At 35.2% G+C, this 72089-nt stretch overlaps 1 long non-coding RNA gene across 2 annotated transcripts; it reads right to left on the reverse strand.

Annotated features, from left to right (window-relative positions):
* Positions 1-8946: 8946 nt before the first annotated feature.
* On the reverse strand, positions 8947-35620 carry LOC140610613 (uncharacterized). 2 transcript variants are annotated; one of them, XR_012012201.1, is made up of 4 exons: positions 35526-35620; positions 14189-14307; positions 11354-11416; positions 8947-9134 (listed from the first exon to the last, which is right to left on the reverse strand). It is a non-coding gene; the product is annotated as an uncharacterized lncRNA (long non-coding RNA). The 2 variants fall into 2 exon arrangements; XR_012012200.1 differs by having other exon boundaries at positions 14024-14307.
* Positions 35621-72089: the final 36469 nt, after the last annotated feature.

The following is a 72089-nucleotide window of genomic DNA, read 5'->3' on the forward strand; positions in this document are numbered from 1 at the left end:
TAAACATATGAGTAAAATACTTAAAAGTATTTCACAAAATAGACACTCAAATGGTCAATAATCATATGGAAAGGTGATGAAGAGCACTTGCAATTATAAAAATGCACATTAATATGTCTACCATGACACACACAAAACAGGATGGCTAAAATTTGAAAGCTAAACAATCTCAAGGGTTGCTAATGATGCAAAACATCTGGACTGCCAATGGAAATATAAATTGGTTAAGTCACTTTGGAAGAGAGTTTGCCAGTGCCTATTAAAACAATGGCATGACCAAAGAATTCCACAGCCAACTTTTATTTTCAAGAAGAAAGGGGTCATTTGTCCACCAAATGATACAAGAGTTCATAGTAGCTTAACTTATAATAACGTACAATTTTAAGACCCAGAGTCCAATAACAGAAAGGGTACATACACTGCACTATATTCATACAATGTAATAATAAATTACAATAAAAAAGAACTACCACCACGTTTAATATTGTGGGTGAATCTCACTGATATAATACTGAGCAAAATAGTCCCATTCAAAAGAGCATATATTGCTGGGTTCTGATTTCACAAATTTAAGAATAGGCAAAACATCTATATTTTTAGTGTAAAAGTTACTTCTGGGAAGGTGTACTGCCTAAGAATGATCAAATAGGATATGCTTGGAAATACTGGATATCTCGATCTGGGTACTGGTTGTGCATTTATTGAGATCTAAAACTGTATATTTAGTGGGATATATTTTCCCTTGGCACAAATATTTTTATAGGGAAAATGTCTGTGTAATTAAAAAATATATATTGCTGTTGATCTGATTAAACTTGTCTGTATTCTTGCAGATATAAATCTTCCAATTAAAAAAACACAAATTTGGGTATCATGTCTAACATCAATTTCCCCCTTAAAGAATTAAAATAATACTGTAAAGAATTGAAAATATTAAAATAATTTTCCATAAATAAATAAATAAATAAAATCACTTTCCTAATTCAAGTTCTTTCTGGGACCAAAAAATTAAATTTTAACATATACAACAAATCAATGATAAGTACAGTGATAGATACAATGTAAAAAGTAACCATTCTATGGTGTTTAAATTGTTTAAAAATCTCTTGCCATCGGGACACCTGGGTTGTTCAGTCAGTTAAGCATACAACTCTTGATCTCAGATCAGGTCTTGATCTCAAGGTTGTGAGTTCAAGCCCTGCATTGTGCTCAGCATGGAGTCTACTTTAAAATCAGTCAATCAATCTCATGCCATTTCTCTGAACTCCTGTGTTCCCACAATCTTTATACAATGTTAGAAAAATTGCAAGCTGGGTGACTCAGTTGGTTAAGCATCATTTTTTTTTTTTTTTATTTTACATTCACAACTCTTGATTTTAGCTCAGGCCATGATCTCAGGGTTGTGAGATCCACCCCCTCCTGAGTCAGGCTCCTTGCTTAACAGGGAGTCTACTTTTCCTCTCCCCCTCCCTCTGCCCCCACCCCTGCTCACTCACTCTCTCTCTCCAAAATAAATACATAAATATTTTTAAAAAATCACAAACTGCATTATCCTGTAACAATATAAAAATTGTAGATAATCTATGACAATATAATCTCAAGAAATAAAATCTCAAAGTAGCTGAAAATCAGTTGTTCTCAACCTTTTTTGGTTTCAGTACCCATTTACCTTCTAAAAACTTCCTAAGGGCCCCAGAGAGCTTTAGCTTGAGTTATGTATTTTTCTGTAATCCTTATAAAATCAAAAATGAGAAAAGTTAGTATATCTATTAATTCATTTAAAATGAGCAAACAAAATATCTATTACTTAACATACTGATTCTATTTTCCTAAAAATAAGTATATTTTCCAAAACAAAACAAAACAAAAAAGAGTAGTATTGCTTTCTCTTTCTAAAAAGGTCTTTAATGTCTGACTTAACAGAAGACATTCGGTTCTCAGATCTGCATCTGTATTCAATCTGTATTCTTCTATTACATGCCATTTGGCCTCTGAAAAATTCTACTTTACACTTGAGAAAGAATAGGAATGAAAAATGCAAATAACACCATAATATTATTGTGAAAATGGGTTTGATTTTACAGACTGCTTGAGAGTGTCTCAGAGATGTCCAGGACTCGGTGACCCCAGCTGGAGGTCGGCTGATATAAATTACTTTCACTCAACACTCAAAGATTGGATTTACTCCCTTCCATCTACATAATGACCACATTCCAGAAGCAGCCCCTGGATTATAAGAATGAGGAGGTACAAACTTGTCCTCACTATCTCTTGGCTGCAATTCATGTTTGTCTTCAGGGGGCCTTATGTTTCCAAGAACTGCATTTGAGGTTCTTATGAGCCTCTGAAGGGTAGCCACAAAATAACTCTTCAAAATGTCCATCTTGAACAAGTTTCTGGAACATGCTGGCACCAGTAATTTGGAGTTAAAAATAAAGTTAGCATTAATAGAAAAAAAAAAAAAAAAGGCCTATTTGCAAAAGAATTCCAGTTCTGGTTATCTAACAACAACCCAGTTACAGAAGGAGATTAAAAGGACAGAAAATGAAGGGCTGCAAAATCATGCCCTAAGCACTCTTTATAGGGCAGAGAAAATGGTCAGGAGGATAAAAGCAGACTGAACTTGACCAGTTTAGGGTCACTGAGGCCCACCTCTGTGCAAGTATTTTTTTTTTTAACAAAAACATTAAGAAGGTGAACAAAAGATACAGATATTTTTAAGAACCAAAATATTTTTGTAGATATTTTTGGCTGAATTAGGTATGAAAATATGAATCCTAATTACTAGGTTGTAGTTACTACGTGTTTAATATTGAACATATAATCAAAAGAGGGTGAGATGAGTGATTTTGTTGAAATAAAATCTTGATAACCAAAAACGCCTTTATTTGTGATGAAATAATAGGAGTATGGTGGGGTCATTCACAAAGAGGAAGCCAAAAATAGTCTTTCTAATGGCTGTTCAATGATAATTCCTTTTGAGTGCTGTGGAAAATTGCTTTGGAAAACATAAAACTACTTTAAAACAAACTAGAGGGAAAACTGCGAGTGAGAAAACAAGCAAACAAACAAAAATCAGGGGATGAGGATGCTCCAAATACGTATTTATTGACAAAGAAAACGAAAATAAAGCTACAGTGGCCAAACAACAGCTTCAATTTACATTATTTTTTTGAATAACCAAAGGAGATTTCTACTGAGATACATTCCTGAGAAATTACTTTTGGGAGATTTAATAACAGCTATAATGTTCCTGCTGAACCTTATACCATTTTGTGACCTGATTTTTTGCAATATGTTTCTTAAAATAATATTTTGAAGTTTTCTATCATAAAACAAATATATACTATAACATATCAATAAGGTTTAAGAAAAACACAAATATCCACAAAAAGCTTAAGAAAAAAATTCTATCAGTATTTGAAACATCTTGTGGATCTCAGTAGTCTTAGAATTTTCCCTTCCTCCAGAGTTAAGTATCTTAACTTCAATATTTATTTTTTTAAAGATTTTATTTACCTATTAGAGATAAAGAACACAAGCAGGGAGAGGGAGAAGCAGGCTCCCCTTGGAGCCATATGTGGGGCTGAATCCAGGATCCTGGAATGAAGACCCCAGCAGAAGGCAAGACATTTAACCGACTGAACCATCCAAATGCCCCTTAACTTTATTATTTATAATTTACTTCCTTGTTTTTGATTTTTACCAAAAATACGTATTCATAACAATAAAGTCTTTAGTAAGATATGTTTTCAAACTGTACATAAATCACAAATAGACTCCAAGTTCATGCATTCTGTGATTTCTGTTTTTCTCTAAATGTTTTAGAGACTAAGGAATGCTGATTGGTGTTGATAAACATATTTCATTCATTTTCAATGATGGATAGTACTCAACTGTGTAAATGTATAATAATTTATTTTTCTGTTTCCCTATCTACTGATATTTGATTCTTTTTTTTCAACTTTATTAAAATAGTTACTATGTACCATTCTTTTACATTTGCACAGTTTTTTGTAGTGTGTACCCAGGAATCTAACGGATGGTTAAGAGAATACACATCTTCAACTTCACTAGAAAATGTTTATCTTTTTCCCAAAGTGCTTGAATTAATTTCTTTCCCATCAGTGAAAGTAGAGTCCATATATTCCACACTTGCTAACACATAATACTATTTTCAAATACAGTATTTTATTTTTGCCAATCTGACGGATGGTCCAAGCGGTACTGTGTTGTCATTTTAATGTGCATTTCCCCAATTAGCAAGGAGTTTGACATTTTTTTTGACATCTTTGCATACATATATTGATCACTGGCATATCCATTTATATGAGGTAACTAGTTTGTCCAATACTTTCTTTGGATTTTCTGGATATTCCTTACTAATTTGTGATAACTTTTTGTCTTCTATGCTTCATACATAGGCTTTCCAAGATGATTCCTTTTTAAAAAATAAACATATGGAGTCTTTTAATAAATATTCTCCATTTTAATGTAATTTATTTATTTATTTATTTAATTTATTTATTTATTTACTTTTAATGCAGTTTATTAATATTTTCCGTAACTGACATTCTGTTTTACCTTAAGAAAACTTACACTAAGTTGACATGGCAAATATACTATCACTTATTATTTTCTAACACTTTTGTTTTGCCTTTTTAGGTAGCCTACCTGAAATGAATTTGAATGGGAATGAAATTTCTTGAGTTTCCCCTTCTGGATGCTCAATTATTGTAGCATCGATTATTGAAAAGACCCTGTTTTCTCAGCTGCTCTTCAGGGACTCTCATTAGATACCAAGCATTAATATATATCTGACCTATTTCTAGGCTCTGTTGTCTATCCCTGCATCGATACTGCTCTGTCAGAATTTATATAACTTTATAATATACAATGATAATTTGTAGAACAAGTTCTCCATCCGTACTCTTCCTTCTTTTTTTTTTTTTTTTAATTTTTATTTATTTATGATAGTCACACAGAGAGAGAGAGGCAGAGACATAGGCAGAGGGAGAAGCAGGCTCCATGCACCGGGAGCCCGATGTGGGATTCGATCCTGGGTCTCCAGGATCGCGCCCTGGGCCAAAGGCAGGCGCCAAACCGCTGCACCACCCAGGGATCCCCGTACTCTTCCTTCTTAAGATTATCTCGGCAATTATTGACTCTTTGTCATTGATTTCACATAAATTTGAGAATCAGCTTTCTCCTAAAATATGTGTTGCAATGGGGTTGAGATCACATTAAAACTATAAATCAATTTGAAAAGACATGACATATTTACAATATTGAGTCTCCTTATTCATATGTGGTATACAATAGATTTATCTAATTCTCTAATGCATCTTGTTTAGTTTAATAACTTTGTAAGAGTTCTTGTCCCTCATACATTTATTCTTATATGTTTTATTTTTTGTGATATATAAACTAATTTTTTTTTTATTTTACTAGGGGTTTTTTTTGGTTGGTATTAGTATATAGAAATTCACTTGAATAATTCCATATTATTTTGTGTTTAGCAAAATTGCAAAATTCTCACATTAGTGATATCCGTGTTGATTGTTTTGAATTTTCTATATACAATATCATCTGAAAACGAAAGCAATTTTAATTTTTCTTGATCAATCTTTACAATTTTGTTTTGGTTGTTTGTTGTTTGTTCTACTTTTGTTGTCTTAATGAGAGGTCAGGTTTCTAGTATATGTTGGAAAAACCGTTTTGCAAAGAAAGAGAATTTCTTATTATACTTTGAGCCCTAAAAGTACATTTAAAATCTTAAAACAAAACAAAACAAAACAAAACAAAACAAAAAACGAAGAAGGTAGGCCAAGAAAATAACCAATGAGTGTGAGAGGTAGAGCTTGTAATATGTGTTCTTGTATGTGCATAACTATTTTCTTTACCTGGCCTGTAACACTCAGGGAAATTTGTCAGTTGGAACAATCAAGTGAATAGTAGTCTATAGTCTCAATCATTTTCCTAGAAATTTGGCATGAAACAAAAATAATTTGAGAGCATTTTCAGTTCTTCATTAAGACAGTTTCATAATGTATGACTGAATAATTTAATGTATTCAATATAATGGAAAAAATTGAGAGTTAATTTAGTTAGGATTTTTTAAAAAGATTTTATGTATTCATTCATGAGAGACACGGAGTGAAAGGCAGAGAAACAGGCAGAGGGAGAAACAGGCTCCATGCAGGGAGCCCGATGAGGGACTCAGTCCCAGGACCCCAGGATCATGCCCTGAGTTGAAGGCAGTTGTTCAACCACTAAGCCACTCAGGTGCCTCCTACTTAGAATTTTTAGGATAGATATTGATGTCACTCCTTGTGGATGACCCTTCAGTTGTGATCAGATCTCAGAATTGTTGCTTCATAAAAATGGACTTGTTTGATCTTCATCTTCTTTCGGTACATGAGTTCCAAAGAGACTGCATCAGCTTCTTTATTACAGAGAAGATCACATTTAACTCCCTCTCCACATGCCCACACAGTGCTGAAAATAATGAGCTTATTGTCATGCCTGTAATCCTTGTAAAAAAGGAAAGAATGAATTAATGAATGTAGTGCAGCACTGTTTGTGAGGCAGGGAGGGTTTGTCTGAGATGTGCCTACTGATTAAGTCAGGTGCATTCGTTCAGCAGCATGAAGGAGGCACATGTTTGCCTGAAGCCCTTGGAGGCACAGAACTGGAATTTTTATGACCCAACTGGGACTCTATCAGAGCCCAAATCCCCAGAGACTGAGTCTCTGAGTCTCGACTCTCTTTTGTTTCAAGCGCTGCTATGAAATATTGCATGATAATTAGTTTCAGTACAGTTAGGAGCTTTTATTTTTAAGTGGCCTACATGTTTAATTTACTCAGTAAACTGAAATATGCTTGATCTCTTACCAGACTGTGTCACAATAACAGCTGTTTTTTAAAGTCTCAACTGGGACAGTAGTTAAAAGTCCTTGAAAAGTAAATGGCATACATTCAATTAAGCTAAAGAAATAGCTAAAACAAGTATTATTTAGTGGGTTTTTAATTAGATGACTTCTATTAAATTGGTGCTCTAAAAGGGATTTCACAACCTCCCAAGATTGTGCTAGTTAGAAATGAGACCATAAAAATTCCATTTAACTCCATCTTGTGAGAGCTCGCTCACAGGTTGGGTGTTTCTCTATCATCAGCATCCATATGCCCGACATTGCACCATTAATTCGCCAAATGATGTTCAAGAGATAAAACCAGGTAGATTATCCTCAGTTAGTAAATCAAAAAGACAGACTTTCTGATCATGAGGCACAATGATCTCTCCGCTTCTACTCTTGGAATTTCCCAACATCAGCAGCAGAGTGGATTAAGACCATGATTAGGATTTCTTCCTTGCTTGAAAATTTCTGGGGCAGAGCGAAGAGAAGTTGCTCTTCTTCTCCACTGGGAATATCCACAATCTCTCAGCGGATCTTATATTTCAGTAAAAGGCCTTTATGCTTTGGTCCCTGTTTGCCTGACTAGTCTGACTTTTTACCACCATCAACAAATTTTGAAGTTTCACTTCTAGTGATACTAAGCTTCTTATTATTTTCAAAACCATAATGTTCCTCTATTTCTTCACAATTTTTCACACCATCTAGAATCAGCCTTAATGTAAGAAACTCTGTTTATATCTAAAAACATTTCTTCAGCATCATCTTCTCTATGACTCTCAAGATATCGTATGCTGCATCCTACCAACAACATCTCATCCCTAACAGAATGACACCTTGTTTCTATTTGCCAATTTTGTCTAATGAACACATTTTTGTTTATCATTCTATGCTATAAAAATCAATTCTTCCACAATAGACCATGAGGGTTTTTTTTGTTTGTTTGTTTGTTTGTTTTTGCTCAAGGATTTTATGTAATTCAGGCATTTATCATTATTTATACTAGATACTCAATAAAACTGAACTAAATAAACTGGACTGAATCAAATCATTAATATACTCCCCTCCTTTCCTTTCCCCACTAACAAGCTTGACAATAACAGATTCACTGCTTTAGGTGCACAAAGAAAACAAAATACACTCATACACATATGAGTTGGTGTTGAAATAGAAAAATCCTGGGATTTTGATTATTATATCTGCATCAATTCTTGTTTCTGCCACTTCCTGTAAGAAATGGCAAGAATATGACAAACTTTCTAAATTTCAGTTTTCTTTTCTGTAAATAGGGATATATTTATACTTATTAAAAAGGATTATCTTAAAAAATAAAAAAGATTATCTTAAGTACATGATCAAAGTGAAAAAATGTCGTAGGTCACATGACCAAAAATTATTTACATGCTGACTACCAGCCACTTTAGATGCATTATCTAATTTGATTATACTACAAACCAACACAATAACGTTTTTATAATTCCTATTTGTTAATGAGTGAAGTAATGTTTAGATGGGTCAAGAACTTTGCAAAATGACAAATAAGAAAGGATACTAACATTAGAAATTATATTTTTAAGTACCTCATTACAAAAAATTAAAAATACTGACACAAACCGTTCCTTCTGCAATATGCTGCATAGCAGCAGCTATGTAATTCAGCATTGTTCTAATGTATTAGCTGTTGAAGATTAAAAAAAAAAGCTGTGAAGCTAGAAAACAGAATATCTGTTTAAGTTGCTTCACTCATAGCATAAATTAGTGCTATGGGAACAAATACAAGTGGCTGTGTCTTTTTTTTCTTAATAACCTTAATATATGTAATAAACAAGTTCCATTTTCTTGGCACACGTCCACAAAGGAAAAATATTAGTAAAATAATCTGAGAAATATAATTAGGATTTGTGCATTAAGTTAAATAAAATGTGAAGTTAAAGGTCATTATTCAATTTCACAATCTTTGCATGAGTAACTTGGCATTAGTAGCTGAGAAGAGGCATATCTGGATTATCAAAGAAAAAGTGCATCTGTTTAGCTTTTTATTTTCAGAATCCATGGGGTCCATACTATGTCCCACTTACTAGGTCAAATCCAAACCCCCTGTTCTTGTTAACCTCTGAGCTCTCTTCACTTTTCCTTCCTGATGTGCTGCCTTTCCTCCCTGGCATTCCTGGAACATGTTGTTTTCGGCTACATTCTTCTGTCTTCCTCATTTTTCAAATCCTACAATCAGATCCCTGAATTATAACCCATTCCTAACAATTGATAATAGCAGAGTGAATACTAACAGTTAGTACTTCCATTTATATTATTACATGCCATTTGAGCATCTTCTAAAAATCTATTTTTCTAATTCTCCTTCAATCTTGGGAATTCGGATGTTATTATTGTCATTGTAAATGATGAAATTGGAGTGCAATATTCCATGGGTCAAGCAGCTGAAAACACGGAGCTGGAATTTTTTAGTGTGTTTCAGTGCTGACCCGGTCCCACTCTGAAGTGAAATTGTTGCACTTTATTGCCCCTGTGAATGACCCAAATTTATTTTATTCAGTAAACATTCATTGAGCATCTCTGCAAAGCTAATTACAGCATTTGTGGTTGGGTATTAAAAAAATATATATGACACAGTTATATGGAAAAATCTCTGGATGTCCAAATAGTAAGGGTAAAGGGGAACACTGAATGTGAGGCAGAGAACCATGAATAACAATGCAAGACCTCACACATGTGGAAAATTCTGAAATATTTTTCCACTTACAAGAGATAAATGGACATGGTACTGATGGCTAATTTTCTCTTCACTTTGGTAACTCTAAAGATTCAGCTCAATAAGACTGAATTAATTCAATGGAAGAAGAGATTCAAAAACCAATGTTTGTGAAGTCTCCCCATTTCTAACAAGGTGTTTTTAACCAAAGAGCTATCATTATTGCATAGTTGTCTAGATTATCTCTGACCATTCTCCTACCTCATGAATATGTAGAAAGTTTCTCCATTAAAACCTTCTCCATGGTGGTCCATGCCAGTCTAAGCACTCCTCTCAGGGACAATCACAGCTCAGAGGGCCATGTGCATTCTGCTATGTCTATCACTGTAAATTTTCCCCCAATGAGGTATATTCTTAAAGTTGTACCATAGAGGACTAGTCATATATATGTGTGTGTGTTCCCTTTGTAGGACTCCACCCACTTAAATAGAACAAAAATAACTTATTGTTTTAAAATGCACTCCACCTTATACTCACTATTAATAATAGTCACATTTTTGACACCCACTATAGAGAAAGTGTTGTACATACAAGACATCCAATATTAAAAACAATCTTTCAGGGTAAGTGTTATTAACATCTATTTGTTCCAGTGAGGGCTATGAAGTTCAAGGGATTATGTTAGTTCTCTCTATGTTATATATTGAGAGTCTATTGCATGCTAGAACTTGCAGATACAGCTGTGATCTAAATGGTCATAACCTTTGTATTCAAGGAATGAGCATGAGAGCCAAAGATCCATTCAAACAGTATGTAGTTAACTATATATTGTGACATGTTATAAAGCCAAATAAATGGTAGAGGATTTATTTGGAGGATCAAAGGAGATACAAATGAGAAAGTGACAGTTGCAAAAATATCCATTCCTAAATGAAAATCAGAAAGATCGGGTCACCTAAGTGGCTTAGTTGGTGAGTGTCTGCGTTCCGCTAAGGTCATGATCCCAGGGTCCTGGGATAGAGGCCTGCACTGGGCTCTCTGCTCAGCGGGAAGCCTGCTTCTCCTTCTCACTCTGCTGCTCCCCCTGCTTTGTGCTCTCTCACTCTCTCAGTCAGAGAAATAAATAAAATCTTAAAAAAAAAAAAAAAAGGTCAGAAAGGTGAATTGCATGGGAGTGGAGGAATAATCCAGATAGCAAACTAGCTCACTGAAAATATTTAAGGTAGGGAAATTCCTGAAGAAAAGGAAGAAATCACAAAAGGCAGAGGATCTGGGGGCTAGCAGGAGTTGGAGAATGCCATGAGATGAAATTAAAAATTTAGGAAAGAGTCATTTGCTGCAGGGCTTTCCCTACCATCCAAGGATTATATTCTAAGGATAACAGAAAGAGAATTAAAAGTTTTAGTGGACAAAATGGTAAGATCAGATTTGCATTTTGACAAACTCATTCAAGATGCTCCATAGGGGAATAATCTAGGAACAGAGATTGGGAGCAGGTCTGTCTCATTCTAAAGCTGGGCTCTCTCCACTACACCTCACTGCCTCTAACATCCTTTATTGTATTTGCTTTCCAGATCAAACCTGTGGAGGTAGAAAAAGCAGGAATTATTATTCACTTTTATACATCTTGACAGTAGTTTAAAAAAAAAAAAGTGTATAAGGCCAAGATCTTTTTACTGCCAGTGACAAAATGATATGGTTATTGAGTTAATGAGTAATGGCTAAGAATTACCATGGACCTCTCCAGTGCCATGTTCTGTACCAAGCATCTTGTGTTTATTAACTCCTTGAAATCCTAGAAAAAAATAATGATGAGAATTTACTTCCAAGTATCTGAAGAAGAAGCTATGGCCCAGAAAAATGAAATAACTTCCTCAAGTTCAGATAGCTAATACAGTTCAGAGCCATTTGATTCCAGAATTTAAATTCATGGTCACACCTCTCTTCTGGGTTAGACATACTATACTGGATCCTTCCTCAGCAGCACCACACTTATATCAGCTCCTTTTGTCTACATACAAATTGGCAAGATTCACTCTTCCTTATGCAATTGTTTGATATGAGGGTCATCCTCAATATTAACTTTAATGACTGTTAGATAGACTCGATAACTCTGTTAGTAGACATCGGAGGCTTAGTAGTATGTATGGCATTTTTCATTCCGATTTTACTGTTTTGGCTTTTTTGTTGCAAGCAATAAATGAATATTCATAGTGATGATAAAGTGATACGATATTACAGCTGAGCATAATGCAAAATATCCATAAAGGTCCTTGGACACAAATTGTAGACAAATATAAATGTTCTCACTAAACCCCTGAGAAGTAAAAGCAAAGCAATCTTTCTTAATAAACAGTACTTCATTCTCAGAGTAAGTATGTACTATGAAGTTATATGTCCTGCTGTTCGTTAGCTTGAATTAACACATACCGTTTGGTTGCTCCCAATGAAAAATAAGGTTTTCTTGCCTATAAACGTGAATATTCTCTACGTGTTCAATAAATGCTCCCCAATTAAAAAAATATATATACTGTAAATTACCATTTCATTGCATACTATATTACATAATTGGATGTTGGAGTCAGCTTCGAATTTATCAGAGCAATAAATACTATAAACAATTGTTAAGTGTACATTAAACCTGAATTTAATTAAAATTAGTTTAAAGCGCTATTTTTTTTTTTTTATTCATATAATGGATTTTTAGATGTCGAGACAAGTGCGGGTGTCTCCTGCCCTTACAAGTCATCTTCACTCCTGGCCTGAATGATTATCCTATGATCAGGGATGAACATATTAAGGAAGGGGAGTAAATATAAATGAACATGTTGGTGCAATAAAGGGGAAAAAACCCAGACTGATGATCTCTTTGAGCTCTTGAACTATGTCTGAAATCACCTTCCTCAGGACTTTTAATGAGTAAAATTAAAAGTACCTTTTTTTTCCCACTGTTAATTAGGCTTTCTCTAACTTACTGATCTTTGTATTTTAATTGGTAGAGACAGTGTACCTCCTCCCCCAAAAAAGTACTGAAATGTTAGCATCTCCAAGTCAGAAACAGCAATAATATAGCTCTGGAAAGAGACAATTCTCTGTCTTAAATGAACCAAATAAGCCAGAGATTGTCACCTAAACATTGCTACTCCCAGCCTCCTACCTTCTTCCCCACTTAGCATTGTGTCTGACATATGGTATTTGGTAAATGTTATTTTAATTAAGTTATTTAATGGGGAGGCAGTGGTGAAGTGAGGAGATCTAAAAACTGGCAGACATTCATCCTGGAGCAGCTCTATCCCAGGGCTCAGGATTCCCCACTGTTATGATGGCACATGCCTCCAGCACGTGCCTTCTCTTTACTGACTAAATTATAGATCTTGGCACCAGCTATAGGAATTGGAACCATTCCTGGCTTCGCGAATAATGTACCAACTGGAGCATGATGTATATACCTTCATTAACAAAATTGGGGCATGGTATTCAATAAACTTTCCCAACTACTGCTTCATTGTCTGTCAATTTCAGTTTAACCAGAGCTATTTTTAGCTACGGAGTAAATTGTTTAATACTGGCAGGGAGCTTGGTGTGGTGGTTATGCCAAAAGTCTTAATTAAGCATCAAAGAACCATGTTATTTATATAAGCTTTAAAGAATGTTGTTTGGGCTTCAAGCAAGTAATACTATGAATTTCCTTGAGATGGGACAGCTTATGACAAAATTAAGATAGTCTCCTGACTTAGAAAATAAATTTCACTGGTTTCTCTTTATCTATTCTACATTTCAAGATCATGATATATGAACTGATTCATTAATCCATGGAGTCAATGGTTGATTTATTCGTTAAGGGAAATATCCAACCGAGATGAGCTCATCGCAGAAAACGTTTTCAGTCAATATTGAAGTCAGTTTTTTAATGGTTTACTGAGTAGTTTCCCTAAGGGTTTTATTACTATTTTTCTTCCTATATTTTTTGTAACTCAGGAGGTTCTTAACCTAGAGCCAGTGAGTATTCTTAGAGGAACACGAATCCCCTGATATTGAATACAGAATTTTGAAGTCAGAGTCAGAGATTGGCTCTAATCCTCAAAGCTCTTAACTGTAACAATCAAAAATTAATAAACAATGCTCTAAACCCTCATCTGGGACATTTTAAGCATCTGTAGTTTTAATGAATATACTGATACATTTCAAATATATATCAAAGACACTAGTCTAACTTTACTCATTCTGTAGACCCTCTCAAGAAAATACTGAAAACATCTATAATTCTCTTAAACTCCTTAGAATTGCCCCATCTTTTACCTAATCACTAAAGCCACATATCAAGAAAAATAGGTCTGCAACATTTTTCTCTTCATTCACCTCACGCATATACACAGCAAGTTCTGTGTACAATAACTCTTACATGTGTGACAAATGTCCCCATTTTTCTTCATTGTCATGTCCACTTTTTTGCTCCAGTCTTCATATGCTCCTGCCAGGACCAGTGCAATAGCTTCCAAATCAGTTTTCCTAACTCCAGTGTTCTCTGCTAAATTTAGTCTCCATAGAGCTATCTGAATGGTCTTACCAACATGCAAACCTGACATGACCATGTCATTCCTTCCTAATTATGCTTTCATGGCTGCCTCATTTATAGGGTAGGCTCTCTTCAACAGACATCTTGGATTCCTTCCCAGATAAGTCACTCTGAAATTGGAAAAGACATGAATTATGAAACCCCAAATCCATATATTCCTTGTAAGCATGTAAACATACCCACGTATTTTCTATTAAGTTTTACCAAGATAAAGCAAAGACATAATTAGAACAACCAGCATTTTGCAACCTACCTTCCATTCCAGCCCATTTTATTTTTAAAGATATTGATATAACACAAACACAGACATACAGACACACTCAGAGAAAGTTGAAAGAAAGACCATTATTTTTATTTCTTTTTGCTTTCTTCATTTTGAGGATTTGCTAATTTTATTCAGAAGTAGGGATGTCCATCAGTTACATTTTGCAAAGCCAACAATTATGGGAAACAAATTTTGAGTAATGCATTTTGGTTATTTTTTTTATATACCCAGGCAATTTACTGCCCTATGAAATATATTTAAAATGTAGGCTTATCAGGAGAAACTATTTTTCTGACCTCTTTATTTCTTATCAGACACTTCCTGAACTTTTAAATAGCATTTTCATTTTCTATGTACTCAGCAGTAATTCTAAGAGTAAAGTACTCTACATTTAAATCTTGCCTTTCATTCTCAGTTCTCGTGTTTGGAGGGAACACGTGGTTTTAAATTATAACGTGCGACAGCAGTTAGAAAACCTATTGATACTGACAAAAATAGTAATAAGAGAAAGTTGGTTTTTCCACCTATCATGTTTGAATACAATCCAGTTGGAAAGATTTTCTTTTCCTAAGGGCAACTAACCAGCAGGTTTTACACTGATACGCTTTGGTAATATAAATTGAAGTTAGGCATTTACAGCATACTGTACAAAATATCTAATTCCTCTAGGACCCGGGAAAAGCCTCATTTGAAATTTGCATAATCCATCAATGGTAAAGGATCACTCAGAGGCAGAAGCAGAAGGAACACAAGGTGAAGGCATTTTTCATGCACTGTGAATTTTGAACTTTGCATTTGTTTAGATTTAATAAGAAAATGGAATTAAATTTTACCATGTCTAGAAATGTCTTAAAATGACCATTTTCATGAAACTCCTGTCACATGCATACTAATTTGGGTGAGTTAATATTCATCAATTCCGTTTATTTAGTAACCATCTCCTGGCTCCTGCTACTAGTACTCCAAGTACTGAGTTATATCCTAGTATTTCATAGGTTAATAACATAGAGACAGACTCTATGTTCCAGGATCTCGTATGTTAATAAGGGAGAATGTTATATACATAACTACAACAAAGTGTGCCAGTGCAGCAATTAATGTAAACAATAAGCACTGCATGGATTCTTATGAAATAAACAGGGACAGTTTTCACAATATTTTCATCAGTTTGATGAAAGGATTGAAATCTTAGAGTAGATAAGGGGTTCACTGAGTCACAGTATTTGAGAGGATGTTAGAAAGTAGAAAAGAAAGTGTAAAGTATCCTCTGAATTGAGAAGGCACTTAGAGACTTAGAAATGAAGGAGGCGACTCTATATGGCCCACACAGTGTTTTATTCTCAGTAATTTACTGACAGGGAGGATGGGATGGATGACAACCTAGTAGCTGTGCAGCTATTCGCCACAAAGCCTAGACCTTAGTCTACAGATTTTATAGAGCAAAGAGATGCATAGGAAGGCATTGTAGAGAGATCAGAGGGTCTGCAAGCACTTCAAAGGGTTTGCATGCACTTCATTGACAGCTAACACTTAACAGAGACCTCTTGTGGCACAATCTGGGCATCAGGGAGAGGAAACACTATGTTATCCCTCACAGATTCATGGGAGGCCAAAGTAAGCCTCCTGGCATTCTGGCCTTGGTGGTTGTTTCTAAATCATGCATGTTAATTTCCAAGGGGCCCAGAACAAGTAGCTCCAAGAGACACCCTTGAACAGCTATGAACAAGATGGAGAACCAGAGATGGAGTTAATATAAAAAGCACTCCCAGGGGGAAAACTGGGTAACAATGTATCTACCAGACACTACTGGGAAGAGCATTCTAAATACAGAGAAGATTCTGTGAATAGATACAGAGTTATGGACAATGTGATTTTTAAAAGAGAATTGTAAAAATGTTATTTCTTATTATTTCTGGGAAAATGATACATAAAGAAGAGTAGTAGAAGGTGAAGCCCAGTGTGAGACTGTGGGCAGGTGAGGGTGCAATTTCATTTTACAAAAACATATTTGGGATTAATTCTAATTGCATGTGATGGGACAAGTAATGTGATTCTATATGGCTGTAAAAATGAACTATTTAGCAGCAAAAATAAACTAGCATGTTAAGCATGGAAATGTTTATATTTGCATTTGAGAGAAATTATTTAACTATCACATGGAGAATTGTCTGAAGAAAGGAGAGAGCACAAGCAGAAAACAAAAGCAAACAAAACAACCAATAAAAAAACCCATCTAGAAAAAAAAAAAAAATCTAGAAGCTTATTTCCAAAGTCAAGCCTAGCTTTACCAACTTACGTAGTAGGATAGGAAAGAAGGTAAAGACAAAATCTATTAGATTTGATAACTCTGATTATAGCACCACAAAATATTTGTTACCTAATTGGGTTTATTAGTATGAATACCTATGCTCCTTTTATTATTTTCTATAGTGTTAAGCTCAAAGGTTTTGTGATTTTAAAAAAATTATTTATGCATGTATTTATTTATATACTTATTTAGAGCAGGCACATGTGCATGCATGAGTCATGGGAAAGATAGAGAGAGAGGGAGAATCTTGAGCAGACTCCATGCTGAGTGGAGCCCAATGTAGGGCTTGATCCTAGGACCCAGAAATCATGACCTGAGCCAAAATCAAAAGTTGGATACTAACCAACGGAGCCACAGGGGGACCCTGGACTTTGTGATTTTTAGAACAGATCCTCTCTCATTCCACAAATAAAGGAACATAAAAAGAGAAAGATATCAGGACATTGTGGTTCTGTGAGGATGACTGAAATAATGGAGCATGGCATCTAAGCTTCACCACAAAGAACAAGCACAGAGAGGAGCCCAAAAGAGTGAGATCAGCAAGTTGGGAAAGGACAAGAAGCTCAGGTGAAGTGAAAGAAATAATGGAAGAAAAATGTAATGAAATGAGGGACTGGCAAACAAAGATCTGCAGTCATATATCTTCACTGAGCTTTTCAGCAGTGGAGACATTCCAGGTGATGGCAAAACACGGAGTGATATCTCAAAATAAAAATCTCAGGACTAGAAAATCAATAACACGCGAGACTAGATTCTTTGATGTATTGTGTATTGTCAGTTTTGAAAACCTTAGGAAAATGACTAGAGTTGCGTGGGGAAGAACATGATGAGCCTGATGGCAAAATGCTCTATGAAAATGGAATGATACAGAGTCAGAAGTTGGCAGTGGCAGAGAAGCACTTAGATAACATGATCCTCCAAACAGGAAAATGCTTGACACAGAGTGCAAATGAAATCGTTTGAAAAAGAAAGTAAAAATTCAGGGAATAATGACAATAATATTTATTAAGAGCATAATATTAATTAAGATCTGAGTCAGGTGATATGATAAAATTTATATAGTTCAGTTTTGCCCCCAAGGATTTCCTATGCTTTTTAGAAGAGCAGAGCTTTATGGCCATGAGGGTCCTCCATAGGGCAGGTGAGCTATGGGATTATGTTCTAGATGGTACCTAGAGAACCAGGAAGGAGAAATATCAACAGATTAGGCATCATGAGGGTTTGATTACTGTTCTTATTCTAGTAGCCCATAATACATCAATATTTTTTTTTTAAGAGAGAGGAAGAGACAAAAAACTCCCTCTGAAGCTTACTTCCTCCTAGTGGAGACATTTCATATCATGGTTTTAGCCTCATGTCTCACCCACCATCAGGAATGTGGCAATGTTTATGGTCAGTGAGTCAATGACAAGAATGATCTTTGCTATTGGTCTCAATGACAACACACAGGAAAAGCTGTTTGACTCTGAATCATCTGTCCCTCGTGTAGGAATTAAAAGCAAAGGATCTACATTATCATTTCGGTGAATGTAAATAATGCCTTTGCCATTCTATGCTTTTGTTGTTGTTGTTGTTTTTTAATTTTTCAAACATGCTACAGAATTATTCTGTAATCTGCTTTCATCTGTATTAAAACATGTTGATGAGACAGCGGAACCATTATTTACCCTTCCAAAGTGTCCTAAGTATTCTCCTAGTTCCTACTTAGAATGACTCATGATTGCTTGAGATAATCTTCAGGAGTCAAGGGACATCAGAACATTTCAACAGAGTTCTTCATCAAAACCGAAATGGTTCTAGCTCATCTAAATCACAACATATAGTGCTCATATTAGGATGTCCACGACAATCATATTAATACCTCTATCTTAGCATCCATCACCGTAAGAACAATGTGTCATTTATTTACCCAAGATTTATGCTAAGTAATAGTATTGGGATACGATGGTAGAAAAAGAGAACAACAATAATGCCAGTGAAACTTACCTAAAACAGGAGGAAGTCTGAAATGTTTCCCTTGCCATTGTGTTTCAGAATAGCCTTTAAATAGAATCCCTTCCTGTCTCTGAATTATTGTAGAGTAATAACAAAACCCACTCAAGTCAGAAAGCCTTGATTCCAGTATCTCATCTTATCAAACAATGTGACTGCAGGCAAATCTGATTCTTACTCTAGACTTCTCTTTTGAGGGAACATGAGGCGTGGAGGCAATGACTTCTCAAGTAAAAATTCTGTGATTGTTAATTGAACACAAGCAGGAAGGCAGAATTAGATGGATTTGAGAAACAAATTGTAGCAAAAGAGGAAGAATTATATATTTTCCAGAACTGTGATCCACAAGAACACCTAAAATTCAGATATCTAGATATAGGTAGATATAGATACACACAAAAACATATATATATATACACACATATATTTAAATTAAAGCAGATAAGAACTGTTTCTCTAAGAATTAGAGCTAAAGAAATAATACAGTTGAGAGGAAAGATATAGTTTAGAGACTCGGGAGGGCTTTCACTTAAACTCTGTGACCAAGATACTTTTTGTCCCTCTTACTGGTCTTTTGAATCATTTTGCATTTTTGTTCCAAGCGTTCTCTCTCACCGCTAAATGGTAATACCAATTCTTGCCATTTACTGTTCAGAAAAGTGGGTAGGATCAATGAGATGATATTTATCAAGTCTTTGGGCTCTTTGGAAGGTAGGACTATATAAATATCATATACTGCACTCAAGTATATAGAAGAGAATTGCTCTAGACTTCAAATTCTCCAGGGAGTTACCCATATAATGGAATCTGTCTCAGTGAAATGGAGATTAATGAAAAACAAGTGCTATTGGAAAGTTTGTAGTGTGTCATGCCAAGGTTCTACCTCCAGTGATGAAACATGCTTTCATATCCGCACTCATTTTTACAATGAGAAGTGAATAGAAGTGCCTTTGGTAAGTTTGTCTTATGGAATTAGGCAGCTAGATATCTATTTTTAATAGTACAAACGAAATTAAAATTTGTTGTTTGTGTTTTGTTTGGAGCAAAATAGGTGATTGGTAATCAATTTGAGTGGTTTCTCTCCTTTTAAAATAAAAAATTAATCATCTTTATCTATTCTGAAGTCTCAGAGGATACTGTGTATTAAAGACATCAATTAATTAATTAAACTAAAATTAATTAAGTACAGTTACCTTCTATTTACCAAGGACACTGCTAAACAAGAAATAGATGACCTGTGTCCCCCTTGAGTTTTCCAAGCACTTAATACAGGTAGTCAAAGGACAAGTGAGAATATTTCCTTTTTTTCTTTTCTTATACTCTGAGCACTTTAAAGGGTATGCGTATGGTAGGCATGAGTATGCCAAAATCTTCAAAGGAATGAACCAGTTCTCCTAACCTTGAAAGCTCAGACAACAACAGAGATGTACGACTAGAGACATGAAAAGATTTAAAATGTAATCAGAACAGATCCTAAAAGGGTTTAGGGCAGGCTTGCAAAGGTGCTCTATTAGAACTAATGCAATAGCTTTTGCCTTAGATTTATCTGGTGCAGATTCTGACTGGCTACATTTCCAAATTTGTAGCTGACACAAGGGAGAATTTGCATGAAATGCAAGTAAGAATGGGGGAAGTGCATTATGCAACTTATGGGGAGAGGCGTAGAGTGACCTTCACATCCCATTTAGATCACAGAACCTCTTGGTAAATTCTCTTGTTTTCTAAATTAATGTAATTCTCCAGTCCATCCCTCTGAGAGCAGCTACTTTTTGTTTCCCAGAGCATCAGATGAAAAAGGGATTAAGGAACTGCAGAATAAAGACAACTTTGTTGTGAGCTAAAAATGCCCTCAGAGGAACATGCGTGTTACCCCAGAGGGAGCAAGGAATTGAATGTTTCTTCCTTTTGAAATAATGGCTAGCTCTATGGAGATGGAAAAAGGACTGACAGATCCTTTTTCCGGCTGGAAGAAAAGAAATGCAAGTGCATGATTGGCTTGGTGACATTGATTTAAAATTTATTCATAAAACTATTCAATCATTTATTCAACAAATATATACTGAGAACTTACAAGCAAGATGACTGTTGTCAACTATCAAGGTAAAGTTGTTAAAACAACCAAAAAGAGTTTATTTGCTTATGCCTCTATTTTTTCAAGAGGGTAATAAAAAGACATGAAACAAGAAAACAAGTGATAAGGCAATTTCAGCTGGTAGTGAGTTCTATGAAAGGAATAAATTAAAAGAGTGTACCACATGGAACTATTTTATATAGAATGTCCAGGAAAGCCTCTCTGAGGAGAAATGGTCTCAATGACAAGAAAGAGGCCAAGGGCACAAGTGGAGCAGAGCCTGCCACACTAAGGGACAGTAAGTACAAAGATCCTGAGGCTGGTGGCATCTGCTTAGATCAGAGGTCCACTAAAAGCCAGTGACAAAAAAAAAAAAAAAAAAAATGCTGTCTGAAATGGATGTGAGGAGGTGGGGAGGAGCCAAACAATGGAGGAAATTTAGAAATTGAAAAGTTTCCATCTTTTCAAAAATTATTTAATGGGGCTTCTAGGCATCTCAGTTGGTTAAGTGTCTGCCTTTATCTCAGATCAGGATTCCAGGGTCCTGGGATCCAGCCATGCACGAAGCGCCCTGCTCAGTGGGAAGCTTGCTTCTCCTGCTCTCTCTCCCGCTCCCCCTGCTTGTGCTCTCTCTTTCTCTCTCTCATATAAATAATTTAAAAAAAAATATTTCATAAGCTTATAGCAGTCAAAATAGTAGCCCCAGAATGTCTGTCTTAATCCCTGGCTCTATGAATATGTTACCTTACATGACAAAGGGGAATTAAGGTCGTTAACCAGATGACCTTAAAATGGAAGTTTATTCTGCATTATTCAGGTGGGCCCAATGTCATCACAGGGGTGCTTAAAAGTGGAAGCAAAAGGTAGAAGAGTCAGTGTCGGAGTGATAGAGCTTGGCAAAGACTGGATATTCCATTGCTGACTTGGCAGATGGAAAGCCTAGGAATGCAGGCAGCCTCTAGAAGTGAAGCATCTAGAAGCTGGAAAAAAAAAAGAAAAGAAAAGAAAGAAAGAAGAAAGAAAGAAAGAAAGAAAGAAAGAAAGAAAGAAAGAAAGAAAGAAAGAAAGAAAGAAAGAAAGAAGAAAGAAAGAGAAAGAAAGAAGAAAGAGAAAAGAAAGAAAGAAAGAAAGAAAGAAAGAAAGAAAGAAAGAAAGAAAGAAAGAAAGAAAGATTCTTCCCTAGAGTTTCCAGAGAGAATGCAGTTTGGATTGTAGCTCAGAGAGACTCATTTGGATTTCTGAGCTCCAGGACTGAGAGAATATATTTGTGATCCTTTAAGTCACCGATTGTATGACATTTTGTTATTGAGACAATCGGAAGCTAATACAGAGCCAAAGTAAGATTTTGAGTCAAGGACTGGCTTAGTCTTATTTAAATGTGACCCTATCATTCTGACTGTTCTTTGAGAATTACAAGGATGCAAAAGTAGAAAGAATAATTAAGAGGCTACTGCAGTAGACCAGATGTAAGATAATGTAGTTATAATGGGGTAGAGTCACTGGAGAAAACAAAAATTTCAGATAGGTTTTTCCAAATACAGCTATCTTTTTTGAGGAATTGGAGTTTGCAGAAGAGAAATAGAGAAGTCTGTCCTCGACTTTTGAATGAAACATTTGAAGGGATGAAGATACTATTTGCTGAGTCAAAAGCAACAAAGGGGAGGATTTAGGTGAAAAGAGCTCTTTTAAGCGTATTAACTTTAAGATGTATATTGCAGATATACACATTTGGAATTTAGGGGAGAGATTAGAGCAATAAAAATAACTGTGCTAGTAACTAATATGCTAATAACTCTGCATAAAGATACCTTTGTGTCATGGTACTGAGTTAATCATTCCTGGGAGAGACTACTGGGACTCTGTTAGATTTCTGAGTAATAACTTTTCTTCAGTTAGTGGAAACACAAGATGGGATTGATGTACAGGATGGTCTAGAATCCAAAGCCTGTAAATACAATGAATGGCTTTTTCCACATTATCTTTTGAATTCAAGTCTTCTAAATACTCACTGAAGATCTCTAACTCTTCTTCTATTGGCTTAGGGAAAAAGAAGCTGGGAGGCTTAATAGGTATACATCTAAGTCTCTCTTTTGCTTTCTTGATTGGAGTTCAACAGCTTTAAAGGTAGAATCACATGATGGCAGTCTTGAAGAAAGCATGGTCTAAGCCCTTGTTCTAGACTATTGGATTTGGTACTCACTCTAGCTGCAGATTTGAGAGTCTAAACCAAATATGAATTTGCATTGTATATAACAAGGAAGTCGTAAATGGAAGATTGAACAGTTTATAAAATGCATTAATTCAAAGAGGCAAGCAAATTGAAACATGGAAATTAGGCAATAAAATAGAAAGTTGAGCATAAAAGTCTGATTTAAATATAATCAATAGGTCATAGAGATATTCCCTGAAGCACTGGGCCAGAAATCCCCAACTCTTTGGTATTAAGATCATCTTCGTGTATGGTCATATAGAATGGACTAAAGAATAAAAGGATAAGACACCAAAGAAAAGATGATTGATCTTAATATTTTCCATGGATTAACCTAGTCTATAGTTTTATTATTGTGGTCTTGGGTTCTGTGACAGCCTCTGAGTTTCTGAACATAGCACTGTGTGTGCGTGCGTGCGTGTGTGTGTATGAGAGATTAAGAAAGATTTGTTATAAAGAATTGGCTAATGCGATTATGGAAGCTTGCAACCCTCAAGATCTACAAGAGGAGTCAACAAGTCGGTGGCCCAGGACAGTTGATAATGTAGTTTCTAGGCTGAGTTTGGAGACCTGAGAAATGTGAGAGCTGATGGTGCAGTTCCAGTCCAAAAGCCAGCAGGCTTGAGACTCAGGAAGAGCCACTGCTTGAATTAGAACCCAACGGCAGAAAAGAAATGCAACATCCCACTTCAAAGACAGTCAGGCAAGAAGTCTCTTACTCCGGGGAAGGTCGCCCTTTCTGTTTTATTCAGGCTTTCTACTGATCAGGTGAGGCATGCCCACTGTAGGGAGGGCACTCCGCTTTACTCAGTCTACTGATGTAAATGTTAATCTTATTCAGAACACCTCACAGACATACCCATTTATTTGATGTTTGATCAAATATCTGGGCACCCTGTAGCTCTGTTACACTGACAAATAAAATAAACCATCATCCATGGGGATGTCGGAAAACCAACAGAGACAATAGAAAAAAGTAATGGAAAAGAAGTAGGGTAGGCAGGGTCCAAATACATCCAGAGTCAGTGAGTGTCATTGCCCTGAGTGCAACTTTTGTCTGTGTGCCTTTTGTAGTGCAGAAACACTATGGAAGAGGTAGTTTCCGGGCCCCGGCAGCAGTGATTCTAAATGTTGGCAGGTGTACTAAATAGTACTGTGACATTGGGCACTTAGTAAACCACCCTGAACCATATGTTCTTTATGTGTAAATGAGGAACATAATGATATCTGCCTTCAAAATTCATAGAATAAAATGATAATATATGTAGCACACGGAGCATATTGGTATATGAATCTGAAAAATATTTTCTGAAGTTAACATTTGTATCAATGTCCTTGTTTGTATTAGCAGGTTGGATCTTTTAGAAAAGCCCAGGATGAAGGTGAAATTCACTTCATCAAATGCCTTCTCATCACTGGACTTATTTTCATTTTAAGGGATTTGTTCACATATTTCTTCTCTTTTTAGAAATTGTACTTTTTTTGTAGAAATCAATAGTCTACAACAAGCAGATATCACCAAAACACTAGAGCTCACATATTCCTGCAAAGCTTTGCTGATCCCCCCAGCATTTATTATGTATCTGATTGTGTGGGGTGGGTAATCCTCCTATTACATTTAAAATTAAAGTAACCACTTTGGTCTGATAATGTCACAGAAGGTTTTATAGCACAAGAAAGGCATGAGCTGCTTTTGATGGAGACTGATATCACAGGATGGGAGAGAATTAGAAGTGGTATTTCCCATATCTTTTCTCATCTTCCACCAAGTAGCGATTCTCTCATATTGTACAGTATCCATTTCCCTTTATCCTAAATGAAAAGTTTAGAAATACAAAATGAAAGTTTTTTTTTAAATCAATTGTGAACAATGTTATACATGTTCAATGATTTTATGCTTCTTGTTTTTCAAAAAGTAGCATCTGCTATGTTCTCACCTGGGTAGAGGCAGTGAACTAGGTGTGTTACAATGCTCACCCCACCGCCAACCCGTCCTGGGCCAGAGTCAGCATATAAATGTTGCAGCCCAAAGATCTGCTAGTAGGAGAGGTCTAGGGAGCAGTATGAATCATTATTCAGTGGCTTCCAGAGAGAGTTGCCCTGACAAATCAATAGTGAATTTTCTAAGCGGGAGTAGAAAAAAAAATGCAAAAGAATGCTCTGAGCAATGTTCTAAGGTTAGGGATGAGGAGCTAGGCTCTGGAGCTAAATAGCTTGGAGTTCTAATCCTGGGTACAGCATGAAACAGTTACATAACAATTGGCTTATTAGTTAATATCATGGGCAGTAAATTTCTTCATAGGGGTACTTCATATGCAAGATTGCTTAAGACAGTGAGACAATATATGGAAAGAACCTGACAATTATTGTTAACTTTTTTTTTTATTACTTAGAACATCCTTACACATGTATTTTTCCTAGGGAGCAGAAACACATCTTAGATTGTTGGACAGGCTTGCTCAGGATGTCATCATCCTGTTGCTTTGATAAGGACTCTAAGTAGTATGGCTGAAATTGGAATTACTCAACCAGATTCACTAGCCACATATTCCAATGTTAAACATTGTCACAGACCACATGGGCATGGAATAAGCCTCACAGATGGACACTGTGGCTATGACCCCTAGAAAATGTTAATCTATATACAGAAAAACCATTTCCTGGGCTGGTCACACAAAGTTTTTTGGCTAATAATGGAAAAGCTCCATTCAGCCTGTTCTTTGCAAATGTTTTCAGTGGGATTGGGGGGCAGGATGTCTACCTCCGTGTTTGGCTGAAGACTCAGACGTGGGATATCAGGTAAGTCCAGACTATTTTTAGAGCATAGTAAGAGGAATTTGGATGATCAATGTTTCAAAATGTTAGCAAAAATGAAAACAAAAAAGAATACATTCAAATGTAAGAAGTGAAGAGGAGAAGTTCAATACCTAAGTAGTTGCAAAGAATTAGGTGAATAAAATACAAATGGTAATTTTAGCAAGATTCAAACAAAAGAACAAAAAGAAGTACTTTCCAGCATTTAATATTCATAATTGTTAACTGACAAATTTATAAACAGATTTATAATTTTCCACATCCAGATAGCAAAATCATAGTCAAGAGCAATCTTCAGATATCCAGGTTCTTTGTTTCCAAGGCCTATTTTCTGCAAATAGTACCATTTCCTCAACAAACAATACCAAGACAGGCCAGTGGGAAGGGATCAGACTTGTGCCATTTCTCAGCTTCTTGGTTTCCTACTGTTGGAAGCAGCCCTGAGTCTGAGCGCACTTCATGTCCTGAGTTAGCCTCCTCTGTAGGGCGAGAATATCAGGAGCTGCAATTCTATCGGGTGGGGTGCCTTGAAGTTGAGCCTCTACTAAGCAATACTTCTCATTTCACATGAAGGAGGCAAAGGGCTGTGACAAACTAAACAATAAATGCATGAAGAAGATCAGGGGGGTATTTTTAGTTTGATTTTCCCAATGACCACCTTCATAAGGAGAACCAGACCAAAGATGCTGTTAAATCTTGTCTTTCAACTCAAATATGCCATAACAGGTATAATATGAAAGGAAGAATAGCACAGATATTATGAATCTCTATAAAGAGGAGATGAAATTCAGAGAATGGAACAGAAATATTTCTGTTCCCTGCACGCACACCTCGTGTCCAATAATCTTGCGAGTACTAAGGTCAGCAGAGATATTCTTTGGGAAGAAAAAAGGTGAGAACCATCACCTATATCTGACTCATCTGGAAATCTAGGAGTTGGCGGTCTTAACATGATTTCTGCTTACAAATGCAGAGGTGAGGAAGCAAAGAATAGTGTAGAAGAATCCACATTTGTTTTGAGCTCAAGTGAAGTCAACAACATTTAGCAAAGAGAGTGGGCAAATGTTTCCACCTGTCCCAAGCAGGGCTGGGCTGTAGCATTGTCACTAACAATGCTATAGGATATAGATTTATAATAGGAGTTAGAACAATTTGGGGAAGAGATAAAAATGAAGATCTAAAAGTGTCGGGGAGGGGGGGTATAGGCTGAAAGAAAGAGTAATTAATTAATCCTTCAATCTGAGAAGCCAACTTCTTCCAGAGCCAGAGGTGGGACCATAATGGGACAGTTTGTGTGGAGGTCTACTAGAATCCACTCTTTTAGTGCAACACTGACCTCTGTGGATCTACAGAGGTGTGGTGGGACTGACAATGCTGTTTGCCGGCAGAACCAGTAGTTGGGAAGAAAACCGCACATAAACCAGAGGAGAATGAGAATAATCTGAAGCCCCCCCATGACCTGTGCATCCTTTTCCCCCTGCACCTGGCAGCAGAAACACCTTCAGAAGAAAATTGCAGATTCACTTCTGTCTTCCAAACCTCACACACATACCTCCTGTAGCCAATTCCAATTTGGTACCACAGAGGGAAGGAGATTCCAGTTGATATAGTTGTGAGCATAACAAAGGTAACAGCACGTTCCACCATTCCACACCAGGACTGATTGGCAGAGTGTGAACACAGCAGTAGAAGGACGTGGGTGGCATTCACTTTTGAGGGAAGGCCTCATAGCTACAATCCTGTGGGGTCTCTGACATCATGGATGTGGAACAGAGGTAAATTCCTGGGAGCCACCAAGAAAAACTGCCAAGGCTGAAAAGAGTCAATTATTTGGAAGTCAGCTGCTTTCTAGTATTACTATAGGATTGATAATCAGAAGAGCTCAAAGTCAAGAACACCCTCAACACACACACACACACACACACACACACACACACACACAGTACCCTGCTGGCTTGGCAATACCTGGGGAAGCTTTGACTGTACAGCAGAGTGACCAAAGGAACTTCTCTGAGGCTGTGTCTAAATGTTAAATGGGCATGACCTCGTTCCCTTGAGCAAACTGCCAGGCATGAGCTCGCCAAGCTCTTTTGTCATTGTTGCAATAGAGTCCAACCAAGGCTAGAAGAGACTTGATGATGAAAACGGAAATTGTACTAGGACTAAATTTGAAGGGAAAAAAATTGCTGGATTGAGCTAGGCTACCTTGAATCCACAAGATCCATTTTTTCAACACGAAGCAGAAACAGGACATTCTGAGATAATGTCAGTTCTAAAGAAAGTGAATATTTTGAACAAATAAATCTATGACTTTAGACTGTTTAAATCACCATGGGGACTTCCTTCAGGCTATGTTGTCAGTGCTGAATGGACATGACCTCTTTCTCTTGAGTACACTGCTGAGCGTGAGCTTGCCGACTCATCAACCCCCTGCTTTAGGCTTCTAAGCTGCTCTCACAGGGACGAGTCTAAGTCTGTTTCTCCAGCCCCAGTTTTGTGCATTCCTACACCCTTTTTATCCTCAAAGGCTGGTGCTGCTATAGCTCCTGCATGTTGTGCCCCAGAGTCTGCTCCCAATATGACATTTACAGAAGCCAGAAGAACATTTCCCCTCAGTGGTTTACATTCCAATGACTGACACGAAGTCCCTTTAAATATCTGCTAAGTTTGGAGCCTTTCCATTGGCTTAAACTTCTTTTATACAAAATGGAAAGTGATTTCATCTTAAATACGGGTAAAATGCTGCACCATGCTCAGAGAGATTAAAAAGCTTAGAAAGAAATTTGCCACAAGGATTCTGGAAAGGAAATTATCAAAATGTGCAATTCTAATACCTTACAGAGAGACTCTTAAAATTTTCTACAAATGTTTAGGTCAAGGGTTATACTAGAATGCATAATTTGAACTTCTATAAGAAATGGACACCTAACGTGCACAAATAGAAACACTCCAATCACACAACCCTGCTGATTGCTTCAGTGGGTCCTAAAATGACACTTGTGTATACTTTCAGGAGATTATTTAAGAGACCCAAATAGGACCACTCACTGTATTTACCTTGTCATATCATAGTTCTACACAATATAGTAATCTAAACACTAAAATTATGCCAGATTTCCTGTTATAATGTCCATTTTTATGAGGATAATGAGAAAAAATATGAAAAATATTTTAAGTCAACAGTGCATCAAATTACACCACATACTGTTTTTTTTTTTATTTAGATCTATTTGTAGATCAATAAATGTTGCCCTGTTGCTCTTTTTCCAAACAACCAATTCTGTATGATTTTTGCTAAGGTTTTTTTCTTCCTCAAAATAAAAACCTAACACAATCAGAGAAAACATAAGTTGTAGTAATATCTGGGGAAAATATATTGATATATTTCCTTCAAGTAATGCTACCCTAGTTGCTGGATAAGATCTGCCCAGGAGAAATGGATATAAATTGTAAGTAGCTGGATTATTGATTTTAAAGAAAAGTTGTGAAAATAATTTGGATGAACACGAATTCAGTTGATCCTGATTCTAGCCCTGGGATATCTGATTGTGAATCATCCCTTAACAGACCCTTTCATAGCTGTTGAGAAAAAAGTAATTATCTGTTTATATTCTTCAAATTAAAGGATGATTAGGAAATTACTTCTTTCCAAAATGCCTCTATTTAAAGCTACCACTGTGCTTAAAATCTTATCATAGACTTATTCGTTCTTCTAAAATACTATCCCCTCTTTACAAAGAAAATGAACAGGGGGATCCCTGGGTGGCTCAGCGGTCTAGCGTCTGCCTTTGGCCCGGGGTGTGATCCTGGAGTTCCAGGATCGAGTCCCGCACCTGGGGCCTGCTTCTCCCTCTGCCTGTGTCTCTGCCTCTCTCTCTCTCTCTCTCTCTGTGTCTCTCATGTATGAATAAATAAATAAAATCTTTTAAAAAATGAACATAAGAATAGCATGGATCATTACCTTTTGCTGAGCACTTACTATGTGCCAGAAATTCTGTTAAATCCATCAAGAGCAATGTTTCATATAATACTTGGAGCAAAACTATGAGGAAAGTAGTAAATTACCTTCATCTTACAGATGAGAAAATTAAAGCTTAAAGAAGTTTATATACATATATTTGTCATTGGGAGGAGTACCCTTCCTGCTCTGATTGTCAACATTCTATTTAGTGTTCAATATAAAGCTTACTATGAGTCTCACAGGTAAATCTAATTTCTATGTCAGCTCTTCTTACTGTATAATAGCTCATATTATATTGATTCAAAATAGTTTTTTATTTCCGTATCCTCTGCTCAGCTACATTTTATAATCCAGTGAATATATGTTTTGTATTTATTATGATTGTTGTTGCTATTCTTAGTGTGCTAAGCATTGAATATGATGCCACTTGCATATTTGGCGCTCTACACATGTTTTCTGGATGAAAATCTATAAAATTAAAATTAACATCAGCATCTTCTTCTAAGGGCTCATGCTGTTTTCTTTTATAACTGGCAAAATGTAGGGTGGCATGAAAAACTTCAATGCCAGAGATGAATAAATATGTATTATTCAGTTATAAAAGCAGAAAAAACTAAAAGGGTAATGTGAATCTGCCTTGGCTTGACCTTCGAACAGACCTGTTTATTGCTGGATTGATCAAAATCAAGCAGGTTAGGTGGTGATGACAAAGAAGAGTGGTCAAAGCCCTCACGGTTGGTGGACCGAACTCAAGTGTAACTTGGTTTCAAGTTGAAATCTGAACAAATTACATTAAAGGATCAACTATAATATATCCATAAGATGAAAAGAGCAGGGAAGAGGAAACAATGGAAGCAAGATTTTGGAAGCTGTAAAATAGATGCATAAGGAACAACACTCTAGACTGGGGATTTGAAAATATTTTCTACAGCGTCAACTAGTAAATACATTTGCTCTGTGCACCATCTAGTCTCTGTCATGATTACTCAACAGTGTCATCGTTGTTTGAAAGTGGCCACATTCTATCTAAATGAATGGGTAGAGCTCTGTCCTAATAAAACTTTATTTATCAAAACAGATGACAAGCAGACAGGTTGTAGTCTGAGGTCTCCTGCTGAAAATCCACAGACCTATGAAGTCACAGTGGAAGAAGTTCAGAAACAGTCTAATTTAGACCCAAGAGTGACAGAAGGGTTCTGGAATTGGCAACGATAGGTAATCCTAAATGTGGTGTGCACCCCATCTCATATAACCCGGCAATTCCCTTCTACCATGTGATAAAACCATGAGAATACAACTCTGAAAGGACAGATCAGCAGGAACCTGCCCTGGAGATCGCCAGGACTAGGTGAAAGCAGTGGTAATCTTCTGAAAGAAGAGCCTGGCAAGAGCTTTTATGCCCTCCATTTCCAGTACTTGGCTTTAGCAGGCTTGCAGCCTCCTCTACCCTCCAGGAAAGACACTGAAAGAAATTTTATCCGATCCATAAAATCTAGCTCCAAAGAATATATTCAAGTTAGTTGTGGATCCTGCAATGGATGCTATAGTCATTTTAATTCACAGTCAAATTATTGGGACTTCATCAAGATAAGAAGCTTCTGCACAGTAAAAGAAACAGTCAACAAAACTAAAAGACAACAGAATGGGAGAAGATATTTGCAAATGACGTATCAGATAAAGGGCTAGTTTCCAAGACCTATAAAGAACTTATTAAACTCAACAGCAAAGAAACAAACAATCCAATCATGAAATGGGCAAAAGACATGAACAGAAATTTCACAGAAGACATATACATGGCCAAGAAGCACGTGAGAAAATGCTCCGCATCAATGGTCATCAGGGAAATACAAATCAAAACCAGAACATAAAGACTCCTAACTCTGGGAAATGAACTAGGGGTGGTGGAAGAGGAGGAGGGCAGGGGGTGGGGGTGAATGGGTGACGGGCGCTGAGGGAGCACTTATGGGATGAGCACTGGGTGTTATTCTGTATGTTGGCAAATTGAACACCAATAAAAAATGAATTTATTATTAAAAAAAACAAAAACAAACAAACAAAAAAACAAAACCACAATGAGATCCCACCTCACACCAGTGAGAATGGGGAAAATTAACAAGGCAGGAAACCAGAAATGTTGGAGAGGACGTGGAGAAAGGGGAACCCTCTTGCACTGTTGGTGGGAATGTGAACTGGTGCAGCCACTCTGGAAAACTGTGTGGAGGTTCCTCAAAGAGTTAAAAATAGATCTGCCCTATGACTCAGCAATTGCACTGCTGGGGATTTACCCCAAAGATACAGATGCAGTGACATGCCGGGACACCTGCACCCCGATGTTTATAGCAGCAATGTTCACAATAGCCAAACTGTGGGAGGAGCCTCAGTGTCCTGATGGATAAAGAAGCTGTGGTTTATGTATACAATGGAATATTCCTCAGCCATTATAAATGACAAATACCCACTATTTGCTTTGACATGGAGGGACCTGCAGGGTATTGTGCTGAGTGAAATAAGTCAGTCTGAAAAGGACAAACATTATATGGTCTCATTCAATTGGGGAATGAGTGAAAAATTCGTGAAAGGGAATAAAGGGAAAATTAGTGAAAGGGAATAAAGGGAAAGGGGAGAAAATGAGTGAAAATATAGTGAGGGTGACAAAACATGAGAGACACCTAACTCTGGGAAATGAACAAGGGGTAGTGGAAGGGGAAGTGGGCAGGGGGTTGGGGTGACTGGGTGATGGTCACTGAGGGGGGCACTTGACGAGATGAATACTGGGTGTTATGTTATATGTTGGCAAATTGAGCTCTAATAAAAAATGAAAAATAATAATAAAAAAGATCTCAAAAAAATAATAATTCACAGTCAAGCCCATCAATAAGTGTGGCAGCCATACAACAAAAAGTGGTATCTAAAATGAAATATTCAGAGAAGAAAAAAAAAACAGTGTTTTGAAATTTACATACATTATCATAAGTTTGAAATCAGTAAATGGTGGCCAGTGACTCAGTGGGATAAGCATCTGACTCTTGATTTCCGCTTAGGTCATAATCTCAGGGTCATGGGATGGAGCTTTATGTCAGGCTCCATGCTGAGCATGGAGTCTGCTTGATATTTTCTCTCCCTCTCTCCTTCTCTCTCTCCTCCTTTGTCCCTCCCTCATTCCCTGCTTGTTCATGCTCTTTCTCTCTCCCCAAAATTAACTAACTAACTAACTAACTAACTAACTAACTAAATAAATAAATAAATAAAATCAATAAAATATTGAGAATAAATATAAGGTGTAGAGTTTTCTCAGAAAGTCCATCAAAACCACCAGGGGCACCTGGGTGGCTCAGTGGTTGAGCCTCTCTGCCTTCGGCTCAGGGTGTGATCCTGGGGTTCAGGATAGAGTCCCACAGAGGGTTCCCTGGGAGGAGCCTGCTTCTGTCTCTCTCATGAATAAAGAAATAAAATATTTTTTAAAAAAGAAAAACAACAAAAAGTATATATAAATTTTTTTTAAATATTTGAAAGTATAGAATCTGTCGAGATGTTACTGAATCTGAATAATAGGGAATTAAAGAATGAGAAAAAGAAAAAAATGAAGGAAGAATAAATAATTCAACATATTTTTTTTTCAGAACTTAAACTCATGCATTTATAGATTAAAATGACCCAACAAGTGACAGGACTGTAGCTAAAAAGGACCTATGCCAGGGCATATTATCATGAAATTTAGAACAATGGGAGGGGAAACAGAATATCCTGAGCGTGTTCAGAGACCTAGAAAAAGAAAGCAGAGAAAAACAAGTCAAAATCAGATTACAAGTACAGGGTCAAGAACTAAGAATGACAAGATGACCACAAAGAAAACTACAACTGACACATCACTGTTAAACGACTGAATATCAAAATTAAGGAAAAGATAATGAAAGGAGACACAAATAAAAATATCATGCTACATATAATCATGCTGGATTAAAGTACTGACAAATAAATTCCCATTTTCTCCCTCAAGAAGAACATTCTGACCTATCCAGCAGAAAACAGACTGTTCCAAGATCAAGTTCCTTGACAAATCTTCAAATTTACATGAAGTTACTTACTCAAGGTTGTCTATGTTTTCATCCATGTTTGTCATATTTTCCTTTCAGTCCTTGAATATATGAATAATATCTGCTTTAACATTTTTTCACCTAATTATAAAATCCCAAGCATTTGAATTTCAAATATAGGTGATATTTTGAGTATGTCTAGGAGTTTTCTATTGTACGTTGCACAGCATAGATGAATTACATCATCTTCCTTAAGTTATTGAGTTCTGTTCTGGCCGACTGATAAAATAGAGATGCTATCTTTTGGTGTGGCTAGGTCGGCTTCAGGTTTTACCTCAGTACTGGAGTGTGCCCTTACTTTATCTCTAATGCTGGGCTCTTCTAGGGTCTCAGATGACTACCTAAGGTGTTCAGTTCAATCTCTGTGATCTGGTTGTACTATTATCGCTTCAGCGTCCCTACAATGCACATTTCTGCAACTGGTGATCCCTGTTAGGCCCTCATTCTCTCTCCCTCCATGTGTTTCTTGTCCATTAGCCGAGAACCTATGATGAATGCCCACACGAACAACTGTGGTCTACTCTCTGTGCAGTCCCCTCTCTTTGGTTATGTTCTGCCTTAAACTCGGGCTACTTCAGCAGTTCAGAATTCTTAGTTCTGTTCTTACAGGTCACTGACCCCAGTGCTCTGCTTTGAATCCACTTCCATGTTCTGTGCTGGAAAAGTACCCCATGACAGAAATTTGTACACATCGTGGGGGTGATCATGGAGCTCACTCTTCATGGTTCCCATTTGCCTAGGATCACAGTCTGCACTGCCTATTGTTCGAACTCCTTGACATTACTGCCCAACAATTTCTCAATTTTAAGGAATACATGACTGGGAAGGCAAGTCTGTTAACCAGTTATATTCCTATGGCTGGAAGCAGAGGACTCGGTTTATAATTTAAAAGATAAACTTGGGACACCTGGGTGGCTCAGCGGTTGAGCATCTGCCTTTGGCTCAGAGCATGATCCCAGAGTCCCAGGATCCAGTCCCACATCCGGCTCCCTGAATGGAGCCTGCTTCTCCCCCTGCCTATGCTTCTGCTTTTCTCTGTATGTGTGTCTATCATGAATAAATAAATAAATAAATTAATTAATTAATTAATTAATAAATACTTTTAAAAAAAGAAAAACAACTTTATTTTGCTTTTAATATTTACAATATAGAATAGCATTAGAAGATCTAATGCTGGGTATCCAGGGTAATTTCGTTCTTTCCAGACTTCACTCTTTTCCTCCACTCACCTTACAAAGGGAATTTTTATATTAGCCCTAGAAATATGACCCTGCATAGCCATCTGACATAATCTCATGGAAATAAGATGTGTAGGCCTGTAGCTTATTAGCTACCTGGTGAAATTTGAAGGTCTTTGTTCTTTTCCCTGTAAACCTGACCAATAACAATTCCTTGGCAGTAACTGAGTTGAATTGATTTGTTTCCGGCCTATTGGAGCATCTCTTCAGTTTCTGTAACTATGCACCTGTAAGACCTCCAAGTCATCTTATGAACTGCTTTTATGAATGTTACTCAGCTAATAATCATCCTAATAATGGCGGTATCCACAAGCTGTTATCTCAAACCACTTTTTGTCTTCTTAAAGTTCTCATGTCTTATCATTATCTTCCTTACCGCTATCAGCACGCGTTCTTGCTCTTTCCTAATTATTTGATCTTCAGTGACAGAAAGGATGAGTTGCTATTTGTTAGACTTGCTCAGGATGTTCTATAGTTGCTAGGTGATACCAGCCAGCACCAGCCTAAAGTACTTAATAATCCTCAGATTAAATTTTCTCCTTACTTTCTCTTTAAGCGGCCCAAGGCACCTGGACCACAGTGATTTAGGCTGCATTATGAAACCCCTTGGATTAAAGAAATTTTCTGATTGGAACACAGATTAATGTAAAGGGTAGATTAATTTTTATGAACTACTAGTTCAGCTGAAGCAGCTGCTCATATTTTAAACTGCTAACATCATCATATTATAGTACACAGAAGTATGGTTTTCCTAAGAATGAAGATATTCAAAAGAGAAGCTAATAAGGCATATCTAAGCAGGGTGTTTGGTAATCATGAGATAATACTCTAGAGGGATTAGGAGCATGAGGATGCATTTTTGACAAATTATTAACTCATGATAACCCCTTCCTCCTTGTCACACCTGAATGCATAATTCCTATCCAATTAAAAGTGACATTTTTTTGGTGATGTTAGCAATTTAGTTGCACACTTTCTTTTTTATTTCAGAACCTCCTTGGAAGACTGATCATTGAAGACTGGGGATGTCTTTGTTCCTCAGATGCTCTCATACGTACTTGGGAAAATTGTCTAAAACATGTTGCATGGCGCCTGGCCTTTGAACGGTGGAAGCTGTTCCCCTATTGTTTGGTTCAAGGCCACAACGTGGTCTGCTCCATTTGTTCTATTTCACCAATCACTGCTGAGAACTACTTATCTATTTTTAAGAAGTTCCTTTTCATTGAAGTTAATTAAGTTAGTTGTTTCTTATAAGCATGAAAATTGTTAAAAATGAGGGACCCTAATTCTAAATCATATTAAAAAATTATCCATCGTACATGTGTGAACTTTGAGGAAGAACAGAGTCCAAAATCATCAACATCCTCTTCCCCAACTATAAAACATTGTCTTCCTATGTGGTCCCCATTTTTCCCAGAATAAAAATCAGTCTCCTTAACGACTATGAAAGATCATTCATGATGTGTCTTGAACTTTCCAATATTTTCTCAAGCACCCTATACTCTATCATAATAAAACCGTACTTTTTTCCTAAAATGCTCAGTCCTATCACTTACATATGTGTCCACATACAGCACTTCCCGAGCTACAAATGCCCAGTGAAATATTGTTCAAAGATTTTATTTATTTATTTCAGAAAGAGAGGGTAACAGAGAGCACACATGAGTGGGGTGGGGAGAGAGGCAGAGGGAGAAGCAGATTCCTACTCAGCAGGGAGCCCAGCATGGGGCTTAATTCCAGGGCCCTGAGATCATGACGTGAGACCAAGGCAGACATTTAACCAGCTAAGCCACCCAGGCATCCTGTCCAGTGAAATCTTATTTCCTTTTTAAGAATCAGCTCAAATATAGACTACTTTTAACCCTTCAACTGCTCTAAAGAAATAATTTTACTTCTCTGTCATGTGTTTTATCAAGCTGACTTATCAATTATATTTTAGTTCATCACATTTTGGTTCCTTGATTATGTATATCCAATAAAGCAAATTATGTGAGGGAAGGCACTAGATCTTCTAAAGTTTTGTAAGCCAAATATCTAGGATAATAAGTACCTGGTTTTCTGCAGGTGCTTTTATTGCTAGAATTTACAAATAAAACTGCAGGCACCTAGAAGCCTATCCAGAGCTTAAAATTAATATGAAGCTTGTGATTAAAGTTCAGATAAATCAGGCTAATATGTTGTCAACCATACCAATTAAAAGAAGTACAGTATTTAAAAAAATATTTAGAAGAAGATTAACTAGGACTCAAAGCACAGACTTCTTGAATTTATCATTATAAATTAGGGGATAATTAAAAATAAAAATTAGAACTAGAACTCCATGTGTTTCATCCCTTAAGAACAAGAATCATTTCCATCTAATACAATAAATAAAATAGCACTTACCCCAATATTCAATGAGCTATAGAATCTAAAGTGAAATCAGGAACTTAATTTTGTGTTTTATCTACTCCAGGCCTATTAGTGAAAATTAAATTTCAAGTTAATAGCAATAAGATGAAGGCACATGATTTCCACAGAGCATTGGATAAGGGTAATTTAGTATGTAAATAGTTCAGAAGCATTTCAATGTATAATTTTTTTAAGATTTTATTTTTTCATGAGAGGTAGAGAGAGAAAGAGAGAGAGAGAGAGAGAGGCAGAGACACAGGCAGAGGGAGAAGCAGGCTCCATACAGGGAGCCTGACATGGGACTCGATCTCAGGTCCCCAGGATCACACCCTGGGCTGAAGGCAGCGCTAAACCGCTGAGCCACCCGGGCTGCCCTCAATGTATAATTGTTTTTTAATTTTCGTATTCTAGATAAGAAAATCATAATTTCCATTATAACTTATATTTTAAGATTTCTTTTATAACAATTAAATTTTGAGAGGAAACATCATAGTTGACAGTAATTTGGAACTTTATGAAAACATGGACAATGTACCAGTTCAGATATTTTGGGCTATAATAATCAAATGTTTAGCTAAAAGAGAAATGCAAATGGACAAAATACATTTTTTCAGGTGATAAGGACTCTGAGACCAGTGTACCTGGGTTGGTTCAGGTATCTTTAGATATATTTCATCAGGGCATCTATTTTACGGCTATTCCAGCTTCTGGTGTGTTATATAGATTCTACAATATTCAGGCAAAAGCGAGGAGCATTTACTACCAGTTTTGTTTTTAATTAGTAAGAAAAATATCTTCAAGAGTCCCTCAGTGATTTCCTCCACTGTCATTGACCAGAGGTTGTTAGTATGCTTACGCCATAAAATCATAGAAGGCTGGGAAAGTACTTGACAGTTTCAGCTTTTTTTTTTTTTTTTTTTTTTTTAGTTTCAGCTCTTAGACTCTTAGATGGCTGCAAGCTTCATTACACCCTGTGCATATTTCTACAATTACAATTATTCCATCATGCATATGGGCTAGACTATAGGCTTATTGATGGAAATAATTTGAATTTATATCCTTAGTGTTTTAATAAATTATATTTCAGTAAGTGAAAGAGAGAAAGAAAAAGGAAGAAAGGAAAAGAGTACATTTTAAAATGTATCAGACCCTTCTTCTTTGCCTAGAGAAGAATATCAAGCTAACTGAGCAACACCAGAATAGTATACCAATCTGCTTTATTTATCGATGTTCTTTTGGAATATTACATATATCTAATTCTTGGGCATCTCTCCAAAAGCAAAGTTACAATTCCTTTCCCCTTGTCTCAACATTCTTGCCCTGATGCTCCATAGCTTTTTAGAGGTTGCATTAAAAGATCCGAAATCAGATAAATAATTTAGCCATAGCTTCTTTTGATAGCAAGAAATTCTTGTTTCCTTATCATTTTGAGACTGCTTAATTTTTAACCGCAATAAAGTTGAAAATGTCACCTGACTGAGGAATGGTTGGGTAATTAGGTTAAAATAGCAGAAATATGAACTGAATATAGTTCTGGTGCTTTAATGCATAGCTTTGGGGTCAGATGCACACTACATAGAACACAGCCTTTAAGTTCCTGTGGTAAGCTCCTTGGCTCACTCATTTTCATATGCCAGCCTATGCTATATGCTAACGAAGGTCAAGACTTAACTGTAATATAATGCCCTTCACAGTGCATATTGCAAAATAATGGGCTCAGTCTTACTGAGGTCGAAGTCAGAGGGCTTCCTACAGCTCTACAAGGAACAGTAATAAAGCACAAAACATGGCCTGGAGTGGTTTAGTGCTTTTCAAATGACCAGCACTGCTGAAATCAGTCTCTTAATGATAGAATGAACATTTCTGACAAAATTCATGGCATAATGCGAACAGTAGCATAAATACTTTTAAAAAAGGAAAACCGACCTCCCCCCCAAAAGTACTGAAGGAAACAGACTGTTTATCTGTTTTGTCAATAAGCATGAGTTGCACTTAGACATGCTCTACATGTGCCACCCTGATCATAAACACAATTTATTCTCAAAGCATAACAATTACTTAAGTCATTCTTAATTTGCATTTTCTTCACTTCTTACTTTACTATTGTAATAATTGTCTAATATATACTTGACCTACTGTGGGTGCTTAGTGTTGCCAAATGAGTAAATAGGTGAGTAAATGGTTGAAAAGCTCCTTCTTTCCTTCTTTCTCTTACCTTGAGGTTGTCTTTACCAACACCAATGCTGCACATGACTCCTTCATGCTTAAAGACCATGATAGCCTCTGAGCTCTCTTTCAGTTATAAATTTCTTGTTTTAAATTGTCAGTTATACAAACTGAGGATTGCTGAAAAGGAGGAGAGGTAACTGGGGTAACTGCATGATGGACATTAAGGAGGGCACCTGATGAAATGAGCACTGGGTGTTATATAAGATTGTTGAATCACTGAACTCTACCTCTGATCTTAAAAATAAGCCATATGTTGTCAATTGAATTTAGTTTTAAAAAATAAATAAATGAATAAAAAATTGTCAGTTATATTTATAGAACAGATCGTATTTATAAGAAAGTACCATTATGATACTATAAAATATTACATTGTCAGATATATAATCAGGCTTTTGAAAATATAGGTTACTTACCACTTAACATTATGACCTCTATTTAGCCCAGTGCATCCAACTAAAAGGTGGTCAAATATTTCAATAAATATTTATTAAGCAAATAAGAAGCATAACAAATAATGCTAACACTATGGAGGAATCTAACAGAAGACAGTGATCCTTAATTTCAAGAGAATCAAAATCCAGTGATAGAGCATGATATAACAAAGCCAACTTACAGTTATAATTTTAAAAATTACTTGTTCATGAATAAAAAAGAAGTATTCTCTCTGATGTTGTTTAGTGATTTATATACATGACAAATCATCAAATATTTTAACTGGTGTTAAAATTGTAAAATGATACCTCAACAGAAAAAGATGAGACAAATTCTTTTATCTGGGAAACTTTAGAGAAAATGGGACATATGATCTGGGTAAATGGAGGAAAATTTCATCAGCACACAAAGGAAAAGAGAAAGTCCAGAAGCAGTCTCAGGAACAAAAGTTCAGAGGTATTGAAAGGGTGAGTTGGAATAACAGGGAAGAGTGTGGCATGCCTGAGCCATAAACTTTTATGAAAAGTTAGAGTGAGGAGTGGTGGAAAGACAGGGATTAGAGCTTACAAAGTTGACTGGTGCTATATTTTTAAGAAAATAATTAATGAATTTAAATGCTTCCATGAATAAAAACTTAGACAATACCTGTACAATTTTTAAATACAAAAATTTATCTAGGCATAGTGGATACAAACACGAACAAGATTTGTTATACAGGAATGAGTAAGATGCACTATTTTCTACCGTGGAGCTGATGACCTAGATAGAGAGGAAGACAAACCAGTGATAAGCTATTGTAGTACAGGACGTGAGAGTATGTCTAAAGGGCTATGCAAGTAATCAGAAAAACAAAACAGTTTAGGTCTTTCAAATAGAAGGATTTTAATATTGGTTAATTGGTTATGCCAGTGATTAAAGAGCTAAGAAGATAAATGGATATTAAAAGCAGCAGGAAGCTACTACCAAAATAAACAAAATAAGTCTAAGGGACAAGAGGAAGCAATGGTGATACCAGAGCCCAGAATACAGGCCCATCTGGTGAGGGTCAATATCACAGTGGGAAGAGGCATTATGGGATTTGAAACTGATGCAGGTAGAATGAATAATCCAGCTGGAACTAGGACTACAAAGGAAACCAATGCCAGAGATATTTCTTGATGATGAATGAGAGAGAAAAGAAGAGGAGGATGAGGTTTTCTGGTATATTGATCAAAGCCAGGGGAAAAAATGTTTGAAAATTTACATAAAAATGTGCAGCACCAGACATATGAAGTAGGGGCTATGTAAATAATAACAGAGGTTTAAAAACTTTCTGCAAAGAAGTGACTAAAATGTACCTTTCTGGACAAGTTGGAATTAACTAGAGAACAATGAAAAATATTTTGAATAATAAGAAAGCAACATGTATAAATCTTGGGGCTTATAAAAGTGATGTTTTCAGAGAAATTCAAATACTTCAGTATGGTTGGTGATAAGAGCATTTATGAAAATCTAACTAAAGACAAGTCACTGGGGTAAGGCTCTAGCCATGTTGGATCAATGGAGAGTCATAAAAACATTGTATCTAAGGGAGTTGCCTAAACAGAATTGGAGTTTAGAAAGATTAATCAAACATAATGAAAGATGGATTTCAAGGTCAAGAGTATGGAGGTTAAGAGACTAGGAGATTGACCCAAGGGGAAAATAATGGGTCTTGAAATTGAGCTAAGACTGTGAGAAAAGAGAATGGACATATGGAACAAATATTTAATTGATTTTGGAGGAAATATAAAGTTGAAGATGAAAAGCATAAGAAGCTCAGTTTTGAATTTATTAATTTTGAGGTCCATGAAGGATGTCCAGAATTTGGCAATGAGGTATTCAGTCAAGGAACAATTTAGAGAATTATTAACATTTGGAAGTAGTTAAACCAAGGGTAGCAGGTGAGATGCCAATATAATCAATATAGTATGTAGAGAAAAACAAAAAGATGACTGAGACTAAAAGTCTCTGAATTATTAAGGTCAAAACAAATGGTAAATTAAAAAAGAATCAATCAAAGACACAGTAAAGTCAGAGCTGAAAGTGTACTCTTCTTGAGCACGTTTGCCTTCAAAGGTTTGCTGTCTTCTCCAGTTTGGTGTTGCTCCCACAGGTAGCCTGACCTCCAAGATGATGTCCCAGCCTCTCATGCCTCAGGTAGCCATCCCACTACCACTGCATTGAATCCCACCTCCCTGTTGCCTCCACGAGCTGCTGTATTTCAAGCTTCCAAACCACCCATAAAATCCTTTATTTCTTTATCCTGGTGGTGGTGGTTGCTTTTGGCTATTGTTAATCTCTGGGTGTCACTCCATCTCCTGTTGGTTTTTGACTTTTCTGTCAGCATTTTACTCCATTCCCTGCAGCAAAACCCTTCTATTCCAAATACTAAGAGTGGTTTCTGTTGTCCTCATTAGACTGTGGCTAACACAAAAATGTATTGGGGTCATGCAAAACCAAGAAGGGAGTCTTTTAAAAGAAGGAAGTACATGTTGCAGAGAGGTTAACAGAGTTGAGAAAAGGAAATCAACAAGCCATTAAATAAGGCAGGACACTGACCTGTTCAATAATATTCCAGCTAGTATGTGGTGGAAACAGACTGTAAAGGTGGAGCTTCTAACCTCTGATTCCATAATTTCTCTGTAGCACATGCTGTAATTTAACACTTAGAGTAAATCCTACCTTAAATTTTAGGGTTCCTTGGCACTTGCCCATTGCTGTTGTAATGATGATGAATTGCACAGTTTAACTCTTGGTGCTATCTACCTTTGCAATACCAGTGATAGAAGCGAGTCCACAAACCTTCTTCAAAGGATTTAGATCTGATGCTCAACTTAATAATGTACCACAAAGACTTTCTGGGGAGTGAATAACACAGATACAGCTGTGTTGCTAGCTTGGTAAGATGGAAAGTTAAAGAGCTTCTTCCATATTAGGGTTATACAATGTCCCTGCATGTTACTAACTGGCACAGACTTTCTCCATCTCACCAAGTGATAGAGAGGCAACCTATATAACTCTAGTTTGTGAGAGGTGAATGTAAGTTACTAAAAAAGGTTTAGGGCTCCAAAATATAAATGCCTTGAAATCCATTACTCCCATGCTTATGAGGAAAAAAACCTGGATCAACAAAAGCTGAACTTTTCTTGGATCCATCAGATCACTAAGATCACTAGACAAACTGAAATCTCGTGAGAAAGTGTCAGAGAGTCACAGCTGAAATCTCTTTACCTGGAGCAGAAACCATTGGAACCATAAACTGGTAGGAACACATAAATATCAACTTTGAAGAATTTGTAAAATCTGAATATAAACTTGGGTGAGAGTAGTGAGGAACTCTTAGAAGCCAGAGTCTGAGAGGAGGCCCAACAATTTGTGAGTTTTACCTTTAAGAATCCCACTAGGTTCTCACAGTAAAGAGCAAAGAAATATGTCCCATCACCAGCAGAGGAAAGAGAGAGTAATTAATGTGAAATATGACGAGTCCTCTCTATAATAAAGGCCTACTCTCCAAAAGAAAAGACTTTATCCAAGCTTTGTCCAGCCGAGGGTGTTTCCCCAACTGTAGTCCAAATTAGCTTCCTTTCTTTTTCATAGAAAGCAGCAGCTTAGAGCACTTCTGAAAAGACAAACCCAGGGACACCAACCGATTAAAATAACAAGCTTCAGCTATTGACATTTTACTCTAACACTTCACAATTGTAGTATTTACAACTAATTTACTGTTGTCTATCTTTAATTTTGTTGGTTGATGTTTCAGTTTTTAGTATAGTGTCTACATAATTACATAACTCTTGAGACATTACAATCTTAGTTAAAATCAAGATAGAAAAGGAACTACTTATAACACATTCAAAAGATTTGTTTGCTAGGGAAAAATACATGATGAGTGTAATATTGCAATGTCTTATGCCAAATGGGGAGGTTCCCTTGAGTTTACTCTTGGCCTCTGGAAGACTAAATGATTCCTTAGACTCTTACAATTATGTGAATGATGCACTGAGCCAAAAAATCATCAGTATTTGTGATAAAGGATCAAAATATAGTGCTTTTTCAAAAGCATTTTTACTATTTAAAATTTTAGATCATTTAAACTCTGTTTCTTAAACCCTGTTTTCAAAACAAACGATTTATTCTTACTTTCAGAGAAAAAACATTAAATATCCGTTGTACTTGATTGCTCTTCATTATATTGTTTTTCTTTTTGTTTTCAACCTGTAATAAGGCCCTCTATGTGGAGCACAGCTCATCCAGAAAGCTACAAACATTGAACAACTAATCTCTGTGCATAAAAATAGTGGAACTCATGCTACCTTTAGAGAAAAAAATGAGTATGTTAGATAAAATTTTATGAAAATTATTAATAATTATAATAAATTAAGATCAGGTTTTAATTATTTGTATATCAGATTTTTTTAGGCATTGGTTCTATATATATGTTTTTTAATGATTTTATTTATTTATTCACAAGAGACACAGAGAGAGAGGCAGAAACATAGGCAGAGGTTCTGAGAAGCAGGCTCCCTATGGGGAGCCCAATGTGGGACTCTATCCCAGGATCCTAGGATCCTGGGATCACGGGATCCCACCCTGTGCCTAAGGCAGATGCTCAATCACTGAGCCACCCAGGCATCCCCAGGCATTGGTTCTATATTGACATCTACCTGCCATTCTGAATATTAATCATGTGTTGGCAAAGAAAATGATTCATTAGCATGTATACATATACATGTTTCATGTATTAAAAGAGATAAAATTAACTGTTGAATTGTTAAGTCATGTGTGAGGTTTAAATATTTAAGAAAAACTTCCAAATAATAAAGATAAAGTGCATAACTTTATAGTGATTAGAGAATGAAGACATTTTGATAAATCCAGGAAAAATAAAAGAGGAATGCAAATGCAAGGTAAATAGCAAAAGTGAGTGGTAAGATTGTATATTATTAAAATTTAACAAAATCTAGACAAATTCTATTTTCAAGAGGAAAATTAAGATAATAGTACACAGAAGAAATGAAAGTAAGAGAGAAAAATAACCTCTTGACAAATATTAATAAAAAGAACATTGGATTAGCTATATAACTGTTAATATCAACTCCCAGGTGAGAAGTCTAATTAAAGATATAGTGTTTCACTATTTAAGGATAAAATGTAATCAGTAGATAAGGAAAAGGAGTCCAATCAGACAAATTAGAGCCTAGATGGTGATTCAAGATGACAGAGAGAGTATAACAAAGTTGGAGCATAAATTTCGTGTGAGCCTAAAGGAAGTAATAGATAAAGGTTCAAAACTTAATGGATGATACACTTTAAGTAAAATTTATTTGATTTGGTAAATCATTTAGAATATTCTTCTAATAATTTATATAATTTTGAACAGCAAAATATTTTTACTAAACATTATTTTTTAAAAATACCAAGATGAGTTTCTATCAAACAGTTGATGGTTCAGTGAGAGGAAAAGCACACGAACTAGTTATTAGAGGAAAAGATGTAAGAGTTATACCCAGAGTATGATGCAAGAAGACAGGAAAAAAAAAAAAAAAAAAGAAATCACTTGTAGGTCTTGAAAGTGGAAATCACTTTAAAGTATACTTTAAGAGAGTAGACTACAATCAATCGGTTACTCTATCAATTAACCAAGAGTTGAAGTTAGATCACCTTGCTATCAAAAGTATCAGGAAGACAGATCTATAACAGGCCTGGAAGAATAATGGAAGAGGATAGTGTTACTAGGTCCTAGAAATAAGGACCAACCCAGGAAATCTAGAACCACACATGGGAAGTTGCGGGGAGTGGCCTGATGGGACTAAGGCCCACCTAGAGATAACTAGTTACAGAAGCAAGAGGCAGACCCCATATCAGAATCACTGAAAAAGACAGAATAAGAGAGGGAAATGTGTCCTGCTTCTTCCTCTTCTCATTGGCTGGACCTACTTGGAAGCCAATTGTTAATTTCTTCTTTGAAATACGGTTCTCTAAAATGCAGATTGGAGGGAAGGATAAATGGAGAATAGATTTGAAAAGAAACAGGCAAATTATTACTGTCAGGAGCATCAAATAGAGGATATGTAAATAATAAAAGACATGACCGAAAATCACATGTTTCTTGGAACATGTGATAAATTGCATTTTGAAGAAACAAAATTAGTAAGACGAATGATGAATGAAAAGTGCTTTAGAATGTAATTTCAGCACACATGAAATGTATATAAGAAAAGCCTTTAAAAATTGACCAGGAAACAAATATCAAGAATTTATTGTGCTACTAGATGTTGAAAGTAATTGGAACAGCGTCAATATCTTCACATTCAATGAAATTCCAATCAAAATTACCAAAGAATTTTTTGAGGAATAAACAAATTCTATATTTTATGTACAAATTAAAATGGCACAACGCAGGCAATATACTCATGAAGAAGAATGATGGGGTGGTGGGAGATGACGTTATTGGTAGGGGAACAGGAAAATAAAGAATATATAAAACATAATAGAGAGGCCAAAGAGTCTAAATCTTACATAGAGACATATATATATATAAAATAAGTGAAGAAATTATCAATAAATTTTGCTGGGACAATTAACTCTCCATATTCGAAACAATTAACTGTACCCACCTCATTCTTACACAAAAAATAAATTCTAATTCCTAAACTTTAAATAAGAAAGGCAAGTGTCAACACTTTTAGAAAACATGAAAGAATATTTTTATGACATTTTCTGTAAATAAGACTTTTAAAAAGTAGACAAATTGTGCAAAGCACAAACCACAATACTGATAAATACTATAGTATTAAATTTAAACATTTTGTGTCAATAATCTATCTCTGAATTAAACCTACCCCAACACTTAGTGGCTTGAAACAACAAATATGTATTATGAATCATGAGAATATGGGTCAACTAAGCAATTTAGCTGATCTGGCTATGCTCAGTTGATCCATGTGTGAGTTGAGCTTACACACATATTGGGATCAACTGATAGATCAGTGGGTAGTCAGCTGACACTGCTGGGGCAATAGTACTGATAGAGCCTTGTATCTCTCATCACTCAGCAAGTGAGCATGGATGCGCTCACATGTCAGTGGCAGTGTTCAGAGAGAGAAAAAAGATAAGCCCTCTTGAGGCATGGACTCAGAACTAGCACAATGTTGCTTCCATCATATTATTTTGGCCAAAACAAGCCTAGAGCCTATCCAGATTTAAGAGGAGGAGAAATGGGCTCTGTTGAAAGCTCATAAGATATTACTGTAGAAAAAAAAGTAAAAATAGAGCCAGAGAAGATATTTATAATAACTAGCAAAGATTTTGTTTAAAAAGCAATGATATTTGTTACTGTGGATTTTGGAAGAACAAATAAATTGAATAGTTAAATAGAAAAGAAAACCTAAAGCTTACCCTTACATACATGGACTCGTAACATATAAGGGAAGATATTTCAGATCACTGTAGAAAGGGAAGAAATTTTCAGTAAAATGGAGCTGGAAATGCATGATTATAAATTTGGAAAAAAATTTAAATGTACATCACTTCCTACCAAACACAAAATCAATATAGAAGTATCTCCAGCCAGGATCACAATGACAGAATAGATTTTTTTAAAATCGCCCACCTGCAAATTTCATGCAGCAGAAACTATAGGCAGTAACAGAAAAACAGACAAAAAAGACACACACCAATAATAGTTATCAGTCTTAGATAATTCAAGTAGATTAAAGACATGAAATATATAGAGAACCTAAATATCATCACCAATAAAGTATATGTGATAAATGCATACATATATCCACATACCCAGATATTCTCAATCCCTGATATATTTATTTTGTACGATACATTGATAATGGGGAAAGCAGCTTCTTTTCAAGAGCCCTTGGACTACTTAACAAAATTGTCCAAACAGATATATTGGGTCAGAAAGGTGAAGACAATTAATTTTTGAAAATAGAAATTATAACCTTCCATATTCTCTAAACACAATGTAATAAACTATGAAACAATTAAGGACTTTCTTTTTTTTTTTTTTAAGATGTTATTTATTCATGGGAGACAGAGAGAGAGAGGCAGATACACAGGCAGAGGGAGAAGCAGGCTCCATGCAGGGAGCCCGATGTGGGATTCCATCCCAGGACTCCAGGATCACGCCCTGGGCCGAAAGCAGGTGCTAAACTGATGAGCCACCCAGGGATCCCAATTAAGGACTTTCTAATTGGAGGGTTAGATGGATAGATTTCTTATTAAGCAATTTTTGGATCCCAGGAAAAAAAGCAACTGTGGGTGTCGTACTAAAATTGTGACCCAAGATAATTTTTGGCAAAAAGGAAATTTCTGATAAAAGGCTCAGAAGAAAATTCATGGCACTAAATGTTTAAATTAGTCAAGGAAAAAAAATAATTAAAACAAACCCTGAGAATCAATATAAAGAAAAGGGTGGGAAAAACACAAAGAAAATATTGAAGGAAAATGAAAGGATTAGGTAATAAGCTAGAAAAAAGAATATATATTTATCAAAAAGCTGATTCTTTGGAAAAATGAATATAAGTTGACACACTATACGGTAATCTAATTTTAAAAAGAAACAGAAAGTGCAGAAATGGGTTCTTGCATGAGTACAAATATAAGAAATGAGTGCAGGGAACTAAACAGCAGAAGTTAGGACAGTTAAGAGAGCAAGAAACTGATTTATCAACTCTATGAAAATTTTTTAAAATTATGTTTTAGTGAGCCTAGCCTTTGTAAGTAGGATGGGTAGATTAAATACTAAAGTGTACATGTACCATTATTCTCTTTTAGAAGACAATATATAGAATTTTTAAAATTCAGTGTAGGAAAAACTTATTTAAGTAAAACAAAAGTATAGTCTACAAGGAAAGAGATCAACTACATTGAGATTTAGGAGTATCAAAGGATTTATCAAAAGACATAAAAACAAAAGCGAAAAGATAAGCCCAATGGAATTACATGTGGCATATAGCCAATAAAGGATAAACAGTCAGAATATAGAAAGAATTCCTAAAAATCAATAAAAATCCATTTTTTTAGAGGGCAAAGGAAAGGAGTAATCATTTCAAACAATAGGAAACAAAGCGCCACAAACATATGCAACAAGAAACAATATGCAACTTCCCAAATAGCTGTGGACATCAGAAGTGAAAACGCATTAGACAAATTATAGTTTATGTTGACATAAATTTATGTTATAATAAATATAACACAAATATAATTAGTGCATGGGTATAGAAATATAAGTGATGGTATTGCTAAGAGTAAAATTTGGTTGAATTACGTTCTACGGCACCTTCAGGTTACCCAGGAAAGCACTAAGAAGTTATAGGTTAGTAATGTCCTTCTTGGTGCCAATGCCCTAGGGGATGTGTGCAAGAATGGTTGATGTTGAGTTTATCATTTAATCTTTAAATAAAGAACTATTCCTTGAGAAGGGGAATGAATTTCAATAGAACTGAGCAAAACTAGCAATGGGTACAGATGACGTTGAAACCCGTGTGTACTTGTATTTGGGGGAGAGGGTGAGTACTTCACAAATATGGAAGAGAGTGTCCTCTTCTGGGGGGACACATACAGCTGTTTTATTCTTGTTTGACAACTAACATGTGTTCATAGAGTGCAAATATGTGCAGATGGGTGCCCGGGCCTGGGCAGGGACAGGACTTCTCCTTCCTCTTCCCAGTGTGTGTTTTGGCACAGTACCTAGAGGGCCTGTGTGTGTGCCTGGCCTGTGGCCTTCGTTCATGCCCCTGCAAGATTATCAAGACTATAGTGGCGATGCTCGCGTCCAGCGCCAGCCCTTCCTTTCCACTACTAAACAACCAACTGCTCCTGTATTCCAGCCACAGCTTACCCCCTGACTTAAACTAGGTCTGAACCCTCGAGCAATATTCTTTTCCACCAGAAGGTTCTGTTTCTGAGGCAGCCCCTCATCTTCTCAGAAGTCAGAATATCTATTTCAGGGTAGGAGCTCTTCTAATTTTCTAAGTTCCTTCCATGTTCACTCTCCCTCAGTCTAGAAATAGTATTTGCTTCTTCACTCACAGCTTTGTACCCCAAAGAATCCTCCTTTACCCTTGTTCAGCATTCTTTATCTTTCACTACACTTTCCTGTTCAAATTACTGGTGTGATTCCGATCTCCTGACTTCCTGTTATATAAAGTCCCTAATAAAATACTGAGTCGTTTCAATGGGATAATATGTTACATACAGGAATTTTATCTTCTTTCCCCTGGGCCAATTAGAGACCTTCACTAGGGGCAGGTGTTCCCTTGGGTTTCGATGAACTGAAAAGACTTGAACTTATACCAGAAGTTCATGGATAAATTGATCCCAAACATATTGTCCTCAGTGCATTTTGAGCAGGTGGTTGTAGAAGGGTAGAACTCTGGAAGTGGAGGCAGTGAAAATAAAGTGTTTTCCTTGTTTTTTTATCTGTTAATGTCACACTGCTTCATAAATCACAATAATATTTTGAATGCTTTTCTTTGCCTACAATTTTATCTCACTATATCTATATAGATATAGATATAAACTTGAGTAGGAAGCTACAAGAAAGGAAAGAATACAAAGACAAAAAAGAAAAGAAAGGAGAAAAAAAAATTAAGTGCTTGGGTGTGGGTGAGTTGCAGAGAGAATGAGAAAGACCTGGTGATAATGGGAAAAAAGGGTCACAGAGGAAGCTCTTAGAATAGAGGCTGAACATTCTAGCAAACTTCTCAGTGTGAAAAATGCTTAGAATATGACTGGTTGCACAGGATTTATAAGGATGTTTGGTAAAAGTATCCTTAGGTACTCAGTTTCCACTTACAAATGAATGCTAATTGCAAGCACTCAATTGTGTTTTACAACAAAACTACCTTCCCTCAAATTAGCACTGTCCCTAAATAGTGGAGAAAAGGAAGTTGAAATGTTATAAGGACTTCAATTCTGCCTGAAAACTTTTACAAACAGCTACATTAAAAGTTAAATGAGTTAACATTTTACAACACACATAAAATACCCCCCCAAAAAGGGGGGGTAGAAAATACTCTGACCTCTGCTAAACTATAGACAGTTAAACTCTCAAAAATTTAAAAATAAACTATTTTAAATAAAAATTTAAAAATAAAGATCAAGTATGGCCAGTTGTGACTCAACTCCTCAAAACCAATGCTGCTTCTCAAGTAGGTTTTATTATTTGTTAAAGATTTTTCTGTTGTCATATTTATAAACATAAATTTAAAACATAAATGTCATACAAGAACAAAAACAAAAACTCTTCACCCTTTATAAAATGGATATATATATTTATATTTATATTTATATTTATATTTATATTTATACATTTGCTTAATAAAATTTGAGAAGGGTTTTCATGAATGGATTTCATCTTAGGCCAGCAAGCTTTTCATGGCATCCTAATTTCACTTCTAAAAAACCAGTATCCGATTACAAATAATAAAGCTTTAGAGATAAGCTTTACATTCAAACTGTTCTCATTTAGAACTGAATATTAATAATAAAATTAATCTTATCTTGTGAAATCCTCTTCTCTATCCAAAAGTTTTTGAAAACTAGATCTTCCGTCTTCTGTCAATAAATACTGTCCCAGAGTACTATACTGAGCAATTTGGTTTGATCTGAGTAAGGTGTTAGCTTGTATCTATTTACTAAAGAAACTGAACAGAAAGAAGGTTTTAGTCACATCTTCTAATTGTATGATTCCCATCATAGGCATAAAGGTTCTTATAATGCATATACATAGTCAGTGATTTTCCCCAGGGATTTCTTCCAATTACCCAACTGTTGCTTCTTTTGCGATCATTTCATCTCCAGAGGGGCACCTGGTCAATAGGACAGTGGTTGAATATTTGGAAATACTGGACAAGGACTCCAAAAACATAAGAAAGAATGATCTGGAAAAGGCAAGTATAGGCTTGCTGACCCTATAATAAGTAGTATCCAGGTGGGACAGAAACAGGCAATCATTGGTATGTAGGTATTATTTATGATGTTTGGGGTTAACCTCAGGCAACCAGAGTCTGCATAGAACTGAACAAAGGCTGTAAAGTTGACTGAAAAGTGATGAAAAAAATTTAAAAAGGTGGTTATTAGGAATAAAAGGACCTCTTTTTTTTTTTTTTTTTTTTTTTTAATAATACCTGATACTGGGAGGAGGAGTCACTGGGTGTGCCAATTTGGAGAGAAGCATTAATTATGTCAAGAGTGCAGATCTAGTTATTACTTAGCAACAGGTTGGGGTTGAAGATGTGGGGATAATTTACTAATAGGCCCACTAATATGGGTGCCAAGAGGAATATCTCCCTGGTAGGTGATGAGAGAGTCAGCTACTACATGCTGTTCCTAGGGGTCAGGAGCAGGCAACATTATCTGTGAGATTGAGAGTGACAGCAATGGTTTGATATAATTGAAGAAGGGAATTTGTTGCCCTTTGGTTGGGGCACTGAAGGAGGGAGAGAACAAAGGAGAGTGAGGGGAAATGTCATCTCGAGAGAGATGTTGGGTAATAAAGGGGGGAGGGGTTGGCTATTAGAGGTTGAGGAGAAAAAATGAATAAGACAAAGAGATAAAGAAGAAAGATGGCAGTGATTTAGACACGGGGTCTCAGGAGGAGCTTGTTCCAGCTTCTTGGGTTGAAGCTGGTTACTCCAGGAAGTCATCTGCTTATTTCATGAGTTTGGAAAAAGCAGTCAACTTCATGCTGTTGTTCCCTTTTGAGGACTCTTGAAAGAACCTTAAAGTTTCTGTTGTGGTAGATTTTCATCCGGTACTCAATACTCGGCTTGTACTTTTCTTGAATGTGACACATGGACCCAAAGTTGCAATCCCGTAGTTTTGCAGAGATATTAGTGGTTAGGAGGCAGCAGGATTCAGGATTGGTCTTTCTGTAGTGTCTCTTCCAAAAGACTAGGTCTCCAGTCAAGGTCATGTAGGGCTATGGTGGGATGAATGGAGGAAAGGCATAATTGACATGTTTGTGTTAAGTATGAGTATATTTAATAAAATCTTACACTATTTAAGGATCTACAATTGGGTCTCATTAGAAACTCCTAATGTCTAGGAGGGTAATATTTTACAAGAGATACTCTATATAGACCAGAGGGGAGAGTCAAAAGATAATCAGAGCTAGAGCCAAGACTTCAGGTCAACACAGATTATATTTCTCAAAGATTTTGGATAGTTTGACCTTAACAGTGCTAGTGGCTCATTCTATTTTCCACAGACTTGATTGTGGTAAAGACACCACAGTTTTTTTGAGTATGGAAATACTTGTTGAATAACCTGAATAATTTTACTGGTAAAGTGAATGCCTCTATTATGCAAAAAGGGGAAGAAAGGGATGCCTCAATTGGTAAATTTTAGCTGTAGTGGTGGCACTAGCCTGTTTTTAAGGAAAATATTCTAACCATCTGGAAAATACACATGCTATGGTTAGAACAAATTCATACCCATGTGCTTTGGAGAATTGAATGAAAATATGGAGAAAGGGATTTGGCTTTGGTCCTTGTCTAACTTGAGATATAATGTGCTATGAATATACTCAGCATACAGTTAGGGTCTTCCAAGAATATATCAAGATTATCAGTAGAACTATTAGGAAAGGGTCTTAAACATCAGTATATTAATGCAACTCTATAGGCAAGCGATATGAATCTTGAGTCAAAAATCACTGGCCTAAATATTCCAGATTCAAATTAAAGAAGCAAAGTTGCAGTCATGTTAACGTTCAAAAAAAAAAAAAAAAAAAAACCACACACAAGTGAAAAAACCCAGAGGATAACAGTATCCTGTCGTCCACTTTCACACAAAGCATCATTAGGACTCTGATAAACAGAAAGATGTTATTGACAACAAAGGCAATGACAGTTCTCTAAGAACTTCATACCATTTCTTAAATGTTTATATAAGCCACATTTACCCACATATATTCAACCTAGGAAAGGCTAATCACTTTTTTCTGACTTAACAGTGCTTCCAGTTAATTCATCAGTAATAATACAGACAAGAAGTTTAATTGTTTTAGCATGACTCTTTTTATAAAGTGAAAGAACAAATCATTTGTGATTTTCCAGGAGCCCTCTCCTTACTTAAGATTTGGGATGCCAAAATAAGAAAAGTTTTCAGGAGGTTTAAACACTTGATTTAATAACTCACAGGTTACTGAAAACACACACACACAATACTTATCTACCTATTTAATCAAAGAGGCAGTAGAATATTTTAAAAACAAACTATATGGTACCATGTTTGTAAAGACTTACCTCTTTCAGAAGTGAGAAAATACTTTCTCTTGTCTGAAATTGTTTTGATAAAACAGAGAATCTTTGTCTTGTAGGCAGATAACCTGGAAGACAAAGAAAAATCTTTTACTACTTCTCATTAAGAGCAGGCCAAAAATATCCAAGACAATTTTGACATTTTAACAGAGAGAAAACTAAATTTAGCTTTTTATCTGTATGATGTTTGATACTAAAGCTAAACCCATCAAACCATAACCAGTGTTGGCAAAAATTTCTTTCCCCCCAAATTTCTTTTTTTTTCTTTTCAATGATTCTATTTATTTATTTATTTATTTATTTATTTATTTAGAGAGGAAGACAGAGCATGAGCAGGAGGGAGGAGACAGAGAGAGAGGGAGAAGCAGGCTCCCCTTGGCTCCTTCCCAGGATCCTCTGATGAAGACCTGAGTTGAGGGCAGAGGCTTAACCAGGTGAGCCACCTAGGGTTCCTCCCCCAAACTTTCTATAGCTTTCCATATGCTTTCAGGTTTTATCTCACAACTTCTCTGCCGTTCTAGAACTAGTAATTTTTATTTGGGGACAATACTACTCTTTTAACTTGATGCATTCTTATATACTTTTCATACAAAGTTGTTTGACTCCTTATTATTTCTCCTTTACTCCTATTCACATATATCAGTTATAACTTTTTGCCACAGTAACTTTTATTTCACAGAGAAAAGTAAGAGGTAATGGTGAGCTATCATACAGAAGCATTTTGTGCATAACCTAAGAATATGCATTTCAGAACATTTGATATCCATATACTCTCTTATCCTGCAACTTCTCAAGGTGACAAAAATGAGCACATTTAATAGGTCCAAATATATAGAAAGTCTCTCTGTAAAACAAAGAATAAGAGACAAAAGTATATAAACTTAAAATCATGCTTACTATTTAATAGTACAGTGTTCTCTTTTATAAAAGATCTAGGTATCTCATGAATATCCATTAATTTATTTAATTTAGCTTAAGTTTGAGGTTTTAAGTTACCTAGAGATCTTAGAAACTATCACATTGATATATCAAAAAATATAATTGCTGAAATAAAGTTGTCAGAATAATACTTTAATTTGGTTAGGCACAAATTTACATTTTTCAAATCTTAAACATCTAGAAGATGCAAGGCTAGCTTGCTCAAAGACTAAGGCTGCATAAGTTTAGGAAGAATATAATCAAGCAGAACAAAATATATGATTATTTTTACTTGATGTCGATAATTCAGAAGACTCCTGTTTTTGTAAGCCAATAATATTTTTAAAAACCCTTTTTTTTGCCAAAGATGTCCCTAAATTATGTGAAGGTAAATTTTTAAACATTTGAAATAGTTTCTGATAGAATACTCTTTTTTAAGATTCTATTTATTCTTTATTTATTTGAGTGGGATTGAGCAAGAGAGAGAGAGAACACAAGTGGAGACGGGCAGAGGGAGAGGGAGAAGCCAATTCTCTGCTGAGCAGAAAGCAGAAAAGGGGCTAGATCCTGGGATTCCAGGATCATAACCTGAGGTGAAGGCAGATGCTCAACCGACTGAGCCACCCAGGCACCCCAGAGTGCCTTTTTTTTTTTTTTAAACTATAGAAAGTATTGAAAGTTTAATTCTCTCATCTTGGGGAATTTTAGTAATATTCAATTAATAGAAGCATTCATTTATCTTTAAGTCAGTCAGAATATCACTTCTTTTTTCAAGAGCTTATATAATTATGTAATCAAATTTGGTAACATCACACAGAGGTAAGAAAATATTATATAACTTACAGATACGTAAATATACATGCAGACACAGAGGACTGTAGCTCAGAGAGGGCTGGAGAGACCACTGACTTAATTGTTGGGCATTTTTATGATGGGAATACTTCCACCATGGACAATTTCAAGCTACTCACATGATGTTGCTAGTAGCGTTATGAGGAAGAGATGTATGAGTCTCTCATGAGTTACTATAACCCAGCTCCAGACCATCAATTCTGCCTTTATTAAAAAGTTACAAATAATTAGATGAATTTGATCATTTTTCCTTTATTTTTTTTCCCCAGACTCTTGGGGAAAATATTCTAGATTTGACTAACTGTAGATATGTATTAATATTTGATAGGGCTGGTCATAATACAAAAATACTGAAGTTAAAAACAAGCAGACACATTGGCTATAATGATGCCTCATTCTTAATCATTCAAATTCCCAATTTTATAGACACTAAAAAGGAAGAAAAGTAAAAGATAATTATAGATGTCTTAGAAGAAGTGATCAGGGATTAGAACATGCAAGTAATTTATAAGGATGAGGTCATAAATTAATTGAATGAGAAAGATAATTAAAAGAGAAGGATTATTTAAATTAGAAGAAAGCAAGAAGTATATATTCCATATCTGACACAATCTTAGCCCGCTTACACATTAAATGTTATTTTTAATGATGTTACTTACATTTGCATAACCATGCACAATATACATAACACTTCCACATACATTTTTTCTCTTAAGCAATCATATCATTTTCTTTTTCTAGAATGATATAAAAAGATGTGAAGCTATCACATTTATTCTACACAGCAAACATGACCCTGATGTTACTAAAATATAATTTGAAAAAACAGAGAAAACAAAAGCACAGGCCGGTCTCACTTATAAATATAAATAGGGAAGTATGAAAGGATTAGCATAGACTTCAGCATGTTAAGTAAAATATAAAATATTATTTAAGTTTAACTCAGAAATATAGGGATAGTTCAATATAAATAAATCTATTATTAATTTTAGTATAACATAATAGGAAAAGATCAAAGTGCAGGGGGATATCTTGATTCTGACATCAGATTGCCTGGATTTGTATCCTTGCTTGGCTGTGTTGTTAAAACTTCACTTTTCCTTCTCGAAGCTTGTCAGTCTTACTTTAGGAGTGTGTACTCACTTGCCCATCTGACCCTGAGCTTGGTCATATATCTTATTTTGTTTATGAAATGTGGGTTGCCACGTAAACTTTTTGAGGGATGACAGGTCGATGCCATCACTTCTGAGGGGACCAACCTTGGCCCATGAGAACAACGTGCTCCAGACAGTCTCTCTTTTGCCTGGGTCCTAAAATGAGAAATATGTGATGTAGATCTGAACTAAATCCTAAACCTAGTGTCCAGTTGGTCCAGCTTATCCTACTGTAAATGCAATGAACAGCAGCCAATCCGCAAAGCCCTGAGCATGAAGTCACCATTGGCATGAACCACTGATACATTTATGTTGTTTGTTATACTGCATTGTACACAACCATCTAGTACACTAGCTTGATGACCTTGGGAAAGCTATTTAAGATTTACACTTAGTTTCTTCTTCCCTAAAAAGTAAAACATAGTACCTATATCACAGATTGTAGTGAGGATTAAATGAGTTAGTACATCCAGAGTACTTAGAACATCATACTATATAATATTCAATAAATGTCAACATTATATTAGAAACTGAGGTACAATTTGATTCTTAAAAAGTAAGATAACGTTTTTTAAAGACGGTATTTGTTTATTTGAGAGAGAGAGCACAGAGGGAGAGGGACAACCAGATCCCCTACTGAGCAGGGAGCCCCCCTGCAGGGCTCAATCCCAGGACCCTGAGATCATGACCCAAGCTGAAGGCAGACCCTTAACTGACTGAGTCACTCAAGTTTCCCCCAAATAAGATAACATTTTAAATAGTATTTGTAAGTAGAAAGAGAACTTCTTAAAAATGTTGAAGAATATCTTTTGAAAGGAAATATCCAGTTACATGTTCTATGAAATTATGCCTTGTAGAAAATATAGAGTATATAGACCATTCAAACGTTAACTACACTTAGTGTTTAATTCTGAGAAAAATTATTGCCTCTCTAAGTTTATTTGCTTTTCTTTAAAAGAAAATAGTAAATATATAACCTATAGTTTTATTCTTTTATCCCCCCATGTTGTTAGGAATCTCAAAATCAAATACACTATTCCCTTATAATCATCAAAACATTCCAATGTATATTGCATTTATTTTTCTCTTGATAGTATTTTCTTGATTATTAAATGCATGTTTTATTAAATTTATAATTTTTTATTTGTGGCTTATGTATAATTCTTAGGGGATATTTTAAACCTCCATTCTGTAAAAATAACAGACAATCCACTGTAGTTGATAAGGGTATTAGACATAACTAGATTGTATTCTTGGCTTCATAAATATATTATCATGCATTCTGGGACATATTGTTCAAATTTCCTGGGCTTCCTTCTCTACTTTTAATTGATATTTTTTTTCCAAGACACACAAATTGTTGAAGGGCTAAAATGTTATCATAGGCCTAAAAACACTTTGAAAAATATGAACTTTGATCAAAATGTACAGGATTATTAATTAACCTAAATTGAGACCAAAGATGATGTTATTTAAACGTGCAAATTTCTATTTCCCCACAGATATCTCCGTTTCTGATATAGTTCCAGAATTCTGCTTCCCAAAGAGACAGTGGTTTGTTTAATAACACAGTCAGCAACTAAGTTTTAATTACATCTTTACTCAAGGTGATATAAAACTTCCCGAGGTCCCCAAACAACACAGAGTGAACAGTAGTAATACTTTATAATCAATAGTTCAGTGTTCACAGGGTGAATAAATGTGAACGTTATAAATCCTCAAATGTTGTTTCAGGGTTAAATATATGCATTTCTGTAGGTTTCAATTTGAAGGCAAATAGCCTATATAAGTAAAAATGATAATAATGGATGTGTTTCTAACAACATGTTTAATTAGCAGTAAATATAAATTGATGTAAAAATGTAGAAAATATGTAGAATAAAAATATACAATTTGAGAACTTACCAGAGTGAAATGCTAAGTTGATCAATCTAAGTTTAACCTCATAAAATATTCCTATTTTTTATAACTCTTTAAAATTCCTATAGAGTGGGATTTACAAACTGAAGTGTCCACAGGAGTCAGATAAGTAAAATCAAGAAGTAAAATCAGCAGGATGGGGCGCCTGGCAAACTGAAGAGTATAAGCCTTAAAAAAATGAGTGACAGGCCTTTAGCTCTTCTAAATCTTGCTGAGAACAAATATAAATCTAATATTTTAGATTAATTTTTCAAGAAAAGGAAAGACTGGGATTTTTATCTGAACCTTCTTGACTATAAAATGTAAACAACTCTATTTCTAAATCACTAAGCAACTCAAATCAGCTATATGGTCCAACAATTTTCAAGTTCTGTCCTATATCATAGCAGGATATTACATATTACCTTCTGTTTTTTCTTCTTTTCAATCTCTCCATTCTTTAATTGGCATGACCTGGCTCCCTGTTATCCATCCTCTACTAATAAAATCCTCAAATCTAGCTGTGTCATCCAGGAATCTATCCCCAGATAGAGGGTATGCTCATTCTTGATCATGTACCTTTGTCCATGGTGTGCAAAAAAAAAAAAAAAAAAAAAAAGGATTAGTCATCAGTTTTGCCTTGAGTTAGCAACACTTTTTGAATGCTTACTAGGAAAAGTAGGACTATATATTTTTTGAAACGGAGGCAATCAGAGGTGTGAGGAAGGAATTTCATCCCCTACCCCTATCAAAGTCCTGAGCCTGACATATTACCAATAAGAAAGAGTTTTTGGTCATCTTCATTCATTTATTTAATCCAATTTCTTTAAGAACTTACCAGTATTGGCAATGTGTTAGGAGTTGAGGGTACAGAAATCATTAAAAGTCTCGGACTTTCGTTTCATAGAGTTTATTAAGGGAAAGCAGAGGGAAAGACAATAGACAAATTAGTTGTATAAATATCAATTTACTCACAATTCCAAAAGCCACATCGATGAGATATAGTGTGCTATAAGAATATATAACAAAGTGTTCAGCTAGATCAGGGGACCATGAAAGCTAACCTTTAATCTTGAACCTGCAGAATACATAAGAGTTAGCAAGGTAAAGAGAATAAATGTCAAGGTAGAGCACGTAGCATGAATACATTTTTACATTTTGTCCCATTGCTTCATCATATGCATTCCCACACACACACATTTTTTGAAACTCCTGAGCATCAGTTGAATAAATCATGCCCCTTTAACTACAAATAACTCCCCTTGCCATTTATTTTTGAAGAAATCGTATTTTGAGAAATGTATTTCTCATTATCAGGAATTAATTCTATTGGAAAATTCTCATTCATAATGGACTAGAATTTTAGCTTCTTTCAGGTGGAAAGAGAATATTATCTTCTAAATAGTTTCTGAACTTTTATATTTTTTTTACCTATATTTAACTTGGCAATATTTCTTAAAGAACCTGACTTTATCAGGTATTTTCAAAGTATAATATCTCTGCTTCTCTCATGTTTTTTCACTATTTGGAACATCATTACAGTGTGAATATTTGCCTGCAGTCTTGCAACATGGTTATCCTGAGTTAGTGTTATTACCTAATTACAATAGTAAGTTCAAGTGTTCGAAAATAGATATAAAACAATCACAAATGACTCTTGTTAAGTACTCGATTTGCCTGATGGGAACAGACCCACACGATCATATGCAAAAGGATCTTATTTAGCCAGGAAGATTCATCATTCTGAGTGTATCTTCATGTTTTAGAGGAAAGTCCTAGAACATTAGCGTATAAATTATGAGATCAGTAAAGACAAATTCTTCTGCTTATAATGATGCTTTCAGTTAAATGTTGTCATAATGCTTTAGGTTAAAATATTGATGATATTAATTTCTATTTTTTCATTTAAGACTAATTTCATTCTAGTTCAATATGTTTTGAGTTAAAAAAAACATTTAAGGTGCATGTTAATTTTCTTCTGATTCGTTTCTTTAGTTACTCTTTTCTGTTCAACTAGTCCATATGGAATAGAATAGGAGGGCTTCTCCTGAATGGCACTAGGAAAAAATTTATTTTTATTGTTGCTGACTAAAGTGAAGATGGAAGAAACACTTTTGCATGTCAACTAATCTTGGTGTCTACCTCCCAATGCTATAGTTAATTTAAAATGAAGCAAAACAGCTAATTCAATACTCAAGCATTATATTTCAACCCACAGCTATGATTTTAGCTAAAAACCACTGTCTGCTTTGAATTTTAACAATTTGTAAAGTCACCTCAATGTATCTCTCAAATATATACGAGAAGTAGATGCGATATAGGATAAACACTGCTTATGGGGAATGGGCTGTTAGGGCCTGAATTCGAGCTGGTTAGATAGAATTTCTCTGAGGTCTCTTGACATAGTGATAAACCCATGTGAAACTTACACAAAAACGATGTTCTGAAAGAGCAGAATGGCTAAAAATGGGGTTAAATATGTGCTACATGTCTGCATCAGAATACTAATATATTTAGTTTATTCAAAATTAGACTTACTCAAAATTAATCTAACATATTCATTATGATAATAAGCATGGATTTGAGTCACTCTAAAATGTGAAATGTAATTTTAAAATGTATTGTGATTTGGGGAAGAAAAATGAAAAGCTTAGAGGAAATGCCATATTAGCACAGGTATATTTAAAGGCAGAAGTAATGAGTTTCTGTTATATAATTTTAATGATATTTGTATTACCCAATAATGGATTTAGCCTTTATAATTAATAATAAAAAATAAAGTTCAGTGGGATTTAGTTCTGCCTTGGAACTAATATAGCTTAATTTCTTCCTATGATATTATTTTTGTTTTCATAGAGCTAATATTTGATGTTCTCTGGGTTTGATTCTATTTTCTTATCCATTTACCACTTTTCAATATGAAGAAACTTATTTCAGGTTAATGACACAGACTGTAAGTAAAAAGTTTGTTCACCAAAGAAGGTATGATGCTTCATAAAAATCCCCCTTTTTTTTGCCAAGATATGATTACCTAGAATATGTACTTGAAACTGATCTTTTCTGTCAGGCCTGAGCCAGAGAGAATGTATCATAAAATAGCCTAGAACAGAATTCTGATCCAAAGCAGTATCCAGTTCAAGCTAGTTTAGCTGATATTTTAAAAGTGTTGTGAAATGTGTTTGATGCATCTATGTATACTAGTCCCCTGCTCAGCAGGACCAAATGCTCTATTATATAAAGCATTACCCTTTCCTTCAACATGATTATGAATGTATTTTCTTATGTTATTATACCAGTTGTGCCATGATGTCAGAAGAGAATCTATCATTTCACAAAGGTACACATATAAATCCTGTCCTCCGTAGAGCCATATTGCAGGCAATGAATGAACAGAATCAGTTCAATCACATGATTATTCAACTACACCTACCCAATGCTCATTTCTAGGTTCGGAGATTCAAATAACAACACACCGAAACAAGGTCTGAGAGATTAATACAACCAAAGTCTATTATAATATGCGGATGTAATCCCCTTGGGTTTTTTATTTGGACAAATTAAAGAAAAGAAATTCAGAAAAAAACAATGGATGCAAAGACTGAGAGCTAATTAAAATAGCAGACATTGATGGGGCTCTTATTTATGACAGGTACTATATTAGCCATCCTTAAGCATATTATGCTCTTTACTTTTATAGTTCGCTTGATGCATGTAGGTTAATTTTACCAATGTTTCCTTACATTTCAACACATTTGCTTTAACATTCATTTGTAAGAATAGGTACATTTCAGCAATATTAAAATTGCATCAATTTGTTCCCAATCTACTATCAGTTAAGCCACAGTTTATTTATGTTTATTTTTCTTCAAATAACAAACTATTTTTATTAGTAAATAACCTAATCCACTCTTAGAATTTCAAAAGTACTGAGTTATTTAGGTGAAAAAACTTGACAGATTTTATTAACTCATTTTTCAAAAGACTTGAAATATATCAAAATAAAAGACCATCTTATGTCAAGTAGATTTCAAACAGTTCAGATGACAATAATAATAATACAGCTGACCCTTGAATAATGCAGGGGTTATGAGGGCCCACCCTTACACAGTCAAAAATCCACATATAATTTTGATTCCCCAAAAACTTAACTATGAATAGCTTACTGTTGACCAGAACTCTTACCAATAACATAAATAGTTGATTAATACATATTTTGTATGCTACATGTATTATATACTGTATTGTTACAATGATGTAAGTTAAAGGAAAGAAAACGTTATTGAGAAAATTAAATGGAAAATATATTTACAGTCCTATACTGTATTTATCAAAAAAGATCCACGTAATAGAGGACCCACGCAGCTCAAACCCATGTTGTTCAAGGGTCACCTATATTAAGCAATCTAATTACACAAAGCAAAAGGTGACTCACAAAGCCCATGCTCCTGGGTTTTATAATATAAGCTATCTTTTAAAAATAAAACAATTATGAAACTTCATAAATCATTTAATTTCTTACTATTGGGACCCATTTTGCAATAAAAATTATTTCAAAATTATTTACACTTATTATTGGCATAGTATCATAAGGATATTTAGTAGAAATATGTTACCCAATTTCCATATGTAAAAGTTTAAACCAGTGATTTTCATACCTGTTTTAAATTTAGAATCACCTATAAGAGAGTTTCTAAATTTCCTTTCCTAAGACCCACCCAAGTCCAATTCAAAGAATATCTTTGAGGATGGTACCCAGCAAAGATGCTTGTAAAATCTCCCCAGGTGATTCTAAAGTTTAAGAACCACTGGTCTACCAAAGCAAACTACCATCTGGGGAAGAAATAATCTACTAGGATACAACAATATTGGTCTACTTTGTAAAGTAATTCCTCCAAGTAAAAATTGGAGCATTTCCCTCCAAAAGAGCCTAATAATTATCCTCTAAAGTACATTATGGAATCAAGTATTTTCCTAATCTTTCCTTTAATACCCCATTCAACAAGCACTTTGCATGATAAGAGTTGTTAGTTAAAAATATGGGGGGGAGGTAAAGTGTCAGAAAAGTATTACACTGATGCATTATTTAGATGAGATTATAAATAATATTGCTATTAGACTAACACAATGAAGATAACCTTTCACTGAGTTGCATGTAACAGAGCCCATTTAATATACTTTGCGAGGTGAACAGGTCTTCCCTGTGCCTACTTATGTCACATGCTGCCCTAAAATAATTGCTTTTAGAATCAGTAGTAAATAGATAACAAACATTGGAATATTCGAATCTGAAGTATTAAAATACAAAAATAAAATAATAAGTAGAAAAGAAAAGAAGGCCATAGGCAAACTCATTTCATAGAATGAATAAAAGAGTCCTGAGTTTAACAGTCAGAAAATAGGAGTCCTACCTACCATCTCTTTGCTTTGGCAAATTACAAATGATTTGAACTTAATTCATTGTTAGTTTTGTGTTTTCTATGGTGGTTTATTAAAAACTAAAGAATCCTGGTGATTCTAAGTCACCATAGCAGATGAGGGGTAACACTGATGAATGTCAGTGCTATTTAGTGCTCATCACTATATCACAGGGCTACACATGTCAGAGCTCTATATGCATGAAGTTATGGAGAAACTGGTACCCTCACACATTGTTGGTAAGATTAAGAAATGATGCATCCATTCACTTTGGAAAACAATTTGGCAGTTCCTCAAAACGTTAAATATAAAACTATCATATGACTTAGAAATTCCATTCCCAAGAATATACCCCAAATAAATGAAAACATGGGTCTACATAAACACTTGTTATCAGGGCACCTGGGTGGTTCAGGGGCTGAGCATCTGCCTTTGGCTCAGGTCATGATCCTGCAGTCCTGGAATCGAATCCTACATCAGTCTCTCTGTGGAAAGCCTGCTTCTCCTGCTGCCTATGTTTCTGCTATTCTCAAGTAAATAAAATATTAAAAAAAAAAAACACTTGTATATCAATGTTCATACATGAAAGCCAAAAAAGGAACAATTCGAATGGCTATTAAGTGATAATGGATAAATAAAATGACCATTCAGTGGAGTCCATGCAATGGAAGTTTATTTGACAATCAAAAGGAATGAAATGCCTACTGTGACATGGATGAGCCTTGAAAATACTATGCTAAGTGAAAGAAGTCAATCATAAATGTCTAGAATAGGTGAATCTGTAGAGACAGAAAATAGATTGTTGATTATCTGGGACAAGACACAGAGTAAGAAGGAATGAGAAGTGACTGCTAATAGGTTTTTACATCACTTTTTTTGCAGGTGATGCAAATGTTCCAAAATTAGATTATGGTGATGATTATACAACTCTGGAAATACACTGAAAGCCACCAAATTGTATACTTTAGGTAGATATGTTGCATGTATGATATACAAAGTATATGTCAATAAGTATGTTTTTTTAAAAAAGCTTTATACATACTGTTAGACTGACTGATAGATTTGGCTTCATAAAAGGCACATGAGGGGTGCCTGACTGGCTCAGTCAGTTAAGTATCGGACTGTTGATTTCTTCTCAGATTATGATCTCAGGGTGTAAGATTGAGGCCTGAGTGGGCTCCAAGCTCAGTATGAAGTCTTCTTGAGATTCTCTCTCTCTCTCTCTTTCTCTCTCTCTCTCTCTCTCCTTCTTCCCTCCCCTCTCCTACTCTTCCTCTCTCTAAAATAAATAAATAAGTAAATCTTAAAAGAAAAAAAAGGAAGGCACATGAAAACAAGAGAGTTCCTTGGAGATGAAGCCTAGTGTGTCCAGGATCTGGGGATGGATTAAAGGCAAATTACTATTGAAAATGCCTCAAAAAAAAAAAAAAAAAAAAAAAAAAAAAGAAAAAGAAAAAGAATCAGAAAAAGAAAATGCCTCCAAAAGGATCCGAAAGGATCAAGAGAATGGTTATTGTGAAACTAATGGAGATAATCTTACACTATCTGCTTTCTAAGCCTTTAAAAGCTATTCCTATCAATAAAACTTAAAAGTCTGTGTCTAATGTTTGGTTATATACTTGAAATACAATTTTTCTCCCAGAATATGTTGGAGGATAACTGCTTCTATCTATGTTTGAATTCTGTTCTGGTTCCAGTCCTCACACCCATTACCACAGAGGAAAATGGGTTAAAGTTTTAGGATGTGTTTTATTCTAAAGAAAAAGGAGGCAACTGCCAAGCCTCTTATATTTATATATGTATTTACAAGCCAGAAAAATGGACTCTGGCTTGATTGAAAACCCCAGAGAAGGACCTGTATTTCCTTTATGAATTAAATTCCTGAATCAAGTGATCTCCTCCTCTGATGTTCACATTCCTCATCTGGGCAAAATGACTTTTATAGATAGGATTGTGGTATGAACAAAATGACCTAATATGTGAAAACCATAATTTGTATTTCAGAAAAAAAAATAGAAGAAATACTTCACTTTGCCACAGCTATGTTGAGTTCATCCTCTGTTCACTTTAACTGGCACTAAATATGGCAATTAAACTATGTTAAGCAGAGTTTTCTCTTTAGTGTAAGTTTTAAGAAAAGATCAAAGTCATACGTAGTATAGAGGGCATAGGTCATGACACTGGCTTCTGTTTGGATGTTGTCTTAGACCATCTCACACTCTCTTTTACAACCGTATCCAGTCAATAAGTTTTGTAGCTTCTTTGTTGACTTCCTCATTCTCTTTCTATCCCCATTTTTGCTTCCTCACTAAATCTATTTTTATGTTTCCTTAGACTCTTCAGACATTCCCTTGGTTTTGTTTGTTGTTGTTGTTGTTGTTGTGTTTTTCTTTCTTTTTTTATCAAAGATTTTATTTACTTATTCATGAGAGGCATAGAGAGAGAGGCAGAGACACAGGCAGAGGGAGAAGCAGGCTCCATGCAGGGAGCCCGACATGGGACTCCATCCCGGGTCTCCAGGATCACACCCCGGGCCGAAGGTGGCACTAAACCGCTAAGCCACCAGGGCTGCCCTTGTTGTGTTTTTCTTATAATGTAGAATAAAATTTGTAAAATGAAATATCTCTTATGAAAGTAGCCTCACTGCTATAATTAGTAGGCTCCCCACCCTCTTTCCAATATCGAAGTCATGACAAAAGTTAGTTTCTTGATCACAACAGCCATGGGAGCTGCTATGGCAGCCCTCCTCCATGTATTCATTTAGGATCCAGCTGGCAGGGTCTCTCCCATCTTCTGCAGGTGGCTTCTAAAGGTGGCTTCACATCAACATTGGATCCAGCTGGTGGAGGGAAGGGTATAGAGAGAATAGTTTGGAATATCTTTGTGCTAGGCCTTGGAGTATTGCCCATAACTTCCACTCACATTCCTCTGGCTAAAAATAAGTCAGCAAAGCACATACAAATGGAAAGGAGCATAGAGAATTTAATATTGCTTTGTACTCAGAAAAAAGAGGGAAATATAGCTTTTGGTTATTGGGTAGAAATTTCTGCCATTTTCCAAATATAACTCCTCTAAGTGGAAGCCATTATAAACAGGGCTGAGATGGAATAGATGTAAGCAGTTAGAGGTGGAAAAGGCAGGAGTGAGAGAGCTCAGATATAGGTTTTTGTTTTTGTTTTTATTTTTGTTTTTGTATTTTTGTTTTCTTCCATGATGGAAGAGGCTTAGCCCATTGGTAGCATATCGGGGAATATCTATGTTGATGGGAAAAGCACTCTTACACCAAATTCGGAGAAGCAAAAGAAGCATAGCTACTGAGATATGTTTTGTTGTTTTTGTTTGTCTTGTTGAAAGTCTTTCATCATATTAATCGAAGTTGAATAAAAATTATAAAGAAACTTGGAGAGGTATCCTAGCCTTCCCCCTTTTTCCAAAGATCCCTCTAGCTAGTAGTCTATCCAAAAAAAGTCATAAAATACAATATGAGGGTTTTTTTTAAAGAATAAACACAACATCTATACAAATATCCTATAAGAAATATGTGAAAAATAGAGGTAAAACTTAACTAACAAGTAAAAATGCAAAGAAAAATGCCATCTAAAGATGACAAAATTGTTAACACAGTATTAGAAATTAGATAAAAATGTTAAGAAAAATAAGGAGAAACTGTTTAATCATATTTTAAAATAAAATGGTAAATTTTAAGAGAATTAAACCTATTGACTAAATTGAGGTGAAAAAGACACAAGCTAATTTGTTGCTTTGCTCCTTGTTCATATCAGAGAGCCATTAGAATTTGTCTGAAAATGAAGATTGGATGTATTATACAAGAGTATATATCTTATACATACACTTATAGTAACTGCTATACCAAAGATGCAAACATTCCTAAATATAAGAGCTATAATTGTTTAACATATGAGTGTTTAGAATCATTTATAAGAGGAACAGAAATTCCGAGTACTTTGAGGTATTTTTTATGAACTCAGATGAGCCAAAATTTAAAATTAACTGCTTGCTCTATCACTAAGGCTATTAGAAAATAGGTTCTCTTCTACACTGCTTCTGAGAGTGCAAAAATGGTATAAAAGCTAGGGAAAGGTAATTTATTTATCATCTAATATCTATTATGATTACAAAAAATGTATTTTTGGTCCAACAACTCCATTTCTTGGACTCTATCCTATTGATTTTCTTGCATGCATACAAAATGCCATTGTGCAGTGCTCCTCTCTGAAATATAATATAATTATACTATAATAAAAAAGATTAGAAACAACCCAAATGCCCATCTGTAAGAGACTAATTAAATAAAGTGATATGTCCACACAATGAAAATACAATATAGATGTGAAAAAGAACAGGGAAGATCTATCCTATAAGTAGGGAATACTGTCAATTTAAGAAAAAGAAGAAAAGAAAAAGGGAAAAAGGGTCTACTGGGGATAGATAAAAATTGGGCATATGGAGATGGAGAATAAAACTTATCTGTCTCTTTTTTCTACCGTTTAAATTTTTAATTGGTTGAATGTATTTTTAATTGGTTGAATGTATTATTCATTCAATTAAAAACATATTTGTTTATTATATATACACATAATAAATGAATGAATATATATATATGAAAACTACAAATGGTTAGTATATACCATATATACAGCAATGAATCAGAGACAGGCACAGAGCTCCTCTGGATTTCAGGGTGCTTACATTTAGTCAGAAAATATCTGGCATTTAAAACTGTTCTTTTAAATATTGATTTTTCTACTGCTACTTAATATAATTTTAAGTTCACGTACTACCTATGTCCCATATCCTACTGGGCAGCCTAATTTTTAAAGAAACTACACATAACCATACATAACAACATAACACTAATCATAATGCAGAGAGTGAAGACTTCAAAGCAGTATTTTGAGTGTTTGTTCCCAAAATAAAGGCTGTAAAAGTTTCCACAGTCTGCTAGTATGAGGTTAAACAAAATTTTGTAGAAATTTGAAAAGGAAAGGATTTCTAGTTATCAATTAAAATATGAAATAGGTAATAAGAAAAATACCACTTGGGCACCTGTTAAAGTCTCAAACCCTTGAGATAATTTCATCCACAGGTTTGATTTTAATGAAGTCAGAACTATTGATGTGATTTCTAAAGCAGCATTACAGGACACAATTGTTGCACAGGACTCCACCCTCAGTTTCCACTGAACAGAATATGCTATCAGGGGGAGTTATTCCATACAGGAAAAGATTACACTGATTTACTACTGTTCAGGGAAACTCTCACATCATAGATGAAAAGATATTATTCATACTTGTCCTTTACAAGGAAAAAGCAGATGTATAACTGATACATTTTGTATTTTAACTAGGAATATCTCTTAAAATTAATATATGCAGAAACTTCTCATGTATGCAGAAAATCAGGTTAGTAAAAGGAATAACTAAATAGGAAAGTCACTCAGATAAGAGAATAGAAATTTCCCAATACCTTGAATGGTTCCTGTTGAACAAGTCACTCTCTCAATTACATCACTTTCCTAAAATATATATAATTACTTTTACCTACTGTAAACATGATATGAGTTAAGTCTCACTGTGTGTACTTTCTTGCATTTTTATTGTTTTCCTGAAAATATTTCAATATGCTTTAATGTACACAACTTGATGTATTAGCTCTAGCTAATCCATTTTCAATATTGTATTGTATCCCACTACATAAAGAAACCTCAAAGTTTTTATTACATTATACATGTAGGATATTTTAAAGAGTAAGCAAACATTAGTATTTCTTATTTGTCCTGTTATGAATAATGATTAAAGGAAATGTTTTATACATTTAGGAACAGAATGGCAAGTCCTGGGTTATATTTTATCTTTACTAATAATTGCTTTAATGTTTTTTTCCTATATTAATGCAGTCTCTCCAGTTCTCTTTGTTCAGTGTTTTCCTTGTGAAGATATATTTTTTTATTTTTTTAAATTTTTATCAGTAACTAGGTCATTCAATGATGATGGCAAACCGGGACAGATTATTCATCACCAGCACACGTAGCCTTAAAGAAAACCAAGAGTAGAAGGAAAATGATCCCAGATATAATCAAAGAAATAAAGGAAGGAAAGAGGAGCTTGAGAAAGAGTATATAGAAAATAACATCTGATATAAGAAATAGTACTTTTGTTGACCTACCAGGTTAAAGTGTATATAGAATTTAAAAAGATTTTATTATTAAAACAATAGTGAAAGATATAGAAAATATGAATGGAATTCAATATATCTAATTCTCTGTCATTATTGGAGGAGGGCAAAGAGAAATAATTTGTATTAGACATTAATATGATAATGATACATGCCCGAATTTCTACTGTGTTGCTCCACAATATAGTGTTTTATGATGATATAAATTATATATTTGCACTGTTCAGTACCATTGCCTAGCCATAAGGAGTACTTGAAATGTGGCTTCTGTGCAGATTTTAAGTTTTACTCAATTTTTAAAATTCAATTTTAATCAGACCTATGTAGCTAGTGGCTATCATAGTGCATAGCAAAGCTCTAATGTAATAATTTAAATGAGAAAAATTAATAACTAGTTAATAGAGAAAAAATGGTCTAAAAAGCATTTAGTTAAGCCAGAAACATAAGAAAGTAGAGAAGTATTATTGAAAATGAATATTTTGAGAGAAATGTTTGTTTGCTTCTGCCAGTTACCCTGGTATTGCTTTAAATTAAAATATTGTTTTAAAGTTTTTGTAAAAATAGGAAAAGCTTGAATTTCATTACAAAGGCATGGGGCATCCGTGGCTATGAATTCTGAGTGGAAATATATAACTTTTCCTCCTTCTTGAGTCCCCACTTTGAGATAGGATAGTCTCTTAGTGTTGAGTTTTTCTCAGCAGGATTTATTTCGACATCACCCCTTACATTGCAGCTGGAGCCTCTGAATTATCTAGGAAATGTTCCACTTTGGTTGTATGCTAGATATTGTCTCTTACCTACAGTCCTTAATCCAGTGCATGCATTTTCTGACTCAAGATTTGTCAGACATCTGCAGTGGTAAATTCCTCTTTGGCACTAGGTAGCTCATAAAATGTCTAGTTTCACCTTTTCTTTGATTCTGAATTTCATGCCAGTTCAGGGATGCACTTTTTATTACTTTCCTAATCACTCAGAATATTAGCTTTTTTGGTTTGGAAGGACTTTTAGTTTCCCTACTACATCATGCTATCACAAACATAGGGTGATATGTTCTCTGTGATATTTTAGCCAATGCGACAACTGTTTATTACTCGCCTACATATATTTTTGGCTTTATCATTTATCCTTAACTGCGCTATTTTGAAATTT

The sequence above is a fragment of the Canis lupus genome, chromosome 2 (genome assembly GCF_048164855.1).
Source record: "Canis lupus baileyi chromosome 2, mCanLup2.hap1, whole genome shotgun sequence".
NCBI classification, from domain to species: domain Eukaryota; kingdom Metazoa; phylum Chordata; class Mammalia; order Carnivora; family Canidae; genus Canis; species Canis lupus.